The sequence below is a fragment of the Leopardus geoffroyi genome, chromosome B4 (assembly GCF_018350155.1).
Source record: "Leopardus geoffroyi isolate Oge1 chromosome B4, O.geoffroyi_Oge1_pat1.0, whole genome shotgun sequence".
In the NCBI taxonomy this organism is placed as follows: domain Eukaryota; kingdom Metazoa; phylum Chordata; class Mammalia; order Carnivora; family Felidae; genus Leopardus; species Leopardus geoffroyi.
In genome coordinates, this window is record NC_059341.1 from 21,860,438 (window position 1) to 21,932,526 (window position 72,089).

At 41.8% G+C, this 72,089-nt stretch overlaps 1 long non-coding RNA gene across 2 annotated transcripts; it reads left to right on the forward strand.

Moving 5' to 3' along the window:
• Nucleotides 1-6,084: 6,084 nt before the first annotated feature.
• On the forward strand, nt 6,085-58,130 carry LOC123590829. 2 transcript variants are annotated; one of them, XR_006708997.1, is made up of 4 exons: nt 6,085-6,243; nt 22,002-22,113; nt 23,765-23,853; nt 56,107-58,130. It is a non-coding gene; the product is annotated as an uncharacterized LOC123590829 (long non-coding RNA). The 2 variants fall into 2 exon arrangements; XR_006708996.1 differs by lacking the exon at nt 56,107-58,130 and adding an exon at nt 28,124-28,270.
• The last annotated feature ends 13,959 nt before the right edge of the window (nt 58,131-72,089 follow it).

Genomic DNA, 72,089 nt, shown 5'->3' on the forward strand with positions numbered 1-72,089 from the left:
GTTTCTTAGGCTTGAATGCTCTCATGGAGCTTCCAATGGGATGCTAAAATCTAAAATGCTTTATGAAGCAGATAAAATGATTTAAAGTAGTAAGGGTTCCTTTACTCATAAGCCAAGTGGTTGCAGACATGCTTTCTTCATTTTTCCCAAGAGCTTCGCAAGGCCCAAGAGTACACATCAGCTCATTCATCGTGATTCAGAAATTGTTTCAAGGTTTCTCCATGAAGGGTGAGGGTGTTTGCATCTCTTTTGAGTTATTTTTTTTTAAGTGATGAACTGTTGTAGACCTATAAAAAGTATAAATGACAGTATAATGAACACTCAACGTACTGGCCGCCTGGATTAAGAAGAAGATTGCAAAGACAGTGGGTGTCCCCATGAAACCCTGTCACCCCTCGTCAGTTTTCGTACTTTTACTCTATCCATATACAGCCTTAAAATTATGATCTTTTTGGCATACCTTTAAATTTATATGAGTCATACCACATATGTCATTCTTCAAAAACTTTTTTTGTAGGGCGCCTGGGTGACTCAGTCGGTTGAGCATCCGACTTCGTCTCACGGCATGATCTGACGTTTGTGAGTTCGAGCCCCGGAACACGGTTCTCTTTGCTGTCAGGGTGGAGCCTGCTTCAGATCCTGTCTCCCTCGCTCTCCGCCCCTCCCCTGCTCATTCTCTCTCTACCTCCCTCTCTCTCTCTCAAATACAAACATTAAAACAATTTTGTTGTATGTTAGTTCAATCATATATTTGTGACATTTAACCATGTTAGCAGAGGTAAGCTCTATTTCGCTCACTTTCACTGATGTTTGGCATTTTATAGGTGAACAGACCAAACGTTTTCTTTTTCAGCTGTTCTCCTGTTGTTCAGTTGTTTCAAATTTTTCTCAGTTTCAAAAGCCATCAGGTTAAACATTCTCTGACATTTCTCCAAATCTCTTATGTAAGAATCTCTTAGGGATAAATATGTAGGAGTGGAATTGCTCCTACATAAGGTAGGCACATCTTTACTAAGGCCAGCTATGACCAAATTGTTCCTTAACGTGGTTGTGCCCATTTTCCATGGTCTTCTGGAACTGCATCCCTACTGCTCTGCATTCTCACTGACAGTTACCAGACCTTTTTATTTTGACCAATCTGATGAGTGCGAAATAATATACCTTATTGTTTAATAGATATTTCCCTGATTGGTACTGAAGTTAAAAACCTTTGTATATGTTTATTGGCCATTCAGGTTTCCTGTTCTGAGAATTACATTATTATATCATTTTGCTTATTTTTATTTTATGATTATTTTTTAAAATGTTTATTTATTTTGAGAGAGAAAGAGACAGAGACAGAGCGTGAGTGGGGGAGGGGTAGAGAGGGGGAGGGAGACACAGACTCTGAAGCAGGCTCCAGGCTCTGAGCTGTCAGCACAGAGCCCGACGCGGGGCTCGAACCCACGGACCGCGAGATCATGACCTGAGCCAAAGTCAGCTGCTTAACCGACTGAGCCACCCAGGCTTCCCACATTTTGCTTATTTTTAAAAATTGTTTATCTTCTTAGTGGTTTATAGGAGTTCCTTATAATATTTTGCCACTAATATTTTTTCCCCCAGGCTGTGGTTTCTTGTTCTTTAAATGTTATATTTTAATTAGCAAATAATTTGGTAACTCTTTTAAAAGTTTTCTCTTTATTTTTATTTTTTTTAATGTTTATTTGTTTTGAGAGAGCATGAGCTGGAGAGGGGCGGGGGGGGGGGGACAGAGGATCTGAAGTGGGCTCTGTGCTGAATTTCTCTCTTTTTAAAAATTTTTACTTTTTTGTATTTTGGCAGAGGGGAGGGAGGGAGGGTCAGAGACAGAGGGAGAGAATCCCAAGCAGGGTCCAAGCTGTCAGTGCAGAGCCCAACTCAGGGCTTGAACCCACAGCCCGTGAGATCATGACCTGAGCTGAAGTCAGAGGCTTAACCAACTGAGCCACCCAGGTGCCCCTAATTTTTTCTTTAATAAAGCTTTTCATATCTTGGGGTCATAAAGCTATTTCCCCCAATTTTGTCTCCTAAATGCTTTAAAGTATTTCTCCCCACCCCCATTTAGCTCTTAATTTATCTATAATTGAATTTATAAATGGTGTAGGATAAGGATCTAATTTTATTTTATTTTTTCACTGAATGGAATTTTCTATGCTAGGAAAAGGTGCATTTTTATCAATCCCATTTGGGTTTGTTTTTCTTCTCGAAACTAAGGGATCAGATTATTATCAATTCTGGTAAAACATAAGACATTCTCTCTTTGAATATTTTCTTTCCTGCATTCTCTTTATTTTCATTTTCTGGAACTCATGTTAGAACTATATTTGAACTTCTATCTTCCATGTTTCTTGACCTCTTTTTCCTGTTTTTCACATCCTTGATTCCCTGTCTTGCTTTCTGTGCAATTTCCTCGCAGTTAAGTTCTTTCTTACTAATCTTTTCTTCAACAGTGTCTAATATGCTGCTTCACATTTCTAAGTTTTTAATTTCAATGATTATATTTTTCATACATATGACTTGTATTTTATTTTTTTCAAATCTATCTTATCTTTTTAAACAGTGTTATTCTTTTCTCATGTCCAAGTTCTCTTTTGCCTTTGATTTTGGCATACTTGTTTTATGTCTCTGATAATTTTGTTATCTGAAGTTCTTCCACTATGTGTTGATGTTCTGATGATTTTCAGTATGGTTTCTTTGACTATTTGTAAATTTTGGATTGTGAAATCATCTCAAGTGGGACTTCTTGGTGGGAATCTGGCACAACTTCCAGAGTGACTTCTAATCTCCTGCTGCCGAGGATATTTCTAGATTGGTAGGACTTTTGTTTGTTTGTTTGTTTGGTACCTTTTTGGCTCAGACATCTGTAGACAACGGAATAGGTGCATGACTACATATTTTGGGGGGAGATCATTATTTTTTCCAACTGAAGCCAAGATAAACAGTCTTCTTTTCTTGGGTGGCTTTTTAAAATTTTTTTAATTTTTAATTTTTACCTTTTACAGAGGGGGTAAAACCTTCTGGAAACTCTTTTGATTCAAGTTTTTTAGTTCTACCTCCCTTTCCTCAGAAAGTCTCCAGGCATTATCTGTTGCTCATGTGGTGATTGAGAACCTAAAGTTTTGGTTCCGAAGACATGCAAAACCCTGTAGAACTGTTTAGTATTATCAGTTTATTCTTTCCAGTTTAAGTGTTTCAGTCATTTTTGGCCACTGTAAATTTCTCTTGTGTAATTAATTACCTTTGGTTTTATAGCAGGGGCATTTTCAACTCCCAGACCTCCAGAAAGCAAAGTCTGTGTGTTTAACTCTTGAAGCTTAAGCTATTCAAATAACAGTCTTGGGGTCAGAAGAAAATGAGTTAACCAGTAACAGAGCCAAACGATCACAGAGTCTAATATAAATGTGTTTATTTTTTATTTTTTATTTTTTTTTAAATGTGTACTTTAAAAATTGGTATCGTGCTTTTTGCCTGCATTAGACTGTATCTTCAGGAGAATAAGTTGCTCTTGACTAAAAATGTTTTTCTTCTTTCAACAGGTGAGTGGTACGTGTCTATGATCTGCCTGACAGCGTGGGATGTACTTCAGATTTCAGTGCAGTGACTACTGACCTATTTCTCGCTTGGCCGAGAGTTACACAAGCCCGTGTGTGCATTGGAAACATGACAATCAACGTAGCGCAGATCTTCTATGTGGAAAAGGTCTCCTTAGAACAAAACAGAAGCGAGATTAAGTGGTGCTGGAATTTTGACAATGTTGTCATGAACCGCTGCCAATTAAAAGCAATTAGCTCATTGTTCTTCATTAACTGGACATGCCGATTAATGGGGCTCCAAGGGCTCATGGTCTGAATCTGATTTGATCTCTTTTTACGAGTAATTATGACTCAAGGGAAGACTCAATAGATGTATCTACAAGTATACGTATGTGTATGTCCATATTTTTCCCTGAGAAACAGTATCCTGTAATTTGTACCAATTTTCTCAAAAATGAACTTTTCCAGTTGGGCAAGCTTGGTTTAGTTGGCAAGAGAATGCATAAAAGCACCCACGTACCTCTACCGATTTGGTGGACACATAAAGAGTACGGTCATGCAGTTCATTTACGTATGCCTCTCCTGAAAGGTTGCTGCAGGGGATCTTGAAACAAAGTGTTCTTTTGAGAAGAAAAGAATCAAAATTAAAAACTAATTTTACTATTTTTATTACCTTATTAAGAAACATTTTTAAATTATTATTTTATCTTACGGCTACTCCAGAAAGTTTCTCTGCCTTTCCACGGCCGAGGGTATAAGGATCAAGTAACAATAACTACTTCTTGGGCAAAAGAGATCATAGGAAGTCTGTTCCAAGGTCACTGTGACCTTAAAGCAAGCCAGAGCACAAGCAATCTCCACATTGCTCTTTCCATGGTCCTAAGCTCAGAAACCACAAATGACATCCCTTGAGTACAAAGCCAGAAGGGAAAAATATCCATTAATGCATCGTTATGACTTCTTTGACATTTCTCTCACCGATGCCTGAGAGGTCCACGGGATCCCAATTCACGGGATCCCAACAGCTAAGGGTGATAGAAAAGTCTGTGGGGCTACTTTGTTTCTCTCAGAGTTGATGTGACTAGCAGGACTCCAAAGCTGCCTAAAATTGAATTTGTGATTTCTTTGACTCCATAAATCATCAATGAATGAATGAGTGATTTAAAACACACTTAGCAAGAGTCTACCAGGTGTTTGGGTGGAAGCGACAGAGGCAGTTAAGAACGAGTTCTTGCCCGGAAGGAATTCACAGGGTGGTGATGGAGGTCAATGCAATAGATGGCTGTCATGTGGATGAAGCAGGGGCACAGGTCCAGTTGTGGGACTGTGGAGGAGAGGCTCAGGGAGGGACCTTGGGTGAGGGACCTCTGACTTGAATAAAAAGGGAATTGCAATGTGCAGCTAAGGCTACGATGGTATTAATGATGTTGCAATATTTAAGTGTATCACATCAACACATTGTATACCTTAAACCTACACGACGTTACATGTCGTTTTTTATCTCAATTAACAAAAGAAGGGAATTGCCCATGTGTTAGTCAAGTGAAGTATTCTCAATCATCAGAGAAAAGCAAAACTTAGGAATACAGCAGGCATGGCTGTTTTTTGTAGTGAACTGTTCCATTTGATTATCCTAGTTTTTGTTTAATTTTTGTTAAGATTTTATTTTTCCAGTAGTGTCTACACTCAGTGTGGGGCATGAACCCACAACCCCAAGATCAACAGTCTCACCCTCCATGGACTGAGCCAGCCAGGTGCCCCTGTTTAATTTTTCTTACCTTGACAACATAGCCTCTACTATTATGTACAGTGTTGCTTTTAGAAGCAAAAGCATCTCACCATGTGAATAGCTTAGATGTTGTAGGTCATAATGTACACCTAGTAAGTGCTTGCTCCGTCATCCACTCCTGGACTGGGCCTGACTTGCCAGGAAGAGATGCCATGAGGGGGTTATGAGAAATAAGCCCACTGACCCAATCAAAGAAAGGATGCAGAGACTTGGAGCACAGTGAGGCGAGGCTTTAATCAATGTTCTTGCAAGAGTGGGTGTCTGATGGACAGGCACACTGGGGGCAGTTACAGCAGACCATTTATCTCCTAGTGTGCAAGTCCCTCCCCTGGTCCCTCATTGGCTGGGCACTACAGAGGTAAGTCCCTCCCCTGGTCCCTCATTGGCTGAATGCTACAGAGGTTACATACAGCCTTACCTGGATGTCGCCTGTGCCCATGTAAGGCAAAAAGTAGTCTGATTGGAACAAGTGTACATTTCCGGAGGTGAGGCAGAGACTTTCAGTGTTCTGTGTTCTTTGGTGCCTGCTTATTGCAAAGCCTGCAAAAATAAGGCCACAAATCGGAGAGGGGAAGAAGAAATAGGAAGTGAAGTGTCTAAGTGTTTGGGACTTCATTGTGGTGGTGGTGGGGGGGAAGGGGGTTCTCACATATTTTCAATAGGTTGTAAACCTATTAATTAGATAGCACAGCCTTTATTTGGTATTTCTGAAAAAGAATCATCTCCCTTACTTCTCACAGGGTGACAATGGACACTTCCTGTGCTCAGGAAGCACATCAGCTGGGAGACTCGGAGTGGCCATAGCCCTGAATTTCAGCGTGGAGTCAGCATGAAACCAAATGTACGTTACAGCTGCGGTGATGAGAGCGAAGCTTTTACCATTTGTTTTGGACTCCCGCACTGGTAAGTAGTAGACGGCCGATAGTCGATCGACAGGAAGGAGGGTAGCTTTAGGATGAAGACATGGAAAATGGTGGCAAACTCTCAGAGATTCCCAGGACAAAGCGTTCTCCCTCCCCATTCCAAAGAACTGACAATTTCCTATTAAAAATTTAGGAAATTTTTTAAATGTTTATTGATTTTTTATTTATTTGGAGAGAAAGAGAGAGCATGCACGCACAGGTGAGCAGGGGAGGGGCAGAGAGGGAGGGAGAGAGAATCCCAAGCAGGCTCCATGCTCTCATTGCAGAGCCCCACACGGGGCTCAATCCCACCAATGGTGAGATCACGACCTGAGCTGAAATCAAGAATCGGACGCTTTACTGACCGGGCCGTCCAGGTGCCCCGGAAATTCTTTATTATTGAACGGAAATAATGTAATTCAACACAAATTCATTGAGTGCTAGCTTTTGGACAGCTACTGTAATGAGTGGTGGGTTTACAATGGTGGAAAAAGACTTGTTTCTACTCAAGTTGCTCACAATGTAGACTGACTCTTAGACAGGTGACCATGATGCGATGATAGCATGGATTTGGCTAACTTATGAGAAGATTATATGCCCATGATCTTATTCCCACTGATTCCCCGACCAGACTGATAAAGCGCAGGCCCTGATTTTCCATCCCAGATCTACCCGGAACTGTCTGTCATGCCATCATTTTGCTTGCATTTCCTACCTCCAGATCCCAGTCGTAATTAATATTTTATCAATTTACTTTGCCACGTTTGTGGAATTGCTCAGCTACCCCAGTTCTTTAATTTCTAGAATCAGGCTCAGTCTCTAAACTACCTCTGTCCCTGAACCCCCACTCCTGCTCAGTATCTCTCCCCCTCCCCATGTTAACCTTGGCCCCTATGTATCTTCAGTCTTTGGTCTTGTCCTCATCCCCTACCACACCCTGCCCATCCAAAATCTCATTTACTCAAATGACTTACATATATCCTGCCATTTTTGAACCCCTGTGGACTTCAGCAAGATGGAACTAAAATAAAAAAATGGAAAATCACTCATAAGAGTTGCATTCTGGGGAGGTGTAACCCATTAAATTCTTTTTTTTTTTTTTTTTTTTTTGATGTTTATTTATTTTTGAGACAGACAGAGACAGAATGAGAGTGGGTTAGGGGCAGAGAGAGGGGGAGGCACAGAATCCAAAGCAGGCTCCAGGCTCCCAGCTGTCAGCACAGAGCCCGACGCGGGGCTGGAACTCACAGGCTGTGAGATCATGACCTGAGCCAAAGTCGGATGCTCAACCCACTGAGCCACCCAGGCGCCCCACGGTGTAACCCATTAGTGGCCAATTGCAAAAAATCAAGTGAGGACCCTGAAAGAACTGAAGGGGGCAGTAGAGGAACAAGCATGCTTTCTGGTTCTGGTGCTGGAAGAAAAACCAATACAGGAATCCCAGCTTCATCCAATTTTCTCTCACCTTTGTGCTATTTTTCTTCATGTTTTCATTTCTCCCCCTTTTATCCCTAATTCATCTGTTTCTCTCTCCTCATTTCCTTTTTGAGTCTTCCCAATTGCTTCTGAAGGCTTTGTGCAAGCAGAGAGATAATTTCTAGTTGTTTTTTTTTCCCCTATCCATCCTGAAATATTAAATTTGCCATCCTTTGCCTTTTTTTTTTATCCATTTTAAATCTTACGAAATAAATGGGCTCTAGGGAGTGTTAAAAAGCAAAAACAAAGGGCCCTAAATGGCATCACTCAGGTTAAGGCTTAAGTCAGTAACCCAGGGCTTAAGGCTTAACCTAATTGCAGTTTCAACCCATCCCAGAAATGTAAGTCTTAATGGGTCAGTCAGGAATTTTCTGATACTCACCAGAGAGGTTTCTGTCTGTAGGCCTTTTCTGTCCCCCAGAGGAAGAGGAGATTATTTGCATAGTAAGACCCTCTGCCCTTCCTCCTAAGGGAAGTGATCTTGCCGTAAACAATTCTTTCTTGTCTTTAGCTAATAACTCTCTTGCCTGACCCTCCTTCCTATAAAAACCTTCCATTTTTTTTTAAAGTTTATTTATTTATTTTTGAGAGAGAGAGAGAGAGAGAGCACAAGCATGTGTGTTTAAGGGGAAGAGAGAGAGGGAGAGAGAGAGAATCCCAAGCAGGCTCTGCACTGTCAGCATGGAACCCAATATGGGGCTTGAACTCACGAACTGTGAGATCATGACCTGAGCTGAAATCAAGAGTCGGTCACTTAACTGATGGAGCCACCCAAACCTTCCATGTTGTATATGATATAAGGGATGCTGCCCTATTCATGAATTATTTAATAGAACCAATTAGGTCTTCAGACTTACGCAGTTGAATTTTGTTTTTCAACAGAACTATTGCAATAAAGTATGTTCTGTATCGTCTTTAATACAAAACTTCCAAAAATAACACTGGCTGTGTAAAATTAACAAATGTGATTTTAAGCAATTGCCTCTAGAACTTCTAGCCATTGGTTAAATTACTTAAAGCGCTTTCTCAGGAGTATCCATCCACCTGTCCCTGAGGGTCAAACCTCTTCTGCTACTTGTTTTTGTAAAGAAAGTTTTATTGGAACATTGCCATGCTCATTTGTTTACCTAGAATCTATGAACGCTTTTGCACGGCAACAGCAAAGTCTAGTGGCCCTGACGGACTGTAGGTCCTGCAGAACCTAAAATATTTACTTTCTGGTTTTTACAGTTTGTAGACCCCGCTCTAGGTGTCTGTATTAATTCACTGAGGCTAAATTATGCAGCAGTGGCAGATGGTTGAAAACCTCTGTGGCTTACAGGGGCACCTGGGTGGTTCAGCTGGTTAAGCCTCCGATTTCGGCTCAGGTCATGATCTCGCAGTCTGTGAGTTCGAGTCCCACATCCGGCTCTGTGCTGACAGCTCAAAGCCTGGAGCCTGCTTCAGATTCTGTGTCTCCCTCTCTGCCCCTCCCTCATTCTCTTTCTCTCTTTCTGCCTCAAGTAAAATAAACATTAAAAAAAACTAAAAAAAAACTAATTTCAGTGGTTTACAACAAAGGGCTAGTTTTTACTCACATGATGCAATCTTTGAAGGTGAGCTTTGATGTTTCACTCCAGGATTTGGGCTGAAGGAGCAACTCCCGTATGGAATAGTGTTGACTCAGGAAAAAGGGAACAGAAAGGAGGTGTGGAATCATGATCGCTCCTAAAACTGATGCCGTAGCCTGGGTCTGAGGACCCAGAGAGGATCCTATGGGACCAACCAAGAAGGTCCTTGGCTTCACACAGGATAGAGATCAAATGTGAGCCAGCGGGAGGTGAGAGCAGAGTTTATTGAGGATGTATAGAGAGTGCAGATACAGATGGACCATCCAGGAGACTCAGAAAGGAAAAGGAGCATGAATCTCATCTTTGCTTGGGGTTTTGGGTTTTTATTGGTGACTGCGGTCTGGTGCACCTGTCCACTCAGGCATCCAAGAACTGATCCGAACATGGACAGGGGCCAGGTGTCCTTCAGAGCTCACTCAACACCTGAAGCCGGGGGGGGGGAGGGGGGAGGTTTTGATGTCAAGGTGTTTGTGGTCAGTGGTCTTGGAGAACGTTTATGGAGACCCTGCATAATCACTACCTAGATGTTATCTACCCTGTTGGAAGACGCCAAAGAAATCATTAACTCCTTGGCCTTTTTTTTTTAACAAGGAGGACATACATTAAGGCCCACATGTACAAGCAGGGAAGGGACAGAGAGAGAGGGAGAGAGAGAATCCCAAACAGCCTCCATGCTGTCTGCGCAGAGCCAGACTCGGGGCTGGAACTCATGAACTCATGAGATCGTGACCTGAGCTGAAATCAGGAGTTGGAGGCTTAACCGACTGAGCCACCCAGGCCCTCCTACTTCAAGCACCCTCAAAAGGGACATGACTCAGGGTGTCCAGGCTTTCCTCGACCCCTGGGTTCTCTTCTCCATTCCGTTCTGAACATGCCCTCTTTTGTCCCAGCTCTAACGGAACGAAACATGAGTTCACTCCCTGGTGAGTTACAGACAGAGACTGCACCAGGTGGGGTTGTCACACAAAGGAAACTTTATCTGTAGAAGATAAGGAGGTCACGGGGAATAACTTCCAAAGCCATGACTCCTAGAGTGGGTGTGACTGGGTTTCTTTCATTTTGGGTTAGGAGGAATATTCAGAAAGGGGAGTTTTGACATCACATATGAAGGCGGGCATAAGGTTGCACAGGTGTACTTAAAAAACATGCCTCTACTCATATCATATGTTATGTCAGAGAAGCTTGGGCTCCTTCGTGGGTGGAGATTGTAACACTATAATGAGGTAGAGGTCGCTGTCCGACAACCTGTGGTCCATCTGGCAGGTATGAGTCAGTGGTTGAGCTCAACCTGGTGTAGCAACTCCAGAGCTCTTCCTGTTTGCATCTAAAAGATAAGGTTCAGGGTACCTGGGTGGCTCAGTCGGTTAAGCGTCCAACTTGGGCTCAGGTCACGATCTTGTAGGTTGTGATTTCAAGCCCCGCATGGGGCTCTCTACTGTCCTTGCAGGCCTGCTTGGAATTCTCCATCTCCCTCGCTCTCTGCCCCTCCCCCACTCGCTCGCTCACTCTCCCTCAAAAATAAGTAAACATAAAAAATTTTTTTTTAGAGTTAAGGTTAACGTTCCCGTGAAGAAGGCAGGTCAGTGATGGTCTTGCTGGTGGACAGCTTTAACCTCATCAACGCTGTGGGGCACGAGTTCACAATCACCTACCTCTCCCCCATCCCTGACACTCCAACTGTGCTCTTCGAAATTCACTCTGTTCACTTCTCTATCTCTGCAAATTCTTCTCTAAACCACCCCCTTCATCTTCTTGCTCTGAATGAAACCTAGCTCTTCCCTGAGGCCACTGCTGCCTCAGCAGATCTTTCAAAGGACGTGCTTTTCTTGCCTACACCCTGGCTCCCCTTGGACACAACGGGTGAAAGGATATCCTCCTTTTCCCCACACTGCCACTTCCAGGCCTTTCTGCTCCCCTCCGCCTTAATACTTTCAGCCCCGAATCTCCTATCAAGAGACATTGCCAGGGGGCTTGGGTGGCTCAGTTGGTTAACCATCTGACTTTGGCTCGGGTCATGATCTCGCGGTTGTTGAGTTTGAGCCCCACATAGGGCTCTGTACTGTCAGCACAGAGCCGGCTTCAGATCCTCTATCCCCCTCTCTCTGTCCTTCCCTCACTCGCTCTCTCTCTCAAAAACAAACAAACAAAAACAATTATCAAAAAAAAAAAAAAAAAAAAAAAGACAGACATTGCCACCCACTGCCGCTCCTTGTTGCAGACCATGGGTCATTCCTGCTCATTCCTTGAGGACATTAGCTCCTGACACACTAACTCCTTTAAGGACAGTCCTGTCATCATTCTTGTGACATAAATGTCTGTGCTTTTAACTCCTTGATCTCCCAGTTTGTTACCTCCCCTCATGGAATGGCCTTGGGTCTTACCCTTCCTCATCACGTTCCCCTTGCTCATTGTCTTGATCTTCTTGTTACCAGTGATAACATTCCAAAGTTCCCATTGTAAGCAGCCCCACTCTCTAACCATCATCTTGTATCTGTCTAACTCATTTCCTCTGGGATTCTTTTTTTTTTTTTAATGTTTATTTTTGAGAGACAGAACATGAGCAGGGGAGGGGCAGAGAGAGAGAGAATCTAAAGTAGGGCTCCAGTCCTGAGCTGTCAGTCCAGAGCCTGACGTGGGACTCTTGAACCCACAAACCGCAAGGTGATGACCTGAGCTGAAGTCAGACGCTTAACTGAATGAGCCACCCAGGCACCCCAAGGTTTTGGGATTCTAACTCCAATAATGGTTGGACCCCATTGGGACCTCCAATACCACTTTTGCTCAGTCCCACTCTGCCCGGCTGAGGATCCATGGTCCATCATGCACACAACATCCACTGCATTGTTCCCCCTGGTGAAAAGTTCAACTCTTCACCCATTGCAGCTGGACAGGGCTTGAGAAAAACATGCTTGTTAAATTCATGGACTGTTTTAGTCCATTCTAGCTGCTAAAACAAAATACCACAGATGGGGTGGCATATAAACAACAGAAATTTATTTTGTACAGTTCCAGAGGCTGGAGGGTCTGAGATCAAGGCACCAATATGGTCATTCTGGTGAGAGCCCTCTCCCTGGCTCATACCTGGTGCTTTCTGGCTGTATCCTCACATGGTAGAAGGAGACCAGGAGCTCTCTGGGGTCTCTTTTATAAGACTGCTAAGCCCATGAGGGCTCCACCCCCATTACCTAAGCACTTCTCCAAAGCCCCACATCCTAATACTATCACATCAGACACTGGGGTTTCAACCTATGAATTTTGGGGCATTTATACATGGCATGAATCTTAAGTGAGGTCCTAGAGCTATAGGTCATGACTACCATAATTATGTGGTCTGTTTCCTTTCCAGCTGTTCTAGATAAATCTTCCACACTTCCTCCTTTCCCTTCAAACTCTTAACATCTTCTCCCTCTCCGCTGGATGACATAGTATTTTACTGAGGAAATGGGAGCAAAGAGAAGATTCTTTCCACACGTTCCCCCTTCCATCTGATCCCTTGTAGTCCTCTTGGTCCTGTGGAAGAACTGACTTTGTTTCTATCTCAAGTCATATCTCACGCCCCCCTCTGGCGTAGTAGATCCTTTCCTTCCTACCTAATCAAGGACTCTGTTCCAATATCTGTCTGGATTCTTGTTTAATATATTAATACTATCAGCAAACAAACATGCTGTCGTTTTTTCCATCTTAAAGTGCCTCTCTTGACCCCACGTATCCTTCCGGGTACTGCCACATTCCTCTGCACCTCTCAGAAGAGTTGTCTCTAGTCATTCCCTCCTTTTCCTGTCCTTCACCCCTCTGCAATTCAGCTTCCATTACTCTCCCCCACCAACTCACTAACAAGGCTTTCACATTGTATTCCAATGGCCCGTTGTGTGTCTTCATCTGAATTTACTTCCCAGCAGCATTTGATAAGCCGATCTCTTTCCCCTTAAAGTATATTATTTCACCTTCCAAGACACTGTAGGTTCCTTGTTTTCTTTCTACCTTGCTGGCTGGTGCTTCTCAGTCTCCTTCGCTTGTCCCTCCCCTTCCTCCGGGTTGCTATTACAGTACTCCCGTGATTCTCCATCATTCATTTTCTCTTCTCTAACTATGCTTCTTCCTGAGGGAGACTATTCAGTCCCATGAGTTTAAATGCCCCAATTATGTCCACACCCTGGACCTCTGCCTTGTTTTCCAGACTTATAATCCAGTTGTCCACTTGAGGTTTCCATTTGGATGTCTCACAGGCAGCTCAAACTTAGTACTTCCGACATCAGACTCTTGATAATAGCTGGCATGTGGCTGTTTTGAAAATCAAGTGAAACAATACATATACTGCATTTGGATTTTTACCTATTATTATAATTGCATGGAATAGGTATTCAATAAATATTTGTTAAATAAATAAATATTACAGTAAAACACCAGGGTAATAATATGCTGTCTTAAGGAGTCAGCAGTAATAAGTATATGTTGATGATAAAGAGAATGAGTAATACGGTTTATTTTAGTGTCTACTATGTACCAGGCACAGTTATAGGCACTGAGACTATAACAGGGAAAAATACAGATAAAATCCTTTTTCTTTTGAAGTTTACAATCTAGAGGGTGAAAGGGGAAGGAGACAAATAGACGAATAAACATACATACTATGTCAGACGGTGATAAATGCAATGGAAAAAAAATAAGGTAGAGGAGAGAGATTAAGAGTGCTCGGGTTTGGTAGGGGAGGCTCTTTCAGACAGCACTGTGTATTAGTAAATTATTGCTATTGCCATGCAACAAACCTCTCCTAGACTTGAAACAGTAATATACTCTTCTCTCACACGCTTTCTGTGGGTAAGGAATTTCAGAGCACTGGTGGTTCTGAGCCTGGTGGTTCTGGCTCAGAGCCTCTTATAAGTGGGCAGTCAAGATGTCGGCTGAGGCTTCAGCCATCTGAAAGTGTGAGTAGGTCCGGAGTTGGTTCCATCACAGGCTGTTAAGCTGGTTCTGGCCTTTGGCAGGAGGCCTCAGTTCCTCGCCGTGCGGACCTTTCCATTGGGGTGCTTCATGGCCTCAGCGCATGGCAGTTTGCTTCCCTTGGAGATGATCCCAAACACACCAAAGTATCAGCTCAATGTTTTTTATAAGCTGGTGTCCAAATCATGCATGTAGTTTCCACAATATTCTGTTGGTCACACAGGTCAGTCAGGTTCAGTGTGAGAGGGGACCACACAAGGGTATTAGTACTAGGAGGCGAGGCTCACGGACAGCCATCGCAGAGGCTGGCTACCACAGGGCTGCATGGTCTCTCACTCTCCTTCATGCTCATTTCATCTCCAGAATTATAAGGGATAATAGTAATGTGTGTAAATCACCAATTTGGGGACAGTTCCCACAGCAGATGATGGGAAGTCAGGGACAGATACTCTGAAAAGATAACATTCCACCAGGGGGTTGGCCATGTGAGGGAAGGGGTGTCCAGGCAACAGAAAAGAAATAATTGAGAGGCCCCGAAATAGGAGCATGCTTGGCGAATTGGAAGAATAGCAAGGTGGGTGGTGATGAATCGAAGGAAGAGAGCCAGGGCAATGTCGGTGATGAAGGCAGAGAGGTGGGGCCAGATAATGTTGGGGTTTAGAAGTAATCATAACAACTTCCAATTTGGGGCACCTGGGTGGCTTAGTCGGTCAAGCATCTGACTCTTGATCTCAACTCAGGTCTTGCTCTCAAGGTTGTGAGTTCAAGCCCCATGTTGGGCTCCATGCTGGGCATGAGGCCTACTTCAAACAAACAAACAAACAAACCCAAGAAAGTTTCCACTTTACTTTGAGACTTACTTTGAGAAGTCATTGAAAGGACTTATCTAACCATTGGAATGACATAATTTATTAGACTTGTATTTGAAATGTCTCAGTCTGGTTGTTCTGTGGAGAAAAAAAAAAAAAAAAAAAAAAAACAAAACTGTAGGGAGGCAAAGTGGAAGACAAAGAGCAGTGAAGAGATTGCTTTTATATAGTCCAGGGGATAAACTGGGGGTGATAGAGACTGATAGAATTCTAGAAATGGATTGAAACTACAGTCACCAAGATCTACTTATAGATTGGATGTGAGCTGCAATGACGGAAAAAAATACACTGAGAACGATTTGTAAGGCTTGGCCCAAACAACGAAATGAGCCAAGTTGGTATTTACTAAGTTGGGGAGGAGAATGAGGAGGATTCGTGGCTTGTTTTGGGGGGAGGGCTAATGTTCTGTTTGGAAAGCTTAAGTTAATTTCCAAGGGGAAATATAGGTTAGATAGGTATGTCTGGGGTTCAGAGTTTGACTAGATGTATAAATCGATGAGCCATGAACATTTAGATGGTATTTAGAGCCAGCAGGCTGAGATCATCGCAGGAGTGATAGGTAGAGGGGTATCTGGGTGGGTCAGTCAGCTAAACGTGCGACTCTTAATTTCAGCTCAGGTCATGATCTCACCATTTGTGAGACGGAGCCCTGTGTTGGGCTCTGTGCTCACAGCATGAAGCCTGCTTGGGATTTTCTCTCTCCCTCTCTCTCTGCCCCTCCCCTGCCCATGCTCTCTTTCTCTCAAAATAAATAAATAAACATTAAAAAAAGAAAAAGGGGTGGGACACCTGGGTGGCTCAGTCATTTGGGCATCCAACTTCGGCACAGGTCATGATCTCATGGCTCATGGGTTCGAGTCCCGCATCAGGCTCTGTGCTGATGGCTCAGAGCCTGAACCCTGCTTCAGATTATGTGTCTCCTTTCTCTGCCCCTCCCTTGCTCTCTCTCTCTCTCTCTCTCTCCCTCTCTCAAGAATAAATAAACATTAAAAAAAAGTGGTAGGTAGAGAAGAGGTTCAAGAAGAAAGCCCTAGGACATTGTAGCATTTGTAAGTTGGCAAGAAGAGGATCCATCAAAGAGGCTGAGACTAAGGGGCCAAGGATGAAGAAGGAGAGCAAGAGTGTGTTGTCCAGAAACCAAGAGAAGAAATATTTCAAGGAGGAAAGGAGGTTATATGTGTCAAATCCTGCTGATAATGAAGAGAAAGAATAAAAACTGATGACTGGATTTGATCATTTAGAGGTCATGGGTGACTTTGATGAAAGCAGAGAAGTGGTATAGTACCTAGACAGAAATGTGGGGACCACAGAGACATTTTAAGATGGAAGCATGTGTAAATGCTGTTGGAGAAGATTCTGTAGAGAAAGAAAAGTTGACGACGCAGGAGAAAGGAGATATTTGCAGAACTGAAATTGTTGAGTAGGCAAGAGGGGGTGAGATCTAATGCACAAGGACCAAGTTCATTGTTTCAAAAGTGAAGACAAGGAATATGGCTACAGCTACAAAAAGTTAGTAGATTTGTGGACAGCGATCGTATTTTGTCTCATTGAAATAAGAAGCAGTCAGCTGATCTTGCAGAGGGTAAGGGGTTTGGGAGGTTTGAGAAGACAGAAGGTGTGGAATATTTGTTTAGGAGAGCACACTTGCTAAAAGCGCACAACTGGCAGGCAGGGTTGAGGGTCAACCTGTCGCTTGTGGTCGTGATTTTGCAGAAAGAGCAGTCGGCATGACCGTGTCTTCCTTAGTTGCACAGGTGCAGGTGAGGAGTGGAGAGAGAGAGAGTCAGATGTGGTCAAGGATGGAGTTTTTCAGGTAGTTATGAGTGAAGGAGTAATGAATATGGTGTTGGGGGTGTTTGGCAAGGGGCGCTTACCATGTCGATCACGGAATTTGAGCCGAGCGTGAAGAAAAGTGAGGCTGTGAGAGGGGGAACGAACAATGGAAATGATGCGCCAATAGAGTCAAACACTGCTGGAGTTGGGGTGTGGGAGAGCGAGCCGGTGGGAGGTAGGTGGGGTGTCTGAAAGTGGGGTTTTAGATGAGATGCCCTTGTTGGTAGTGATTGGGACTAGGGGCCGAGCACGGAGAGGGTTGTGGCCGAGGTGAGCTGGAACCAGATCCTTGCTGGTGACGAGTCAAAGCTTGGTAGGCTGATGAGTTAAATGTAACTTCCATATGGAGTATCCCCAAGAATCCCCAAGAATCCCCAAGAATGCTCTTGTTGACGGCTCTAAAACCTTGAGTAAATGGAAGGCAGTGACTGTGAGTTCTGTGACAACAATAATTAAAGGTTGCCAGGTACCTTCTAACGCTAATTTTATGAGCTTGGCTATTTCATTCAATCAGTATAGGTCTCAGTATATTTGTGCAAAAATAGGAAAGTCGGTCTATGTCATCTCCAAATTCCCCCTGTTCTAGGATTCAACAACAGATTTTAAAAATGTATGTAACCATCTTGGAAGACTCTTCTGTTAACTGGAGAACAGCTGACCTGTATTTCCAGCTTTCCGACCATATAAGGAAATCTATTTACTTCAGGTTGTAATGTATGATCTTGCTAATTTGCAAGGTCATTTTCTTATAGCTAGCAAGTTAAACAAGCGTCTTGTTAGGTTGAAAGAGGTAGAAGGTCAGGGAGGGAGGGAGAGACAAAATTCAATTCTACAAGTGTTTATTAAGTACCAACCCGGTGAATTTGGAATTAACGTTGTTGGAGGTTTTACCATTAGAGAGAAAATTGCATGACTGTTAGTTTATGAAATGAGTCAACAGGGAGTCTTCGGCCCCAGAAATCTAATTGAGTGAACATCCCCACGTATTATCAGAGAGGATTCCCTCACTCCTCTGTTCTCCCTTGACCTTGCCGTCATCCTGCTCTTAAAGCACTTTCTCATCGCAAAGTCGTAATTTGGTTTCTTCTCTATCACCCTGTCTGGAATTGGAAGTCCGGGAGGGAAGGATTGTTTGTTATCTTAAAAGCTTAGAATCGAAGTGCCTGATACACTGATCCCTTGATAAATGGCTCATCAATTCAGGATTGAATGATAGATTGAGTGTATGAATGGAAGCAGGAGCCATGCATTTATTTGCTTCAGCGTCTGTTAAAAAATGACCATCTGACAGGTTGTTGTTCACCGTACAGCTTAGGAGTTTGTTGTAGATATTTAAAGTATACATCGGGGGGCACCTGGGTGGCTCAGTCGGTTGAGTGTCCAACTCTGGATTGTGGCTCAGGTCATGGTCTCACAGTTTGTGAGTTCAAGCCCCACGTCAGGCTCTGTGCTGACAGCATGGAGCCTGCTTGGGATTCTCTCTCTCTCTCTCTCTCTCTCTGCCCCTCCCCTGCTCCTGTTCTCTCTCTCTCTCTCTCTCTCTCTCTCAATAAATAAATAAATAACATTTACAAAACAGTATATGCTGGAACGAGAATGTGAGGAATCACATGACGAGGCTGACAGGGTGGTTGGCTTTTGCTAAATGGCATCCCTTTTTCACTCTGGGATTTTGATGAATCTCATACATGTGTCTGGCAATATCTTCTTTGCGCGTTCACACGCCTTCTGATTTCAACTTGCGTTACCCCATCAAAGCATTTCTAATAATCTAGGTCTTTTAGAAACTCTGGAGCCCAGAATCCTCAAAAGACCTAAAGGAAGAGTTTTGAGAAACTAGGCTCTCTCTTGGCCTTTTTTTTTTCTCTGTAGGGGGCTCTGGCCATGATCTCCTGCAATGGACTTTGGTGAGTCAGGGCACAAGGGGAATGGGGGAGACTCACTGTTTCCTTATTTCTAACGGGTAAAGTGTTATTTTTTTTTATTGTATCGTATTTCTTTTTTTTTTTTAATGTTTATTTTTGAGAGAGAGAGAGAGGGAGATTGAGAGTGCATGAGTGGGGGAAATGGAGAGAGAGAGTGGGACAGAGGATCCAAATCGGGCTGCATGCTGACAGCAGTGAGCCCGATTCGGGGCTCGAGCGCACGAACCCTGAGATCACACCCTGAGCTGAATGCAGTTGGACGGTCAACCGACGGAGCCACCCAGGGGCCCCAATTTTATTGCATTTCTAACTGGACGCTGAGCCATTTGCCCTAGCCCCGGAAATGATCAGTGAAACTCCGACGTGAACTCTGAGCTGGCGCTTGGTTTTTCAAGAAGCCTCTCTGCTGACAAGCCAGGCCTGTCCTCCATGCCCGGGATGGGTGAGGTGGCCTCTGTTACATGGAGTTGGGATTCACCCCGGGATGAAATCGTTCATGGTCTCGCCTTTGCCTGTAGTCAGCTAAGAGACTGCGGCAAGTGGCTTCCCTCTGGGGACCTCGTTCTCTCTTCTCACCTGTAAGATCAAGGGTTGACTCAAGAGGACCGGGCTGGTCTTTTGCAATTCTCATTTCCGGAATGCTGTGGACTTTTTCTTTTCCCCCCACACCGCTCGTGGTTGTTGGCTCTGAGGGAGCTCTGGCTAGACACTCCCTTCTTGAGATAACGTTTCAGTTGTAAATCTTCTCCAGGCTCCACTTCAGTCCTCCCATTTGTATGTCTCACGTCATTGTTTTCTCGGTCACATCTACTCTGGGTTGGTTTGCAAGGCTTCTGGCAAAATTGAACTCCACTCGGCATACGCTTATTGAGGTATTAATCCGAGCCACGCACTGGGGACCCAGAACAGGAAAAGCTCTGTGCCCCTCGGGCTCTCACAGCTTGGCAGAAATAATGCCAGTTAGCTTCTGTGCTGTGGGTTCCATGTTAAAGATCTTAGGTGCTCACGAACATTACCTCTCTCCCCTGCCCTGCAAATTTTATTCAGGAATTGCCAAAAGGCTATCAAGAAGTATCAGTGAATGCAAATGGCGGTGAACATTTTTCTCTGCTCTTTTGGAGCAAAGACAATATGCGCCTTCCACCTGGTGTTATTTAGCTGGACTATTCCGCCCCGCAGGACTGTTACCTTACTATGACTCTAGTTTTTAACACAGCGAAAACATTCAGTAAAGAGGACAGTGTTTACAATTCTGAGGACTTGGGGTTGAAAGGAAAGCAGTGGCTGTGAGCTGTGTGGAGTCCTGGGGCCTCCGGGCCGTGAGGGAGGGAGGTCACCCCCGCGAGCGAGAGGCGCAGTAGCTCCCCCTAAGGGTGATGTTACTGAGTTGCTTTGCTGGCATGCTGTTTGCCCATTAAGGGTGTTTAAAAAGCAAACTCTTAGCTCCCAATTTTGCTCCAAGAGAATAAACTCTTAGGACCAAGGGAATCTGTCCATTCCCACCCTCGGCAAAAGCTGGGCCAGACTCGAGGCCCGGAAATGGCAACTTCCTAAGTGTCCACGGTGAGGGTCGTTTTGTGACGTCACAGTCACAGAGTCTCCAATTGTCACATACTTCCTGTAAGCACGATTATACTTCCAAGGAAAAAGTCCAGTGAGTTTTGAACCGTCCTCACCTCTGCTCCTCTCCATTTTCTTTAATATTAGGGAATGGAGAACATTATATTTTATACACTTTATTGTTGAAATTTGGTTACTCCTTGTTGATTTTTGGTAGGTTTATTGTCTGATTATTAATTATTGTTGACATTTCTCATTAATGAATGGCTATCCAGAAAAAAATTATATCAGTTTTGTATAGGATTTGTAAAACACTAAAAAACATGCTTGTACTTAAAGACTATTTAATTAGAAAAAACAATGCATTATGGGGTGCCTGGGGGGCTCAGTTGGTTAAGCCTCTGACTCTTGATTTCGGCTCAGGTCATGATCTTAGTGATTTGTGGGTTCAAGCCCGGAATCTGGCTCTGTGCTGACAGTATGGAGCCTGCTTAGGATTCTCTCTCTCTCTCTCTCTCTCTCTGTTCCTCTCCTGCTTGTGCTCTCTCTCTCTCAAAGCAAATAAATAAACTTTAAAAAAATTAAAAAAGAAGAGAAGAATGCATTTTAGGAAACACATCTTTTTAATGTAATTTATCCCTTCTTTTACTACCATTTCTAACCTCTTATTTCCTCTCCTGAGTTGTTAGCTCTTTGAGGTAGAACATTATTTGGTTCACTTTTGTGTTCTTTCTAATTCTAAATGCCTACCACAAAGGAAGAATATGATGAATCTTGGTGAAATGTCGTGGATTTTATTATTTATTTACTTCTTTTAAAGAGAGAGAGAGAGAGGGCACAAGTGAGTGAGGGGCAGAGAGAGAGAGGGAGGGAGGGAGAGAGGGAGAGAGAAAGAGAGAGAGAGAAGCGGGACTCACCCAGGGCTCGTGTTTTTACCCGAAGCTGGGCTGGTGCTCACCCGATGTGGGACTTGAACTCACCACTGTGAGATCATAACTTGAGCCGAAGTCAGATGCTTATCGACTGAGCCACCCGGCCTCCCTAATGTCGTGGATTTTAGAAAAACGCCGATATGAGCGATGAAGCACATCACTGACCCATTTGTTACCTGACAAGAGAGGACAAGCGACTTGCCCACGGTCATGCAGCTAACAAGCAGGAGGGCCTGGATTCAAACTTAAGCAATGGTTCCAGAGTTCCCCGTATACAGTCAGGTATATGAAATAGTGTATATCCCTTCCGCCCTCCTGCTGCAGCTGATACTGTCTTCCTTTCCTTCAAGAGCCCTGGGTTTTGCACGGGTGTCCATACCTCCTGCGTGCAGCTCATTTACTAGGGGGCAGTTGATTTCACTTCCGGTTACTGAGATGGGGCATGCAGCTTGGGCCTAAAGTGACAATTGGGGTCCCCTTCTGTGGCCTGACTTACTGCATCAGGGGTGGGCAGTAAGCCTGCAGACCGTGTCCGCTGAGGCATTTCTGGGAGGGAAGTGTCCTCTGTCTTCTGGAAGAATTTTGGATGACCATTTTCTTTCTCTTTCCTTAGATATGAATGGGAGCGGGCAGCTGTGGATGGCCAAAGCAGGGCCACTGGAAGTAAAGCTGGCATTGACAAGGGCAGACAGGTGCAGAAGGAAACCTGGTTTTGGATGACATTGGTGAGTAACTGAGTCAAACCACCCTTGAAGCCAACCCTACCTCTAAGCAGTCAGTCATGTTAGCCATTCATCTCTTACTGTTTCAGCTACTTTGAGGTTTTTGTTTGTTTGTTCTGTTTTTTGTTTGCTTGTTTTTGGTTTTTTTTGACAGAGAGAGAGAAAGAGAGAGAGAGAGCAAGCATGGGGGTGGGGGGAGGTGGCAGAGAGAGAGGGAGAGAGAAAGAATCCCAAGCTGACAGCATGGAGCCAGATGTGGGGCTCGAACCCATGAACCGTGAGATCATGACCTGAACCGAAGTCAAGGGTCTGATGCTCCACTGACTGAGCCACCCAGGCATCCAAACACAATTTTTTTTTTTTTTAATCACTCAGTGGAAACTATGCATGGCCATAATTTGGGAAGGTAAGATTTCGTGCTTTTCTCAAGAAGCTAAGTGTTCAGAACCTTGACCAAGTAGAGTTGTTAAACTTGGAAAGAAGTAATTAGATCTCAGTATTTAAGAGCTGTGTGATAACTAGTTCATGTTATATTTACAACTCTATATTCGAATACAACCTAAATGTCAGGTGCCTGAGTACGAATATAAAAATATCAGAACCTGCTGTTACTGCAGCTGAACCTAAATTATCTCCCTTAGAGAAAATCAATACTTCTCTTTTAAGCCAAGCTCAGATTCCCACATGTACTTCCAAATGACAAGTAATAAATGGCCAAGGAAAATATTTTTTAAAAATACCTCTACAGAGGTTAAAAATTATGAAAAAAATGCGACTTGTCTCTTATGAGAATTAGGAAAATCCTCCCTTAACTCCTCTCATACAGAGGATTTTACTTCTCCCCTAAAGTAGAGTCCACTAAATAACTTCTGGAATGGAAGTTTTGATTGTTGGTGAATGTAATGACGAGTAATTCCAGGAAAAAGACAAATAATCTAAAGACAAAACCAGTATCTTGAAAGAACGTTTCTTTAAGATTTCAGTGGTGCTAAATTTTAAAATATTTTTTTAATGTTTATTTATTTGTCCGTGTGTGTGTGTGTGTGTGAGAGAGAGAGAGAGAGAGAGAGAGAGGCAGACCATGAGTGGGGTAAGGGCAGAGAGAGAGGGAGACACAGAATCGGAAGCAGGCTCCAGGCTCTGAGCTGTCAGCACGGAGCCTGATGTGGGGCTTGACCTCACGAACCGCGAGATCATGACCTGAGCTGAAGTCAGACACTTAACTGACTGAACCACCCAGGCACCTCTCAGTGGTTCTAAATTTTAAACTAGAAGGGAAGGGCTTCTGTTGGTACTAAGCTAGCCTAGAGAACTATCTTTAAGAATAAATACCGATTCTTCTTGGTTAAGAAATTTATAAGGGCCTCCTATTCTAAGGTCCCTGTTCTGTTTTCCCTTCTTTGGCAGAATCTACAGGCTTAATACTTTCCTTTCCAGCTTGGTAGACCACCTCCTCTTTCTTGACCTCCTGGCACTGTATCTTGAACAAACAGAATTATAAGATGTTTATTAAAGTTGGGGAAAAAGTAACTGTTTTCTGCTCTTTTTTGTGTATCACAAAGAGCAGGGGGTCCCAAGGTATCTGATATAATGGATGCAGTATTTGGAGCCCTGTATTTTAATAACTATTAAGGAAAAATGGTTTGATTTCAAGGTCCCTGGACTGTAGAGCGCTCAAGCCCTGGCTGCAAATCGTTTGCCTTGAAGAGACATAAATGAGAACCACAACTGCCAGAAAATAAGGTAATCTCTAGAAATGCCTGGATAAATTAAAATGAAAGATAGCCCAAGACGTCAGCCCTTCATACCCATTGAATGCTGTGCTCTCAGTCAGCTGATAAGACTTTAATTTATTTTATTATTACATTTTTTGTGACAAAATGTAACATAACTCATTCATTTTGTCCGCTAATCCTCTCTCTCCTTCATGTAAATGGCATACATGATGATGACCTATGTTAAAGTTATTGCCCACTGTGTGCAGTGTTACAGAGATAATCTACAACTAGTATAAAAATTGGTAGAAAATTAAACTATAAAGCATATAACTGCAGAAAGAGATATAAATCTTTAAATATTTGGGTTTCTTTTCCCTGCACATCTGTTATTTTAGCCACTTGAGCCACCTAGTGGTAATATCTGTGAAATGTGATTTCTTATACTGAAAAGGAATATAAAAGCTTTTAACTCGTTGGGATGAGCACTGGGTGTTATATAACTTACATATATATACTATATACATAATATATGTATATATATATGCATATATGTATATACATATATACATAATATATACATACTATTATATATACATACATAATATATACATACTATATATGCATATATGTATATATGTATATACATATATACATAATATATACATACTATTATGTATACTATATACATAATATATAATATTACATATTATATAACTTACGTATAACTGGGTGTTATATGTAAGTAATGAATCACCGGATTCTACTCCTTTAACCAATACTACACTGTATGTTAACTAACTTGAATTTTAAAAAATTAATTAAAAAAAGAAAAGTGGTAGTATGGACTGAAAAAAAAAAACTTTTAGCTGTTTCCAACTTAACAGGACTGAAGTAAGGAAAATGAATTATAACCATTGTATACATTCAGCTTTCCAAATTAGTGTTTATTAATAAATAAATTACAATTAATTAACAAAGTAAGCAAAGCATTATGTTTTTATAATTTGTTTTATAATATTCAATCTTCTACCAATTTAACATTAATATTTATTAATGAATTCATTTATTATTAATTTATAAATAAAAAATAAAGTATAAAAACATAACTCTTTGCTTATCTTGTTTCCTCTAGTAAAGTCCACATAGCCAAGAAAATAAAAATTATAGGAAATAGTAATTGATGGAAGGGAAATTTTCAATATGTATAACAAAGAAATAGCTATCAAATATTTAGTGAACTAAAAATGACTAATACATTTTAGAACTTGTTGTATTCACATGGAACCTTTAATAAATGGTCCTGGGTAGAGCCATATTTTCCAAATCTGTCTTCCGACACATCATCAGTCTCATTTCTTCTTACATTCAAAGAACAAAAATTAATTACCAATCTGCTTAGCGGTCCATTAGAAATACTCCACACCCAGATTACACGGTGACTAATTTGAGATTTCTTTCACTGGGAATTGTAGCTCAAACTAAGTTTCCATGTTGGCTCTGTTCCGGTGTAATAACCTCCAGCAGAGCCAAGTCACAAAATACTTACTAACTTCACGTGTTAGAATCCACATTCGTCTTTGCCTTGTTAACTTTTAAGGAGCTTTTTATTTGTTGTTCCAAGAATGTCAGGTTCTTTGGTTTCCTGCTGTCTTAAATTGCCATATGTCTCTAAAGACATTTGTGTGTGTTTATGTGTTTTTAAAAATCAGAATTAGCACAAAGGAGTGATAAATTTGTTTTCTTCGAATTCAGCGAGCTTCCTGCTTGGTGGGATTGCAAAGCCATAGTGTGAAACCAGCAGGGCAAATGTTCTCTCTTTTGGCTGATCCAGTGTTACGTAAACTCTGACTTCCCCCCATCTCATCTGGTTTGCATTAGGTGAGCAGAAGACAGGTTGATTTCACGAGGGGTCCTGGAAGCAAAGGTGTCTATGGAAGGGTAGAGGAGTGAAGAGTGTCAGCCTGAGAGCCGATAAGATCTTTAAGGGATGATTGAGCAGAATGAACATGAAATAGGCTCTAAAAGAGGAGAAGCTTCCCTGATGTATAAGGCATCCAGGCAGATCTGGTGGGGGGAACGAGGTAACAAAGGGAGGATTGTGCTCTAAGCGAGGGGGTGAAGGCCTATTCTTTTGCCTTCCCTTCAGGGGATACCATCTTTCTGGGCAGAATGTGTGCTTGGGGAATAGACATGTTGCCTAGGCTGGGCCAGCCAGAGAATTTCCTCAGGCATTTTGAACTTGGGACCAGTGAGCATGAGTCTGACTTGTTCTCTGGGGTGAGTCTCGGGAGTTGTGTGGTACTGCTTGCTGCTCTGTGGAGAGAATCAGCCTCAGCGAGGAGAGATAGAAGCCAAGATGCAGACATACAGGACAGGGAGAGAGTCTGAACCAAGCTTCTTGGAATGCACTTCTCCTTTTGCATCAATTAATTTGACCCCCACTCTTACTTAGCTCCTTAGACCAATTCAGATTGGAAGATGTAGTGTTCGTGAAATAACACAAGTCCCCAAATGAACTTTAGAACAGTAAATAAAGCCGTCCAGAGAATATGGAGGAATAAGACTTCCCTTTGTTCTGCATTTTTCATGTAGAAGGGTGGACGTTAGCTAAAGCTACGGTCTGCTGGTGTTCAGTCTGGTCTTGATTCCCTGCCCTGTTCTCATTCTTCATAGGCTCCTCGAATGAACTTCTTTTCTCTCATGCTTTTAGCTCTCACCAATGTGCTTGCTAATGGCTCCTGAATTTTTTTATATTAAATATAATTTATTGTCAAATTGGTTTCCATACAACATCCAGTGCTCATCCCAACAGGCGTCCTCCTCAATGAGTGGCTCCTGAATTTGTAACTCTATTCTTGAATTCGTCCTTGAACTCAAGAGCTGTCTATCTAATTGTGTATTGGGCATTTCCTCTTAGTTCTATGGAAACCTCCAAGTCAGTGCATCTAACAAATAAACTCTTCCTGAATTCTTCGTATTCCTTGGGGCAGAGAGTGGTATCACTATCTACCTGGGTGCTTAAGCCAGAAACATATGAATGAATCATTGGTGACTCCTTCATTTTTGACCCCTACATCTTATCGGTCCGTATGATTTTTCCACAAATCTCATTATTATTCCTCAAATGCATCTCTTTCTCTCCACCTTCACCATTAGGTCCTTGGTCAAGAGCCTTAGTATTTCTTGGGTGGCTTATTTTAATAGCCTCTTCCCTTTTGTCCCAGCCTTGAGTTATTCACCACTTGATATCATTCTTCTTTCTGGAGTTAACTTTCTCAGCTGAAGATCTCGTAGTGTCATTTAAAAAAAATCTTTCATGACATCCCTCCCCCCACCGCTCCCCCCCACCCCATGCCAGCCAAAGATCTGTAAGTTCTTCCATATGGTTTTTCCTCTTCCTCCAACATGATCTTTAGCCAGTCCCTTCCTGTGATTCTACTCCCCAGCCATGTGCATTTCTCCCCGAATGGGCTGTGCCCCTGCTTGTCTCAGTGAGTAGACTGCTCCTTCTGTAGAGACTGATTGCACAGCTTCTGTCTGCATGGCTTCCCAGTTCAGCCCAGCCACTCCCCTCTTCAGAAAGGCTTTCTTAACCTTTCTACTCTGTGGATAGTTCTGCTACAACACTTATCACAGCCTCTGGCTATCATCTGCTTACTCCCTTGCCTTCCCAAATGTGCTGTGAAACTCCTTGAAGCTAAAACAACCACCTGGATATCTAATGAGTAAACAGAGTCTTTTATCCAACCGATGAATTCAAAGATGAACACAGCCATGAACCATTTACCAATTACTCTGCTTGGAGTTTACACTCTGGGCAGCATCACTTCTGAAGCAATAAATAAGAAAAATGAAGGTGGCAGTGGTATGTTAGTATTGTTAAAAGACTGCAAAGGAGGAGCCTCCTGCCATTATCTGCCCACTTCTAGCAGAACAGATTGGTGGGTGAGAATATGAAATATGGTAACTTGAACTGCCATAAGCGAGGGTGGGAGGAAGGCAGTCATTTCATTCTGATAGAGGAAAACCTACATAGAGACTCTGCTCCACTGTTAACTTAAAAAAAATTTTTTTTTTTAATGTTTATTTGTTTTTGAGAGAGACAGAGACAGAGGGTAAGTGGGGGAGGGGTAGAGAGAGAGAGAGAGAAGAATCTGAAGCAGGCTCCGGGATCCATGCTGTCAGCACAGAGCCTGACACGGGGCTCAAACCCATGAACCATGAGATCATGACCTGGGCCACCCAGGTGCCCCTCCACTGTTAACTTTTTAAACGGCTCTAATGAACATTGGCAGGTATCTGAATGAACCTTGAAAGCTTTTGATTGCCCAACAAGAGACTGGAAAAGGCCTTTCTAGAAGCAAGAGAGAAGAGGAGCTATGTGGGATCCTATGAAGGCTCAAACAGAAGCGTAGATACCAGCGTCCAACTCAAAGGAGTTGGCCAGGTAGTTGTTTCCAGTCTGTTTCCTGTTGTTGGCTCTGTTTAGGATTTTTCTGTCTTGGTAACATTTCGCAAAAGAGCATTTGCCTTTCTTTGTAGGTCAACTGAAGTGGTTGTGGGATTTTTGCTCCTTTTCTCCTGGGACCCCAAGCCAGCTGCACTACCTGTCGGAGATCCCATGGTCTTTACCCTCCACAAAGGGGAGCTAGAGTCACACTTGAGGGACATAAAACAAGGGATCTATCAAACCATCAAACAGAAAATTCCAGGAACATTTGTTTAATACCAACTCAGAAGTTGCTTCAGAATCTTCATAAGAAAGGGGATTGGGGGCACAATTCATTAGTAAAGGGGAGTGGAAAGGGGTTGAAGGAGACATGGAGATTATGGATTGGTAGGGTCAAGCTAAATCCCTCCAGAGCCCCCTGTTTGTGTTACTATGGTAATGGTTCTCTCACTAAATCGTGCTGGACATTGTGGGAAATTAGAACAACAAACAAAGCAAACCACTTGATTAAAATGAACCCTGCCCTGAAGGAAATTGGAGTCCAGCCGGGAGAGACAGAAAAACTAACAGGTTTAAGAGACTATTAAATCAGGGGTGCCTGGCTGGCTCAATCCAGAGAGCATGTGACTCTGATCTCCGAGTTGTGAGTTCAAGCTCCGTGTTGGGTATGGAGCCTACTTAAAAAAAAAAAAAAATAACTAAGAAAAAAAATTAAAAATAAAAAGACACTATTAATCAACCCAAAACAGTTTTCTGGAGACCAGTCTGTGCAACTGATTGACCAGGAGTTCTAGTCTTGCCGACACCATTAATCCTTCCTGGTCCCAGGTGCCATTTGATATCACTTGGTGGTCATTGTGTCTGCTCTGTGGTTAAACATCAGTAGGGATGATTCTGGGTTGTGGGCATGGCTGGGCTTTCAGGGCAGCAGTGGGGATTCCAGAAATCTCTGGGTCACTGAATGCCCCTTTCTTCAGCCCAGTGTGGGGAAACTGGGCTGAGAGATTACTGGGGATATGGACACCCTCCCTTCACATCCCTATTTCCTGAAACAGGGTTGTACAGTCTCTCCAACCAGTCTTACCTCCTCATCTCATGTGTTTTCCTCTCAGAAAATGAGAGCTTTGCTTGTTTTGCTCTGTTTGAGACCTGAGATTGGGCACAGATGAAGACACTTGCCAATTTTCAATTGCATTATATCTGAATTTACATTATCCTGGGGCATGATTATCAAGGGAATTTTCTATAATAATGTTCTCTTTGAGTTGAAAGAAATCAGAGTACTGCCCTGAGGAGAAAGAATTAATATATAATTATTGTCTAAGGTGGATGTATGAGGATAATAATAACCAAGGATCATTGATTCTGTACTATATGCCAGGCGTCGTTTTCAATTATTTATTTGTGTTATCTCATTTATTCCTCACAGTGGCCCAGGGAAGACTGCCCTGTTATTATCTCCACTTTAGGATGTGGAGATTTGGGTAGAGAAAGGTAATTTGCCCAAGAGCACGTGGCTACTCAGTGGCAAAGTTGGAGGCGGAAACTCAGCCAGTCTTACTCTGGATACCATGTTTTTAACCACAATGTTCTTTTGAAGTGAAACAGTATAGGTTGTCTTTTGTTTGGTGATGGGGAGGGGGTTGCTGTAAAACTAGCTCAGATTCACAGCTTAACCCAACTTCAAAGCTGGACGGTAATAACTAAAATCTGAGTAGCTAGCTTTGTTAATAAATGAGAAGAGCGCCATTGGGGTAGGAAAACCCTGCAGACACTTGGAATTTTGATTTCTCAATCCCCAAAAAATTCCAATTTGATTTTTAAATATTTATTTTATTTTTGAGACAGAGAGAGACAGAGCATGAGCGGGGGAGGGGCAGAGAGCGAGCGAGAGACACCCACACACACACACACACACACACACACACACAATCCGAACCAGGCTCCAGGCTCCGAGCCATCAGCACAGAGCCCAATGCGGGGCTCGAACTCGTCCACCGCAAGATCATGATCTGAGGACGGAGCCACCCAGGTGTCCCCCGATTTGATTTTTCAACCTAGCTTCTTCTGTCTTCACAGAAGCATTTTGCAACTTTACTTGTTTTTTCTTTCCTTAAAAATTTCAGTTTTTCTCTCTTAATTTTTTCTTCTTTCCAAAATTTGGGTATGCCCGTGACTACTGCATCATGGGGGAAAAGCAGAGTGAACTACCTTTGGCTGCACCTGCTTCCTCAAGGTTTTTATTTTATTTAAAAAAATTTTTTTTAAATTTTTTATTTCCAAGAGAGAGAGAGAGAGAGGGAGAGAGAGGATGTGAGTGGGGGAGAAGAGTAGAAGAAGGGAGAGAGAGAATCCCAAGCAGGCTCCGTGCTCAGCATGGAGCAGACTAGGGGCTTGACCCCATAACCTTGGGATCATGACCTGAGCCCAAATCAAGAGTTGGTGGCTCAACCGACTGAGCCACCCAGGGCCCCCCTCCAGTAGCTTTTTAGAAAGACTTATTTCTTCCTTCAAATTCCACCGCCTCAAGATTTGTCTCCCCAAGCTCCAGGTAATCTCTTTTCGAAGTTCAAAGGCATCTGTCATTTTCATTGCTTCCGGCTCTTTTAGCTTCTGTGTTACCGTAAGATCCCACTCTTCCGCTTCTCTTTTTCTTTTTTTCGCCTCTCATCTTCCTCCTACCCACTCACTGTGGGCTTGTCCAGGATGTATTTCTGAGAACATTGCTACTCTTTTGATGCATGCTTCCCTTTGAAAAGGTCATCCATTTTCAAAGTTTCCCCTTTCCCTTTCACACAGGTTACTCTGTATCTATCTTTGCCTTAGTAATTTCCTCTTGCCCAAATGTACTTACTTCCAAGCGCTTCCGGGAAATTTCCACCTAAGGATTCTACCACCACCATTTGGCTCAAAGTGAACAAGATTTGGTTCATAATCAATATTTCCCACGTGAGTTCTCCTGAGAACAGTAAATAGAACACACGTATGCAGCATGTACAGTAAGTCTGGAACCATTCCAGTCATCCTCTTTATTTCACAAGATGAAGGAGCTCCGGCCTAGGGATGCAAAGCATCGTGCCCCCAGTTGACATGACACAGCTACCAAGTGGAGAAGCCAGGGTTCACCCTAGGCAGTTCTGAGAATCTTTACTCCCAGCCAGCCCTTGATATTTCTATGCCATGTTTTCTGATTTCCCACAGTCAAAATTGTGTTCATCAATGTTCCTTTTCTTCCAGTCCAATTCACAGCTCTTTACTTTTCTTTCAAGATGTTTTTGTGGTCTGTATAAGTCAGGCTCTGCAAAGGCACAAATGGCCCATTCAAAACCAAACAGACAAAACCCAGTGGTATGGTTAAGGAAACCAGCAAGGGCTGGGGGACCCCCCTGGGGCTAACACATTGGTAAACAATGCTATGGGAGTCCAGAGAAAGCTGGGTCTATGGAAGTAGGACCACCTACCAGTAAGGTATGGGGAGGGGGCAGGGAGGGGAGTGGAGAGAACAAGTACCCCAACTCTCTCTCCTCATGGCTTCTACTTGTGCTTCATTACCTCACGCCTGGATCATTGTTGCTCCCTCCTCAGTGATCTAACTTCGTTTCTCTCCACTTTATCGTGCTGCCCTATCGCTACACCAGTCTCTCTAAGGTGCCACATTCACTGTGTGATTTTTCTTCTCACAACCTTCAAAGGCTTGTCATTGCTTGCCAGTCTACTATGGACAGTGCTCCAAATCCTGAGTCTAATCCCTCTTTCAAATGTTGTGTTCTGTTACTCTCCTAGCACTTTGCTCCAGTTGGCTTCCTCATTGCTGCCCCCCTTTCTATAAACATATCCCTCTTATACCTGCATCCCGTGCTGTGGCTCGTATCCTTCCTTAGGCCTGAAATGCCTTCTTCGGTCTTCTATCCAAATGCTATATATCCTTCAAGACTCATCTCTCTGTAAACATTTCTCAGACCACTCCTGTATACATGGGTCCTTCTATCTTTCCAAATTTCCGCTGAATTGTGGAAAACACCTTACCAATTAAGTCTTTTCTAGATGTTTTGTAAACATGTGCCTTGTCTCTCCTAACTGGTGGGTAAAGATCCCCAAATCAAGAATATGGTCAATGGTTCATCAGTGTGACTCTTATTTTCTACACTATAATAGTTTGAAGGGGTACAGTTAAAACAGTGTGGGGATGGTTAACATGCCAACAAAAAGTAATTTATGCTCTAAGCCCCTTGCTGTACAATCAGGGTGACCCCGGCTTTTAAGTCCCTCCCTCTCCTGGCAGGGTCCCCAGTGATCCCCTTTGCTGCCAGAAGCATTTGAGATTAAGTGCCCGGGGGTATCTCTGCTGTGTCCACTCTTTGCTTTTGGAAGCTGCAGGCCTACAGACCAATAAAATCGATCCGTGCTCTGTATGCATCCTTCAGCTTTCCTTCTGGAGACCGTTCATTTCACACGGTTGTCATTCTTCTTTATTCTTTTTGGTACGAACCATCCTGTTTGCCAGCAGTTGCCTGTTGGGATAGGATTATTTGGTTCATACACCGAGAGAACTCCAATATACTGACCCCTAGCTAGTATTTCTGACCAAAATTGGTCCATATCAACTTTTCCATCATGTAGGTCAATGCCTGGAAGTTGATCTTCACTTCTGTTCTTTGCTCAGGAAATCTCAGTGCTGAAGTTTTCTGTGAGCTCTTCTCAGACAAGAGCCCTCCTTGGAACACCGTGACATGCTAGGACATGAGTTCCCTTAATGACCATTAACAATTTATTCTCAAAGGACCCTAACATCCATCTGTCATCTACTGTGATATCTACAATATTGATTTTTTTCTCTTTGCTTTTCCAATCTCATACTGTAAGGCTCTAGGATTTCCCTTACCACTTCTAGGAAAGCTTAAAACTCAACCTTTTAATAGTTAAGTAGAAACAGCATAAGTTAGTGAATATAAATGGACTTCTTCCATTGGTCATTTGGATGGATTCTCTGACCTTATCTCTAGAAGGGTTTCTTATCTTAAAATTTTTTTTCTATCCTGTCTCTTTCAATGAATGCTCCCCAAGATGATAGGTTCTTTGATAGCTTAATCAGAACTAGAGTAATTTAAAAAACCAATCCTAAGAAAGGCCAAAGTATTTCAGAGGGAGGAAGAATTTGTGTAGTGAAATATTTTCACAGGGGATATATTGGGTTCTTCCGAGTGACATATGTACAGTTAAAAAAAAAAATTCGTTGTGCCCATTACTTTTGGAGCAAAGAAATGCAACTTTTCTAATCTACTGTGGTTTGTAATTAGGTGATGAAAAGCAGTCTTCTCCAGATTCAGCAGCTGTTAGCTATCTAGATGTTTCTTTCTATCAAGTAAAAGCTATATTGCTTTTTTAGAGATGATCACAGAAATGAAAAACATCACCAGACTAGCTAAATCAAGACAGAGGGAAGGGGTGGGGTGGAGAATCATTTAAAAAAGCAATTGTGTCCATACAGGACATTCCTTCTGAAGATTTTGACATCCTGAGGAACTTCTCTGTCTACCTCACCTCTTATAAAATCATGCGATGTGAAAGGGAAGCCAGAGCTAGATGGGAACAGAGGAGGAGGTCTGGGCCATTTCCTTTGGTAAACACAAAGACCTTCTTTTGCTAGAAAAAACCCAGAAGCTGAACTTGGTGGGTTTGAGGGCTCGCAAATGCAACCAGCTGAAACTTTGTAAACATTTAGCATAAAACTCATTTTTAATCTCATAAACTTAATTTTTTCCCCTAGCATATGGGATGCATAAAAAGGAAATAAAACTTTAGTAAATTGAGCCTTACTTGTGCTTTATAAAAAAGAAATTGAATTGCTCTAATGGCAGCTGCAGCTGGCATTCAGCTTCCAAAAACCAGTGTAAATCTAGTTTTTAGTGCTTGATTTAGTAAACACTCAGCTGCAAACAGGCTTCAAAAACAACTCTGAATGCAGGGTTTTCCGTAAAGGCAGTTATGTAACCTCTGTGTGTTATGCCTTTAAAATATGTGAAGTCTAGCAGAAACCCTGATTGAGACGTCTTACAATTATCCTTTGCTCTATATTTAAATCCGCATAGAGTTTGCTATCCATTGCACACAGAGCTCGCACAAATGGATTCTAATAGGCTGCAAATCTAAATGGATGTGTTGTGGTCATTCATGCTATAAAAAAAAGTAGAGTCCACCTCGGATGCCAGAGTTGAGTTTGACCCGTTGTTTGGTTATCTTATCTCCAAGTGATAGTCGCAGCCTGTGTTTGATTCTGCCCTGCTCTGGGCCTTGTCAGACTCCCGCACATTGAGGACCCAGAAGAAACCCCGTTTCGCATTCTGTTCAGCAAAGGCTGCACGTGCCCAGCTTGCAATGTTTGCTAAAAATAGAGAGAAAATCTTGTCCCTGACAAACAAGATGAAACGTCCAACTGCTTTAGAATTGACGCACAAATAACTGTTAGGTTTCTAAATGCCAGTTTAGCTTAAATCTTTCTTAGTGAACTGGGTTTACTGGAGATTTTTGTGTTTCGGTTGTTGGCTTTCCAATCGCTATATATTCACCAGTAGACAAAAGGCGGGTGGGCACCTCATGGTTTGAGTTTCTGCTCAAGGAATCTTTTCTAATAACTCTGGCTCGGATGGGCAAGGTTAGTCCTGGGAACGATTTGGAATTAGGATAAATTGGTGCGTCTTTCTTCCTCCCTTAACTGCCTTACAGTATCTCAGGCTTATTTTTAGCTGGTTGCCAACCACCCCTGTCTGAGGATTTCTCTACTTCTCCGGGGCATTTCCAATTTTAAAAGAGACCCTCGAATGTGGAAGAATCCCAAGACCCCAAATGTGTGTTGTTTGCAAGCCAGGATCTGGGGTTAATCTTCTGGGCAGAGGGCAGATTGTTCTAAGGCTGGCTCTCGGCAGAGTGGCTGGGCTTTAGAGAAGGAAATTCACATACACCCTCTTTCTTTTTCCCACCATCTGGTCTTTTGGCTGCCAGCGACTGGAGCCATTAAACAAATGGAGACTTTATGAAATTTGAAAACAAGACTGCTGCACAGCGTGGTCGGTGGAGAGAGTCACGAGTTGATGGTTCTACTCATGGCTCTGCTGTTACCGGCTGAGTGACCCTAGGGAAGTCACTCACACTCTCTGAGCTTCTGTCCTTCCTACCTTTCAGGACTGTGGCAGGGCTGAATACAGACATGAGAAAGTAGTTTGAAAAGTCCAGAGTACTACACAATTCTGAGGGACTTTGATTATTCAAGGCATTGAGGCTTACGTACACAGCGAGGAGTATCTTCTTATTCCCCAAGAAAGGGTGACCATTGCCTGTACCATCGTGTTTTAGAGAAATTATGTGAGCGTGTAGTAAATCCTGTTATGCCTGTGGATGACCTTTCTGGAGAAGATCTGATCCCTGACTACTGAAACAATTAAAAAGGATAAAAGCTCTTCAGAAGTCACATGAAAATATTAAGGTGAAAACAGATGAGCTATCCTGGATGTAATCTATATGATACCTCTCCCCAGCCAGGAGAGATATTCAAATAATATTATAATATTATAATATATAATATAATATATAATATTTCTTTCTTTCTTTTTCTTTCTTTTCTTACATACATCTTTTAATGTTTTATTTATTTTTGAGGTGGGGAGAGGGACAGAGAAAAAGGGAGACAGAGGATCCGAAGTGGGCTCTGTGCTGGCAGCAGAGAGACCTGACGTGGGGCTGGAACTCATGAACCGCTAGATCATGACCTGAGCTGAAGTCGGACACTCAACCGACTGAGCCACCCAGGCACCCCTTAGTTTCTTTTTAATATTCAAAATTAGTCGCCTGAAAGGCTACCTGTTTATGTTAGAAATCCAGAATTTATTTTTATTTTTGAATTAAAAATCAATAATTTATAGGCATATAGTTTAAACAGTTGAATAGTTTTATGGTTTGCTTCCCTCCCTCTCTGTTTGTAACTTTTTTTTTTTGAGACTCTTAAATACACAGAACAAACTGAGGGCTCATGAGGGGGGCGGGGGAGAGGGGAAAATAGGTGATGGACGTTGAGGAAGGCACTTGTTAGGATGAGCACTGGGTGTTGCATGTAAACGATGAGTCACGGGAATCTACCCCCCAAACCAAGAGCACACTGTATACACTGTATGTTAGCCAAACTGACAACAAATTACATTAAAAATAAAACTAAGATTAAAATAAAATAAAATAAAAAACAAAAAAGCAACAAAACAAAACAAAACAAAACAAAACAAAACCCAAAGTTGAATACTAATAAAAGAGCCATTACAAAATTTAGTTTCCTGACTTGCCCCTTCTCCCCTTCCTCAAAGGCAACAGCTTTCAACCCTTTTAAAAGCTCCTCCTGACCTTTACAACTTTCCCAAGTTCTAAGAACGATGCATATATTGCTATCTCTTTAATTGTCAATTTTAGCATGGAAAATGGAGCTAACTCTTTATTTGGATGTCATTTTGCTTCCTTTCTCATCTTCACAGTATAATCCTATTACAATTTGGGTTAAATTAGTATTAGGATTATCCTAATATTCTTTATAACTGAGCATTGTCACATACCATGATTATTCTTCCTTCCTTTGTTTATATTTTTCATAGAGTTAAAAATGCTGGTCTTTTCATTCACTGAGTTTTCTTTCTATGTTTTAAATTATTTCCATTTCTTCTAATGGCCTTTTAGTAAAGCTCTCCACTAAGGTCAATCACAACAGCTAACCTCTCAGTTCCTGTATGTATTTTCTGAGACACTGCTCCTTCGCTCCTGCAATCTGGCTGGACTGTGGTCACCTTTGGATTACTTTTGCTCCCATTCCAGGCCTGGGTGGCCTTTCTGATCTCATATCTTGCTCTTCCTCCTCTCCCTTTTCTTTTTTATTAAAGAACATTCTCCAGGAGTTTCATCTAGTAGATGTTATAGTAGTAAAGGGAATCAGGATAGCTCTGCCTCTCTCTGCTTCATTCATACTTTACACTTGTACCCAGTTATCATTAGAAATCTCTGTACCATTGGGGCACCTGGGTGGCTTATTTGGTTAAGCACCTGATTCTTGGTTTCGGCTCAGGTCATGATCTCATGGTTCGGGAGTTCGAGCCCTGTGTCGAGCTCCATGCTGACGTTGAGGAGCCTGCTTGGGATTCTGTCTCCCTCTCTCTATGGCCTTCTCAAAAGTAAAGAAACATTAAAAAAGAAGAGAAAAGAAAAGAAAAGAAAAGAAAAGAGAAAAGAAAAGAAAAAAGAGAAAAGAGAAAAGAGAAAAGAAATCTCTCTACCATCATCTTGAAATTTGTGCTTTTTCTTTCTCCTGTTTTGTTTTTGTTTTTGAGAGAGAGGGCACAAGTGAGTGAGAGGCAGAGAGGAAGAGAATGAGAGAGAGAGAGAGAGAGAAGCAAGGCTCACCTGAAGCGGGGCTAGAGCTCACCTGATTTGGGACTTGGACTCATGAACTGTGAGATCATGACCTGAGCCAAAGTTAGATGCTTCACCGACTGAGCCACCCAGATGCCCTCTCCTGTTTTGAATTGACTCTTTCTCCTATCATATATATTCTTCCTCTGTGTACTCCTTCACACGGGTGAGGGCATCTTCAATTGTTTCCTGAGCAAGTGTGTATTTCAAATTTTTTGAAATCTTAGATTTCTAAAACTGTTCTAATTTTACCTCATCTATAATTTATGCCTGAGTATGGAATTCTAAGTTGGAAGTTATTTTCCTTCAGAAGTTTGAAGGCCTTGCTCCATGGTCTTCTGGAATTCGATGTTGGTATTGGGAAGAACAGAGTCATGCAGTGTCTTTTCTTAGTCCACAGTGTTCTGAACTGATATGCCTTGCAGTCAGTCTGTTTCTGCCCCTATGCTGGGTACTTAGTGGGCCCCTCAGTCTGGAAACTGATGTCTTTAGTTCTAGGAAATTTTGCTTCTAATGTCCTCTCCTCTGTTTTCTCTGTTCTTTTTGTTCATCTGATCGTTCTAATGTTGGAGTTCCTGGAATTGTTTTCTAATTGTCTTGTGTCTCTAGGTGTCCTCCTCTTTATCTTTCCCCCTGTTTTCTAACTCGTTTAGCTTTTTTTTCTTTCTGTTTTTATGTTTTTAGTTCTCAAGAATGCTTGTTGTTCTCCCAATACCCCTTTCCACAGGATTCTGTTCTTGCTTCAGGAACTCATCATCTTTTCTTGTGCTTCTGAGGATACGAGTTGCACTTTTGGTTCTTGGATGGTTTCAGTTGCTCTTTTCTGTTTGCTCTGATCTTTATCTTCCACATTCGAGGGTTTTCTCATATGTCTGCCCTTGTTTGTGTGCTTGTGATCAAGATGCAGGAATTAAAACTCTGATCGGAATCTCTGCAGATGTGTTTGGGGCTTGTCAACTTTGAGCACCACTGTGGGATCATCTTCCCTTGGGTCATTTGTAGGGGAGCTCTCATTTTAAAGTTTTCTCCTTTTCTTATGTACTATGTTGCTAGTCATAATGATTTTTCTGCTGAAATTTCTAGCTCTACATAGCAGCTTGCACTGCAGTATCTTATTATAATGCTGTGCCTTTGAATAACTTTTGTTCTTAACTAAGACACTGTGAATCTTGGGGCACCTGGGTAGCTCAGTTGGTTAAGTGTTTGACTTCAGGTCAGGTCATGATCTCACAGTTCGTGGGTTCAAGCCCCGTGTCAGGTACTATGCTGACAGCTAGGGGCTATGAGGCTGCTTCAGATTCTGTATCTCCCTTTCTCTCTGTCCCCCCAACCTCACGAACTGTGAGATCATGACCTGAGCCAAAATTGAGAGTTGGACTCTTAATTGACTGAGCCACCCAGGTGCCCCTGTGTCCATTTTTTTTTAATTAAAAATTCTGGAATGGATATCCTTAGGAGGTTGCTATATATATATATATATATATATATATATATATATATATGTATATATATATATTCATTTTTCTATACAAGGTAAAATGAAAAAGTGAGATGACCAGGATCCTTAAAACACTCTTATTTTAATTAAATTGGTCCACTTTGAAAAAGTTGGTCATCTATACTTGAGACCAATACAAATTGTAGTTTTGACAATTTTCTCAAAATGTTTCTCCCTAACATATCACACATTCTTGTTTTCATTTATCTTTAATTATATAAGTAATACATAGTTTTTTTGTAAAAATCTATGCAGATACAACCAAACTACTGACCACACCAGTCCCCTTAAAAACAAACAAGTACCACTGGTTTTTACAACAGTAAATGAAACTACCAGATATAGACCTACCACAATTTAACCATCTTTCAAATTATGGACATAGAAAACACTTCAAAATTTTTCACTTTGCAAGTAAGATGCCAGTTAAAATCCTTATACATGTTTGTTATGTACATGTATGACTATGTCTCTAAAACAGGTAACAAGAGTAGAGCGGCAGGGCCAAATCGTATGCACAAGTAAAGCCATAATAAAATGCTGCACAGTAACCTTCCAAGGAGTTTTACAAATCCCTACTCCTACAATAATATATGAAAATAGTCATCTCCTCACACCTTTGCTAATATTGGTACCTGTCTAAAATAATTTTGGCCAATTTGATGGGTGAAAAATGCCATTTTAAATCATATATATTTAAAACATTTTTTTAAGTTTATTTATTTTTGAGAGAGAAAGCATGAGTCAGGGAGGAGCAGAGAGAGAGAGGGAGACAGAGAATCCCAAGCAGGCTTTGCACAGCACAGAGCCCAACGCAGAGCGCAAACCCGTGAACTGTGAGATCATGACCTGAGCTAAAGTCAGATGCTTAACAGACTGAGCCACCCAAGTGCCCCTAAATCATATTTTATTTTATTTTTTTTAAATTATTTTTTTTTTCAACGTTTATTTATTTTTGGGACAGAGAGAGACAGAGCATGAACGGGGGAGGGGCAGAGAGAGGGAGACACAGAATCGGAAACAGGCTCCAGGCTCTGAGCCATCAGCCCAGAGCCTGACGCGGGGCTCGAACTCCCGGACCGCGAGATCGTGACCTGGCTGAAGTCAGACGCTTAACGACTGTGCCACCCAGGCGCCCCCTAAATCATATTTTAAATTAATAATGAAATTGAATGATTTTCTAACTTCAACATCCCATCCATAGCTATTACTAATTTTCTATTGGGGTCCTTATAGACTGTAGCTTATTTTATACGTATTTTTGTATGGGTATGAAGATGAGTGCATTCATATAAGCAATTCCTGTTTTTTTATATATGTTGCAATTTTTTTTTTCTAGTTTATTGTGTGATTTTTAACTTTGTTTATGTGGTCTTCTCTTGTGTGGTTTCAAAAGTTTTATGTAGTACAATTTATTTAAAAATGTGTGAGTGAGTGTGTGTGTGTGTGTGTGTGTATGAATGCATTGTCTAGTGCAAGATAATAAGCACATTTTCCTTGAATTTTTTAGCTTGATGTATTTTTAATAGCTTTATTGAGATGTAAATCGCATACCGTGCAATTCTCCTATATACAGTATACCATTCACTGGTTCTCAGTATACTCCCAGAATGGTGTATCCATTACCATAACCAGTTTTAGAACATTTTCATCAGCCCAAAAAGAAACACTGTAGCCATTTGTAGTCACTCCTCATTGTCCCTCAACATGCCATTTTCCCCCCACCCTAGGTAAGCCCTAGTTTGTTTTTTGTTTCTGTAGCGTTACCTATTCTGAGCATATATAAATGCAGTCATGTTATATGTGGTCTTTTGTGACTTGCTTCTTTCATTTAACATAATGTTCTCAAGTTCTGTCCACGTTGTAACTTTATGTTTTTAGAAGTAGATCTTAAACCCATCTGGAATGTATTGATTTGTATAAATTGGGTAAACAATCATATATAAGTTATTAATCTTTTTAAAAATCATAGCCAGTTGTAATAATATTATGTAAGATTTGGTCCATCCTTTTCTTCTTCTTTTTAAAAAACTTTTTTAAATATTCATTTATTATTTTTGAGAGGCAGAAAGAGACAGAGGGCAAGCAGGGGAGGAGCAGGGAAAAAGGGAAACACAGAGCACCTGAAGCAGGCTCCAGGCTGTGAGGTGTCAGCAGAGAGCCCGATGCAGGGCTCGAACCCACGAACCGTGAGATCACGACCTGAGCTCAAGTCGGATGTTTAACCGACTGAGCCACGCAGGCGCCTTCCATCCTTTTCTCACCAATTAGAGTGCCTTACTAATTAAAATGCCTTGGGATGCCTGGGTGGCTCAGCTGGTCAAGTGTCTGACCCTTGATTTTGGCTCAGGTCATGATCCCAATTGGATCAAGCCTTGTGTGGGGCTCTGTGCTGAGCACAGAACTGGCTTAAGATTCTCTTTCTCTCTCTGCTCCTCCCCCACTCACACTTTATCAAATAAAATAAAATAAAATAAGTCTCCCCATCCATAAGTATGGACCGATTTCTGAACTCTGTTTTAAGGACTTTAAGGCGTTAAGAACTGTAGCTTTACAGTATAGTTTTGCTACCTTATAAGGCAAGTCTTCCCACATTTTCCTTTTCCTAAAATTTTCTTGGCTATTCTTCCGCACTTTCCCTTCCCTTGAAATTTTGGCATCAGTCTGTTGCATTTCATCAAAATACTGCTGAAACTGTGATTAGGATTTCATTGAAATAGTAGACCAATTTTTGAAGAAATTTCATCTTTATAAGACTGGGTTTTCCTATATTTTTATCCAGTTCACAGCCATATTTTTTTTATTCGCTAGATGGACTGTAGATGTTCCACCTGGAATCAGCATTTTAAATTGATGTATAGGAAGGTCACTTGCTGTGGTAGGAGCTGCACAGGGAGGCATAGGGTTTGATGAAAAGGTAATGAGATCTGCTTCGATGCATTCTGCCTGGAAACGTTGGTGAGAAATGACGCACATGCCGAATGTTGCGCCATTCGTTTTGGTGACTTTTTAAGAAAGGCAATAGGAAGGCAGGTGATACATGATGTCTTCTGAAGGAGAATATGGTGTTTGGACCAAAAATGTCTGAAACGATTAGACTTGAAAAGGGCAGAGCTTCTAACCTATACTGGCGATTTTTTTTCAAATGTTTTTATTTATTTTTGAGACAGAGAGAGACAGAGCATGAGCAGGGGAGGGGCAGAGAGAGAGGGAGACACAGAATCTGAAGCAGGCCCCAGGCTCTCAGCTGTCGCACAGAGCCCGACGTGGGGCTCAAACTCACGGACCGTGAGATCGTGACCTGAGCTGAAGCCGGACGCGTAACCGACTGAGCCACCCAGGCGCCCCACAAATTTCGTTTTTAATAAAGGGGAAACAAAGCACAATTAACTGTTTCATTTGGCTTCGCTCGTGTTGAGAGGCTCCCAGGATAAATAATTCTTGAAGTCATGGCTGGCTATGCTCTCTAGAGCCTTCCTTTCTCCAAGGTCTGATTGCAATTGTATCCTTCCATTGTCTCAGGTTTCAGCACGGCCCGTGGTAACCTGAATTTCCTAGGCAGCCTAAGTGGTTAAAGTGAAGGGAGGATAACAGGGGCCAGTCTCTCTGTACACACGAACTCTTATAAAACACCTACGTTCTCAGTATGAGGTCCCCCAATACTTCAGGAAACCCCCAGGGGCATCGTGGTGTATTTCCAAGGACGGCATTGCAGAGCCTGACATCTCTCCCTCTCCTGCTGAGTCTCTCCCATGCTGATCTGATGCGGTGTTCTCCGATGCCCACTGGAGATCGTTGGTAACTCATGGCCACTTCCCATTTTGTGACCAGGACGGGGTCATGCTGCCTTTCAGTTGAGCCACACTGACTTTCAATGTGCTGAGTCAAAGATGCTGCAGCATGGGGCACCTGGGTGGCTCAGTCGGTTGAGCGTCGACTGCACCTCAGGTCATGATCTCACGGGTTCATGGGTTCGAGCCCTGCGTGGGGCTCCGTGCTGACAGCTCAGAGCCTGGAGCCTGCTTCGGATCTGTGTCTCCCTCTCTCTCTCTGCCCTTCCCCTGCTGGCCCCGTCTATCTCTTTCTCTCAAAAATAAACATTGAAAAAATTAAAAAAAAAAAAAAAAAAAAAGATGCTGCAGCAGGAGAACAAATGCCCTGCTGGATTCTCTACCAAAGTGGGGAGACTCTTTCTCTTTCTCTACCATCATGTAACGTTGATACCTGGTCAGAGGAGGGCCGTCCGGGGCTCTCAGCAAACACCTGTCTGCGTGGGATTGGGTAGCTGGATGTCCCAAGTGACCGCACTGTGTCCAACATCTCCTTCCTCTCCAGTTGTCCAACTGTGCGTGGGGCCTTGACCTTGAGCCAAGCTTGCTATCAGTGTCTTCAGTCTTGGTCCCATGCATACACAGAACTCTGGTGTCCCACCACCGGGGCCTTCCAAATACCACCAGAAGGTCTGAATCCTAGGATGACTGTGGTTTAGGTTCAAGCTGGAAGCCCTTCTGCTCAACTAAGGAAATGATTCAGAATCATGCATTAAGTTTGAATCATCCCAGTAGGCCTGTGGCCATCTGCTCATACTTGCAAGGAAAGAGACAAATTGTGGTTTTGGCATATGGCTTTTGCTACTAAGCCTTATTGTCTTCTCTTAATGGTGAAAATGACACATTGTTTAAAACTAAGGAATCATTATTGCATGTGACTAAATGTACAATGAAGGTACATTTATAGATGTATAGAAGGTATATTGTATAGAGGTTATAAAAGGTATATTGATAATTTGATGTTCAAACTAATGGAATAAGTGTGAAGGCATGGGGGAAAATTGTGGCCATGGACCAGATTATTTCTTGGCTTTTTTTTTTTTTTTTTTTTTTTTTTCAAGAGTGGCAGGAAGTTGTTGGAGAAGATGCTTGGATGGTCATTCCTTCTCTCAGCCAGTAGTGAGCCTTTTGGTAACTACCTCCCCTGTATTTTTAAAAAAAGCTTATTTATTTATTTTGGGGGAGGGAGGAGCAGAGAGAGAGAGAGAGAGAGAGAGAAAGAATCCTAAGCAGGCTCTGTGCTGTCAGTGCAGAGCCCAGCATGGGGCTTGATCTCACGATCCACAAGATCATGACCTGAGCCAAAACCAAGAGTCAGACGCTTAATCAACTGAGCCACCCAAGCACCCCAACCTCCCCTGTATTTGCCTTTCTCTTGACTTCAAAAAGATGAAGAGGTTTGTTGCCTTCAGTTGCCCAACCCCTTAGGACCTATGGTAGATGACACTCATTATGACTTCTCTGAGCCACTGAGAACGTAAGATGTAATTTTAGAGAGTACCACCTTAATAATTGGGAGTCGCACAGTATCGACTTCTGCTCGGGTCATGATCTCACGGTTTGTGGGTTCAAGCCCCATATCGGGCTCTGGCTGACAGCTCAGAGCCTGGAGCCTGCTTTGGTTTCTGTGTCTCCCTCTTTCTCTGCCCCTCCCCCATTCTCTCTGTGTGTCTCTCTCTCAAAAATGAATAAACATTAACAAAAATTTTGAAGTCACGCAATAGTAGAAGGAGCTAGAAAGATGAGTCTCAGACATAAGCTTAAGAAGCATGCTGTTCTAATTCAACCTCTGCTTTTTAGCTAGGTCTTCCGGTTGGCCGTTCATTCCAATCTCATGCATGTCTCAAAGAGGTCGTGTGTTCACATATCCCCATGCCTCACAGGCATCTTGTTTAGAAGAAGTTTCCAACGTTTTAAACCTAAGTCATTTATTCCTATTCCATCTGTAGTAAAAATGACAAACAGTCGTTGAGTCCTCCCAGTCCCAAATTGCATGTGGAATGGTACGTAAAGGAAAGGGTATAAGCTCTGATGTCAGATAGACCTGAGTTTGAATCCTGGCTTCACCACTTACCAGCTGTGTGACCTAGGGCAAGTCATTTAACCTCTCTGGATCCCGCTCTTCGTAGCTCAAAGTGGAGATCGAATGCCGATCACAGCAGGTAGTTATATGAGTTAGATGAAATGACAGATGTGACCGTGACTGGCATGCGTTATGCGTTCAACAAATGCCCTCGACCTGTGTGTTATTTTCAGATATGCCCTATGTCCAAGTAATTAATTTGCATTGATTCTGTTCCTTGTGTAGCAGGTGACGTCAGCAAGGAAAGAGTTCATTACAATTAAGGAAGTCTTTAGAAATCGAGTTACAGCCTGAAGATTGGACTCCAGGAGATGGAATTATTTTGCAACCTAAGATTAGTTCAGTGAAAAAGATTAATGAGTCACATTATAGAATCAGCTCAAGCTAATGACAAATGAAAATGTTCTGGTTTTTAGCTAGAGTTGATTTAATAATATTTGTGCAATAACAGCATTATATTCAAAGTCTGTTCTAGCAAATTGGCCTTTACCCAGAGTTTTCCTCTCAGAGGTGAGGTCATTCTTATCATCTGACTGGCCACTTTGGGGACAGAGCCCTTGAGGGTGCAGTTTCAGGGCTGGTGGGAAGCCCTCCAATTCTCAAACACCCTGCTCTGTTTCTTTCCTCTTGGGATGCAACGAGGTGATTGAAGCTTTCACCTACCTATTTTCCATGATTTAAGTCATCTGCGAGAATCACAGATGAAGCCAGACTCAGGCATTAATACCTTAATCGGCAGTGATTCATCTGATTAACCCTGGCAGAAAGTGCAGTCCTGGGGTAAGTAGTTTGGGGGAAGAACAAGTCAGAGTAGGAGAGGCAGAACCCTTGGGAAAAAGTGGGTGGGGTACAGGGGCTCAGCAAGTGCTGGTGAGGGGTTATTTATTACCCCAAGCTGCCAGAACACTGAGTTTCAGCTGGTATTTGGGTCAATTATGCCTCGTTCTGACATTACTGTTTTCATATTTCTGTCATCCCCACTAGGCTATAAAATCTTCAAGGGAAAGGAGCTGCCCTTTCATATCTCTCACTTTCCCTCCGAGTACCATCCTTGTGTCTAGGAGGCATTCAATAAATGCCTGTTGAATGAATAAGTAAGTCAGTGGAGGTAAAGGGGATATTCAAAGTGAAACGAGGAGGCATTGAACAGTATCTGGTATTTTGTTGTTTTTTAACCTAGGTCTGGATTTTGTAATTCTGTGTTCATTTGTTGATTCAGGTAAACTACCCTCCTGTGAAGTCTTTTCTGTTTTCTGCCCAGATTTGGGTCTCTCTACCCCTTCCTTTCCACCTTCCTGCACATCACCTCCAGTATGTCTGAGCAGGCTGAACTCTACGGCTGTCTCTGCTTCGCTGTTTTTATTGAAATCCTGGCATCCACTCTGACGGTGTTCAGAGTGACCAAGAAGAAATCCGCCATCTGACTAGTATCACCTGAGCAAGAAAGAATCGGGGATCATCATGCTTACGAAGCGCTCTAGTCTTAAGTTCAAATTACAGCGGGAAAATCAAGTCGCTAATAGAGGCCAACAAATGTTGAACACGCCCACTATATGGCAAGACTGGAAATGGAGTTACACAAGATATGTGCTGCAGGGGACCGCTGAAAGCTTTTGGGCGAATGAAAATTTTGTTGCCCTGAACAATCTCTAAAATTTGTTCTGGAATACTGGAATGGTTTTCTATTACAGAAAAATTCATTTCAGTGTTTCTTTTGTTGAAATGCATTGTGTTTGTTGGTTCTTTCCCCCTTTTTTTCCTATGGAGGACACTGTATTCAGATATTTTGGAATCATATAGTCTGTCACCTTTGGGGATTGGCTTTTTTCACTCAACATAAGTCTCCAGAGATTCATCCAGGTTGCTGTGTAGCTCATTCCTTTTTAGTGCTCTGGTATGGACGTATTGCGATTTGTTTCACCATCCATCCATTTCTAATTTCGGGCTACTAGACATAAATCAACTGTAAATATTTCTGTGTAGGCTTTGCTATGAACCTACGTCTTTATTTCTCTGGGATAAATAACCAGGAATATTGATTGCTGGCCGGTATGGTAGTTACACGTTTAGGATTGTTTTGTTTTGTTTTAAAGAAAGTACCAAACCATTGTCCAAAATGGCTGGGCCATATTACGTTCCCACTAACAATGTGTGAATGATCCAATTTCTTAGCTTTTGTGGCAGCATTTGGTGTTGTCATTATTTTTTATTTTGGCCATTCTGATATGTGTGTAGGGCTATTTCATTATGGTTTTAATTTGCGCTTCCCTAATGGCTAATGATGTTGAACATCTTTTTATATGCTTATTTGCCATTTTTATATCTTCTTTGGTGAAGTGTCTCTTTATGTCTTTCGCTCATGATTTAATTGGATTTTTAATTTTTTTTTTAACTGTTGAGTTTTGAGAGTACTTAATATAGTCTAGATATTAGTCCCTTGTCACATGTTATTCGCAAATATTTTTTTTTCCTGGTCTGTAGCTTGTCTTTTCATTTTCTTAGCAGAGTCTTTCATTGAGCAGAAGTTTTTAAATTTTATGAAGGCTCACTTATCAATGTTTACCTTATGGGTTATGCTTTTGGTGTCACATCTAAGAAATCTTTGCCTAGATCCCGAAGATTTTTTCCTACTTTTTTTTTTTCTAAAAATTTTACAGTAGTACATTTTACTTTTAATTTTGTGGTACACTTTTAGTCAATTTTTCGGTAAAGTGTGAGACAGATTGAAGTTTATTTTTTTGCCTGTGGATGTCCAATTGCCCCAGCACCATTGGTTTAAAAGGCTATCTTTTCTCCATTGAATCGCTTTTGCACCTTTGTCAGAAATCAGTTGGGCATATTTGTGTGGGTCTATTTCTGGGTTCGCTACTCCATTACATTGATCTATGTATATATTCCTTCACCAGCACCATCCTGTTTTGAATACAGTATTTGTACAGTATGTCCTGAAATCAGGTAGATGGATCCCTCTTACTTTCTTCTTCTTTTTCAAAATGATGTTAGCTATTCTAGTTCCTTTGCCTTTACAGATAGCTTTTTGTATAATCTTGTGTAATGTTTGCAAAAAAAAATCTTGCTGGGATTTGGATAGAAATTATATTACATCAATTTGGGGAGAATTGGCACCTTTACTCTGTTGAGCCTTTCAATTCATGAACACTGTATATCTCTTCCTTTATGTAGATCTTCTCTGATTTCTTTCATCAGGGTTATGTAGTTGTTATCATACAAGTCCCACACATGTTTCGTTCGATTTACACTCGATGTTGAATTTTTTGAGAGGTTGTAAACGATATCGCATTTTTGTATTGGGTATCTATGTGTTCATTGCTGGTATGTACAAATACACCTGATGTTTTCCCACCTCTTTTGAGAAATAATTGAGATACATCACTGTTTTCAGGTTAAGGTGTGTGGCATGGTGGTTCAATTTACATACGTTGTGAAATGACTACATAATAGGCTCTGCTAAGGTCCATCTTCTCCTATAGATGCAATTAAAAAAAAGAAAGAAAGAAAAAAGGAGAACATTTCTTCTTGGGATGAGAACTCGTATGATATACCTTCTTAATAACTTTCTTATATATCATACAGCAGTGTTAGCTGTAGTCTTCATGTTGTAATTACATACTTACTGCTTACTCATCTTATAACTGGCCGTTTGTACTTTTTCATCACCTTCCTCTGATTTCCCCTCTTGCCACTTGCTGCCTCTTCTAAACCGTAAGTCTGATCTCTTTTTCTATAAATTAGATTTGTTGGTTTTTTAAAATGAATTTCTATGTGTTTATCTTGTATCCTGATTAGCTCTGGGAGTCTCTTGTAGATTTTTTTTGACATTTATATGTAAAAATCATGTCGTCTGCAAATATGGACAGTTTTATTTCTTCCTTTCTTGTCTGTAATCTTTTTTTTTTCTTCATTTTTCTTGTCTGAATACCCTGGTTAGACCTTCCAGCATTATGTTGAGTAAGACTCGTGAGACTGAATATCCTTCCCTTTTTCCCAATTTTAGGAAAACAGTCAGTCTTTTACCATTAAGTGCAGGCTGGCTCTGGATTATTTTTAGGTGTACTTTATCAAGTAGAAGAAGTTTCCCTCTATTCCTAGTTTTCTGAGGGCTTTTACTATGAACGTGTCTTAAATTTTATCAATGTCTTTTTCACCAGTTGATATAATCATGTAACTTTTTCTTTAGCCTGCTAATAGACTTATTTTAAAATGTTGAACCAGCCCTACCTTTCTAGAATAAGCCCCACTTGTTTCTGGTGTCTAATTCTTTTTATATATTACTATTTACTAATATTTTGCATCTATATTAATGTACTGTATTCTGTGTCTTTATTCGTACCGTCTTTGCCTGATTATGGCAGTAAGGTACTACTACCTTCATAAATAAATTGGGAAGTGTTCTCCCCTTTTCTAGTATCTGAAAGAGATTGTGTACAATTGGTGTTAATTCTTCTTTAAAAGTTTGGTAGAATACTTCAGTGAGGTGCCTAGGCCTGGGAATTTCCTTTTTGGAGATTTAAAATTGAGAATTCAATTTCTTTCATTGTTAGAGGGCTGTCCAAATGATCTATATCTTGTTGGATGAGTTCTGATAGTTTGTGTTTTTCAAGGAAGGGACTCAGGTCATCTAAGCTGTCAGATGTATGTGGGTAGAGTTGATGGCATCCACCTGCTGCTACTTTGCTGTCCGCAGGCTCTGTAGTGATGTTCCATGTTCCATTCCTACTTATATTGGTATTTTGTGTCTTTTTTTTTTTTCAGTTTTGCTACAAGTTTGTCGATTTTTTTCAATGGGTTTTTGTTTTACTCCCCTCTCTCTTTCTCTCTCTGTTTTCAATTCATTGATTTCTGTTATCCTTATATTCTTTTCCTTCTGCTTGTTTTGGAGCTATTTTGCTTTTTATTTTATAAAATGTATACAAATATATATATAAATATATTTATTTTATAAATATATTTTATTTATTTTGCTTTTCTTTGTCTATGTTTTTGAGTTGGAAGCCTAGATCATTAATTTGAGACTTCTTTTTTTCTGATCTCTGTGTTTAGTACTATAGATTTCTTCCTTCACATTTTTAGTTTATTTATATTTTCAGAGAGAGAAAGAGAGAGAGAGAACAAGGGAGGGGCAGAGAGAGAATCCCAAGCAGGCTCTGCACTGTCAGTGCACAGCCCAACCTGGGGCTCGAACACGCAAACCATGAGATGTTGACCTGAGCCGAAAACAAGAGCCGTCCACTTAACTGACTGGGCCACCCAGGCACCCCTAAGTTTTCCCCTTCACATTGCTTTAGCTATGTCCTACAAATTTTGATACATTGCATTTTCATTTTTATTTAGTGCAATGTATTTTTAAATGTACCTTGAAACTTTCTTTTTGACCCATAGATTACTTAGAAATGCGTTGCTCAGTTTTGAAGTGTTAGAGATTTTCCTATTATCTTTCTGCTATTGATTTTTAGTTTAACTTCATTGTGGTTGGAGAAAACACTACAAAACTTCAATCCTTTTAAGTTTTTTTGAGGCTTGTTTTATGACCCAGAATTTGGTCTATTTTCATATCTTTCATAGGCGCTTGAAAAGAATGTACATTTGACTGTGTTGAATGGAATGTTCTATAAATGTCTATTAGATCCTGTTGGTTGATGGTGTTGTTAAGTTCTCCAATATCCTTGCTGATTTTCTGTGTAGTTGTTCTAATGATTGTTGAGAGTGAGGTGTTGACATTTCTGACTATAAATTGAATTTATCTTTCTCCTTTCAGATTTGTCCATTTTTGCTTCACATTTTGCAGCTTTGTTGTTTGATGCATGCATATTTAGGATCACTGTGTCCTTTTGGTGGAACGACCCTTTTATCATTATATAATGTTCCTCTCTTTGGTAATTTTTTTTGTTGTTAAATCTACTTTGATATTAATGTGTATGTGACATATTTTTTCCATCCTTTTACTTTCAACTTACCTATACTGTTATATTTGAAGTGAGTTTCATATAGCCAGCAAATGTTAATTCACTCTGCCAATCCCTGTCTTTTAATTGCTTTTAAAAGATCATTTACATTTAATATAACGATTTCTATGTTGGGGATTGTTACCACTATTTTATTTTTTTGTTTTTCATTTGCTCTCTGCTTTTGATTTCTCAATTTTTCCCTATGTGGGTTACTTGAAAATTTTTTCATTTTGATTTTTCTGTTTAGTGTTTTTGAGTATATCCTCTTAGGTCATTTGTTTGCTTGTTTCTTTAAGTATTGCATTTAATAATGAGGTGTCATTGTCTCACCGGTCCAAGTGAAGTACAGAAACTCCACCTCTCTTTACATTCCTTCACCTTCCCTTGCTTAAAATGTACGGTTCATTTTCATTAATCACGGTAGTTACATTCTATAAGGTCTCTGTGAACACTGAATTAGCAAATACTAAATTACTGCTCCCAAGGGAAATACAGAGTTAAATTCCTTTGATCCTCAGGTTTCATTTTCATCAATACATAACCTGGTTTATGCATGTTTCTGTTTAAAGATACCTTATTTAATATATATTGTTGATTCAGCCACATTGAACTCATGGCCGACAGCACTATAATTTATGCCTAAATGAAGCTTATCCAACACATGTATTTTCTCCATAAAGCACATCACAACCTTCTTGCACTTTAGAACATGAGACAAAACTTCAGCTTTACACTTGGAGGCCATTTTAAACAACAAATTGATAAATAAAAAGCGCAAAAAAATATGTCACACTAGGTAGACAAAGAGCATTTGCTTACAGTATGAGAATTAAGAGGACAGAATGTCACCTTATTTGACCTCATCTTAGAACATGTATGTCAGTGACTCAAATTTTTTGCCAGTCTGCACTTGTAAAAATGGCACGAGTATTAATTTGAGAGTTACAAATACATTTTAATGAGCTGATGAATTGGCAAATATAGAATCTGTAAACAATGAGCATAGACTATAAATGTCTTAGATGTTTTTCTACAAACATTTAGAACCATATCAGACAGTGTTATGATTTTTGCTAAAATCATAAAACAATTTGGAAACTCAAGGAGATAAGAAAAACATTGCATTACGTTATATGTTTGCTTACTTTGTTCCTTTTTTCTTTACTGATGTTCCAGATTTCCTTCCTTTATCATTTCTTTCTTATTTAGAGAATTTTTTTCTCTCCATCCTTCGAGGGTAGTTCAGCTAGTGACAAATTCTTTTTGTTTTCTTTAATCTGAGAATGTCTTGATTTCCTCTTCATGCTTCAGGGATATTTTTGCTGGGTGTTAGATTTGAGGTGGTCAATCTCTTCTCCCACTACTTGAAAATTGTGTCACTTCCTTCAGAGTTCCATGGGGTCTGATAAGAAACTTCCTGTCGTTCAAATAGGTTTTTTTCTTTATAGGCAAAGAATATGCTATTTTTCTTTGGCTCTTTGCAAGATTTTTCTTTGCCTTAGTTTTTGGAAGTGTAATTATGAAATGTCTTGGCACAAATTTCTTTAAGTTTATCTCTTTTGAGGTTGACTCAGCTTCTTGAATTTGTAGCTTTATGTTTCCTGGCAGATTTGGGAAGTTTTCAGCCATTATTTCTGCAAGGACATTTTTAGCCCAAACGTTCTCATTTCCTTCTGAGATTCAATGATATGAATCTTGGATATTTCTTTAAATTTTTTTAAACGTTTATTTAGTTTTGAGACAGAGAGAGACAGAGCATGAATGGGGGAGGGTCAGAGAGAGAGGGAAACACAGAATCCGAAGCAGGCTTCGGGCTCTGAGCCGTCAATACAGAGCCCGATGTGGGGCTTGAACTCATGGACCGTGAGATCATGACCTGAGCCGAAGTCAGTCACTTAACCAACTGAGCCACCCAGGCGCCCCAAATCTTGGATATTTCTCATAGCCCTACAGGTCTGAGTCTCTCTTCATTTTTTTTCCTCTGTTGTTCAGATTGGATAATTTCTACTGTTCCATCTTTCAGTTCACTAATTCTTTCCTCTGTCCTCTCTGTTCTGTTGTTGAGTCCATCCACTGGGCTTACTATTTAATTATTGTATAAATTTCAGTTCTAAAATTTCCATTTGGCTCTTCTTTATTATCATCTAATTCTTTTCTGAGACTTTCTATTTTTCTCGTTAGAGTTTTCTGTTTTTTCATTTCAGTGTTTTCATTGTTGCTTTTTGAAGCATTTTTATCATGGTTGCTTCAAAATATTTGTTAAATAATTCCAACGTCTCTGTCACTTGGTGGTGGCTATCTTTGATTGTCTCTTTGCACTTGGTTTGCGATCTTGGTTCTTGGTATGATGGGTGATTTTTTTTTTTTTATTGAAATGTGGACACTTTCATATAGTGTAAAGAAGTCTCCGGATCTTACTTAAATCTGGTTTTAATTGGCAGTTCTGACTGTTCTCTGGAAGGAGAAAGGGAGCACTACCATATTACTACTAAGCTGGAGGTAACAGCTCGGATTCCTGTTGGGCCTCTCTAGAACAGGGAGGCTCCTTGTTACACCTGAACAGGGATGGGAGCTCTGGCTCCCCCGTGTGGACTGCACGGATACTGCAGTGGGGCTGGCTTCAGTACCCTTGGGCCACGGTGATATTTCTGATTGCCCACGAGGCCTCTGATGCCCACCCCAGTGGGGTATATTCGTATGTTTAAAAATATATATTCGTTATCTCTAGAAAAAAGATAAAAGTAAGCTTCCTTAATGAACTTCTGAGCTTTCCATTTCTGTCATCTCCCTGCCGATTAATTTTTTTTTTTTTTTCTTTTTCAGTAAGTCTCTTTACCTGTTCGGGTCTGGCAGCTGTCCAGATGCTTTCTTCACTCATGGTGAATTTTCATATATAGCTACTGTTTTCTCCTATCTTTATTCCAGCGTTTTCTGCTTCTCTTGCTCCTCCTTTGTGCCTTGCTTCTCAGTGTTTACTCCTTTTGAATGTCTGTATCATAGGTGCTCTTTTCAGAGCGTTTCAGTTTTAAAATAAACAACCACCAAACAGGGGGTTAAGTTCAAGTGCTGAGAAGTGCAAGTCAGTGCATCCTGCCTGGAGACACCTCCCTCTGGGGGCAGGGGGGCATCTCAAGTTGACTGTGGAAGGGTCAATAGGAAAGACTAGCCGAGGAGCTGATTTTGAAGACAAACCCATTTCCTCCGAGGAAAGGAAATAGTGCAAAACTATTTGAGGTCATATTTCCCTGCCTTAGCCACTTGAATGGGGGTAGTGGCAATCAGAAGCTATAAATAGATAAACTTTGCTAGAAACACCTTGAAAAACCATCAGGAAGTGGCTGGCCTTGTTCATGGTGTTTTAGAAACTAGCATGCTAGCGGCTGATGGCATTATCTCTCATTTCACTTTTGCAGATATCCATGGACATTGTCATCCTTCTGTCACTCTTTGGGATTCTCAGAAGTATCCTTTTGTTTCATGTCCCATCCCCCACCCCTGCCTCTTCACACTCTTGGGTTTCTGGATGGCCAAATAGGATTGGAGTGATTGATTGGCAAGTTTTACTAATGATTGCGATGAGCTTTATTCGTTTGGTGAGTCATTAGCTTTTCCTGGTAATTAGAATTTAGTCGCAGTATTCATACTTGATGTAATTCTGGATAAAGAGTATCCTCGTTAAGCTCAACTAGACTTATGATTTCCAGGTCATAATAGAACAATGTATCCGAACCTGTAGTCCTTCTCTCTTCTGATGGAAGAACTGTTTTATTTTGTTTTAAAATATCAAGTATTTTTTTGCTTATGAAATGACCTACAACACTGGCTGTGGTTTTAAAAGTAATGTTGGGGCGCCTGGGTGGCTCCGTGGGTTGAGGGTCTGATGCTTGATTTGGGCTCAGGTCACGATCTCATGCTTCATGAAATCAGGCCTCTTCGTAGGTCCTGCACTGGCAGTGAGGAGCCTGCTTAGAATTCTCTCTCTCCTCTCTCTGCCCCTCCCCCGCTCATGCTCTCTCTTTCTCGTTTAAAAGAAACAGACATTTTTTTAAAGATCAAAAGTAATGTTTTCCAACAAAGTGTTTGCTGGGTAAAACTGATATCAGTCTAGGCTTTAGTAACCCTTTCTTTGGGGAGGCATGTGAGTGAGTCGGCCTTTGGGATCCATTTATTAGATTAATCTTTTTTTAGAATGCTAATTTTGCCATATCTGGCATCTGGAGAAAAAAAAAGAGGATAATGTCCCCGTCCACCTGTGTTGCAGACCCCAATAAAAGATGCGGCCTTCAGCTGGTACTGAGCAGCCCCCCTTTATCCCCTTAGGGATGGCCAAGAAGATGAAACGGTTATCTGGCTTTATCCAGGTCAACAGAAGAGGGGGGCTGAGCAGGCTTTAGCTGATCCTTCTTTGCGTGCGTGGGCAGCTGTGTGGCTCCCGGAGCCCTGGCTGAGAGGTGCAGAAGCATCAGGGCATCCTGCTGGGGTGTGGTGAAGTCGGTTCCTTCCCTCGCCTTCCCGCAAGGCCGAAGGGACGAAGAGAAGTCGCTGCCTTTCTGCCAGCCGGGTTCTTTTGCAAGTTCGCTCTTGGAGGCACTAATGATGAGTGGGAACCGCTTTCTCTGACTACTTTAAGATCACCCTAATTGGCTCCTTTGTGTTATAAGGCCTTTCAAAGAGACTAACGACGCATTCTTTGGCTCCCAGCTGCATGTTAATAACACCGTCTTTGGAGTCTGACTTTAAAGCAGCGTCACCTCTGATACTTGAATGATTTGATAGTGGCAACAGAATGATCTAAACTGAAGGTCCTAAGCAGGACACAACTCCTCCGGCCACCCCCGGGGCGGGGGGGACGTGGGCACAGAGTAACTCCCAGGCATGGGCTTTATCGGCCACCTGGCTGTCGTGAATGGCAGCTCCTCAGCAGGTGAAGGAGCCATGCCCGGGGAACTGTCACCGTCAGCATAATGCCGCTGCCTAAACAGTTTCCCTCCCTTCGGCTTGGTTTTCCCACAGACGCTGCTGACTGCGACTGCTGATAAGCTGCATAAGGCAGGAGGTCAACAATCCGGAGACTGCTCTTAATTATTAAAGGATCAACACGTCTTAATGCACGCATCCACTGGGGAGGCCAGAGAACTGGGGCTCGGGGAGAGAAGTCTTCTCCTCTTTAAATTGGCAAAAACAAACACACGAAGCAGTTGTCGGAGGTGGGGGGGGGGGAAGCTAAAGGGTTGCCCCTCTCTCCTAACTCTAAATTTGGAACCGAGAATATTGGCACCTCTTCCTCTCCAGACTCAAGCTGCCGTGTCATCGAGGAGTGGGTTTGCAGACGTGATCTCCACTTAACGAACTGAACCTTGACTCGGCCCCACGGCAAGGAGCGCTGGGACCCAACAGCCCAGGGCCCCAGGGGAGCTTTGCGCGACTACTCTGCCTTAGTGCCTTCTTTTGTCCTAAATTAAGCTCCTTGACGTATAATTATCCATCCCACACACTGAACCTATCTCCAAGGTAAATGTTTCTGCTCCGCGAACACCGGTTCACAGGATAAAAACAATCCTCCTCTGTCTCCTCCGTGTCACCACCGCCAGCCCCATGGATGAGTCCTTGCTGGGTGCCCTGGGCTCAGGGCTGGGCTGCCTGCTGCGGCGATCACACGAAGCTACAGGTGAGCCCGAGGAAGTGGTGGCTGTGCCTTTTCTCCCTCCTTTTTGATTTCTTTCCACAATTGGAGGGAAAGGCGTCGGGACCGGTCAAGAGCGATGCAGGTGGATTTAGTACGAAAAGAATCAGGACACCATTCCGTTGCAATACTTGACAACGTTGCAGAGGAAAAGGGCTTCATAAAAGCAGCGGCCGGGTGGGTTATCTCCAAACGCGTGTGGCTCCCGAGATGAGGACACCATCCCGAAAATTTGGCCGCAATGCCTATAAGCTGAAGTGCCTGTTCCAGATCTGTGCCAGATGAGGTTTCGGGGGGTCTGCATGAGTACCAGTGAGTTCATGGCAGCTCCCAGGCTTAATTATCATGCTGTTGCTCTCAGTAGCAAAGCAAGCGAGGAACAGAGACCACAATTCACTTGGGAAGAACATGGCAATGTTAAGAAAATGGCCAAGAAACATGGAAACATGGGCTCAAACGAATTCATAAGCCTGAAATTCAAATGACAGCCCTCTATGTTTATCTATCAGGTTTGCAAAGAGAAAAGAAACAACCATACCCTGTGTTGGCAAAGGGTACCGGGGAGTTACTAGAATCAGACAGACTGGTTTATCCTTCTAGGCTCTTCCTCTTACTAGCAAAGGGGACTTGGGCATGTCATTTATGTCCTCTAAGACTATTCTCCCCATCTGTAAGATGCAGATAATATTAGTAACCACCTCCAAGGGGGGTTGGGAGATTTATGTAAAATCATGCTTATAAAGTGCTTAGTGGGTCATCTGACACATAGTAAATGCCCAGTTAATATTCAAATTATAATCATTATTGGAAGCTAGAAACCCAACACACTGATAGGGGAGCATAAACTGGTAAAACCCTATGTAATAAAAACTTGACATGTATGTTAAAGCCTTAATGGTGTGTATACACCTGACTTTTAGAAGCACTTCACTTCTAGAAATCTATTTTGAGGAAACAGGACACAATCATATGTTTACGAGGATATCCTTCATGGTATTTATGACGAAAATGGAAGCAATTTAAATACCCAACGGTAGTTAAAAATGAGTAGTAGTTAGAAAGTAGTAATTAAGAAGTAGTTAAAAATTAAGTTTCAGTCGCTATCTCCAAGAGATGCAGAGCATATTTTTGAGAAATACTTGATGGTGGAGAGAAATGATACGCTGTGAAAATAATGGTTTTCAATTAATGGATTCCCTATTATTTGTATTTTTTATTAATACTTGCTTGTCATTTTAAATTTGTCTGTAACCAGTCAACAAATACTTTTTGGGCATCTGCTGCATATTGGGCACTACGGTGGGCACCATGGATTCGGTAGTGAATAAAGCAGACAGGGTGCGGCCTCGCGGAACTTCTGGTCCACTGAATATGTGTCACTTTTATAACAAAGAGGACTAATAATAAGACAAAAGGGGAAACTATATTTGTTTGTTAGAGTTGCCATAGCTTAGGTGGCTTAGACACAGAAATTAATTAAAAAAATTTTTTTAATGTTTATTTTTGAGAGAAATAGAATGAGCATGCGTGGGGGAGGGGCAGAGAGGGAGACAGAGACACGGAATCCGAAGTAGGCTCCAGACTCTGAGTTGTCAGCACAGAGCCCAACGTGGGGCTTGAACCCGTGAACCCTGAGATCATGACCTGAGCTGAAGTCAGACGCTCAACTGACGAAGCCACCCAGGTGCCAGAAGTTACCTTTCTTGCAGTCCTGCAGTCTTAAAGTCTGAGATCAAGGTGTTAGCAGGGTGGGTTTTAACCTGAGATCTCTTTCCTGGGATGGCAGGTGGCCATCTTCTCCCTGTGTCTTCACCTGATCTTTCCCTCTGTAATTGGATCCAAACTTCCTCTTCTTATAAGGACACCGCCAGTCAGATTGGATTAGGATCTGCTCTAGTGACCTCATTTAACTTAATTACCTCTTTAAAGATCTTATCTCCAAAGACGGTCATATTCTGTGGTACTTGTGGTTAGCATTTCAACATATGAACCTGGTTGGGGGAGACAATTCAGCTCATAATAGAAACCATTTGATAATATTTCTTGTTTGACAATTACTCTTTTGAGCTATATATATGATAAAGACACCATGTGTCTCTTCCTTTTCCTTCCAATGGGGCATTTTTTTAAGTTTTTCCCAGATCTTTAATTCTTTTTTTTTTTAATTTTATTGTTTTAAATTTACATCCAAATTAGTTAGCATATAGTGCAACAATGATTTCAGGAGTAGATTCCTTAATGCCCCTTACCCATTTAGCCCATCCCCCCCTCCCACACCCCCTCCAGTAACCCTCTGTTTGTTCTCCATATTTAGGGGTCTCTTATGCTTTGTCCCCCTCCCTGTTTTTATGTTATTTTTGTTTCCCTTCCTTTTTGTTCGTCTGTTTTGTCTCTTAAAGTCCTCAGGTGTGGTATATATATATTACTCAGCAATCAAAAAGAATGAAATCTTGCCATATATATTACTCGGCAATCAGAAAGAATGAAATCTTGCCATTTGCAACTATGTGGATGGAACTGGAGGGTATTATGCTAAATGAAATTAGTCAGTCAGAGAAAGACAAAAATCATATGACTTCAGTGGGGCATTTTTAGTCCCTTTGGAGACCCCATTCAGGAAGACTAAGAACATGTACTTCTCTTTGAAAAAATTTTTTAATGTTTATTTATTTTTGAGAGAGAGAGCATGAGTTGGGGGAAGGGCAGAGAGAGAGAGACACTGAATACGAAGCAGGCTCCAAGCTCTGAGCTGTCAGCACAGAGCCCGCGGCGTGGGCCTCAAACCCATGAACTGTGAGATCATGACCTGAGCTGAAGTCGGATGCTTAACTGACTGAGCCACCCAGGAGGCCCCGTGTACCTTTCTTTGAAAGCTTGTTCACTGGCCGCAGCACAGGCATGTGTGGAGATTTCAGTTTAGGGAAAGGTGACCTTAGATAAGAAGTCCTAAATCACCTGTAGAGAATGGTGACATTCAAGGGTTTCCCTGGCATTTCAAGTCTAAGTGAACTTCAAGTATGAACTTGAGGCTTGAGTCCAGGGTCCCTACCTCAGCCCAAAACTAAGCATTCCAAGTAGACCTCCTAGGGAGGACTTCCCGAGGGTGGTGTCCCAAGGTCTAATCAGATTCAGATGCATAGTCTGAAAATGAAATCTTCTTCAAGGTGTGGCAAGGGCCATCCAAAGAGAATGAGTCATTGATGAAGAACAATAAAACCGTAAGCTTCTTTTATTATACATATCCAATTTTACTTTCATTAAAAGAGAGATAAACAAAAGAGGGAATAGATGATTGTTTTCAGCTGGAGAATTACTACAGGGTAAGATTAATATAGACGTGGAAGTGAACCTAGAGACCTCACGTTCATCCCGTTTTAAAGGTTTGGAAATTGGCCCACCAAAGCCACCTAGATTTGCCTCAAATCACACATGTGGTGAACAGCAAAGGCCGATCTAAAATCCAGGGGTCTTGACCTTGACCCAGTATCATTTCTGTGATCCATCATGAGGAATGGAGGAAACACTGGATCTGAAATTTCACCCCAGCTGGAGGCCAATGGGCACCCTCTGAGTGCTCTCTCTGGTCTCTTATTTTTTTTATAATATAGCCCCTTCTAACATTAACATCCTGCAAGTCTTCCATGGGGGTCACTCATTCTACATTCAAGCCAACAAAGTTGGCAGATGGGTGCAGATGTATTTGTCAGAGAATGGTTCCAGCCCGCTAACAAAAGGAGCTGTGGTCTCGGGTTTCACCTAAGGAAGCCTGAGAATCAGGAGGTTAAAAAACACAACAACAACTTAATAAATGTGGAACATGAACGGTAAGAGTGGCAATCTTGTGTTTTCCACCTCTTACATTAAAGACTGAGCTTCTACGTCACCTAATGATTAACTGCTGATACATTTTATTTGCCTTTTCAGATTCTTGTAATGCAGGAATCTGTTTTCATTAGCAAGTGAAATATCTTCATCCCATTTTCTCCTCCTCTTGAAATGCTAAGCTATAATTTTCAGGGTGCCAAATGTCAAGGGATTGATGAAAGTTAGTTTAGCTTTTCTTTTTGATTAGTTTTAATTTTTTTTCTTCTTTTTTTCTTTCTTCTCTCTCTCTTTCCTGTGTTCTCTTCGGTGTGTGATTAGGTTTGTTTTCAAAAGGTGTTGGAACCTTAGCAAAATTTTCATTAGCATTCCCTGTGCGCGCTTTAATTAAAGGAAACTTATGTTTTTGCTCAAGTCATTGGAGATATGAATAGTCTGATGCTAAACAATGCTTGTACTTTGCATTAATTTAACTGGACCCCCTTCTCTGATATAAGAACAGAAACAAGGCCATAGACCAACAGCCACTCACAGACAAATTCATAAGTAGCATGGTTCCAAGACGGTTTCCAATTATCTCATGTCCTTTTTGGTTTTAAAGGACAAAGATCTAAATGAGGAGTTGTACCTTTCTGGGTGAAACAGAGCATTAATTGCTGACATTTTTACATGCTGCTGAAGAGTGTACGTGAGGTGTAATGCATACATTTCTATGAGGTTTCTGTGTGAATTGTACAATTTTTACGTGGGTGACTTGCATTCGTCCTTTTACTAAACTGATGCTGCTAATTTCATTTATTTTACAAAAATTGAAATTTAAACCATTGGGCTTTCCCTCAAATATACAGAAACCTAATAAACTGTATTTTGCTTGTCAAACTATCTTTTATTATGCATAGTGATGATGGGAATCAGGGTTTGTAGAATTTTCTGCTTCTTTTTTTTATTTCAGCAACAAGGGAAGACCATCTATTTTATTTTGATATGAAGTCTCATTTTCTGTGATTTTAAATGAATCTAAAACATTGTTCTGGAGAATCAGACCCAAAAACCTATATTTCCAGTGACCTTCACATGGTCACTTTAAAAAAAAAAATTGTTTTTAAAAAATCTTTCACTTTTGTGTTCTTTTGGTCCGTGCGACTTAGAAATCCCTCAGGTTGGTCAGTAAATTTTATGACAGCTCTCTCCATGTGCCAGAGAACAAAATGTTACAAAAACTGCCTGTTGATTTGCCGTGGTTCCTTGACAAAGAAATCTTGAACTAGCCAGGAGTCCCCTGAGGGCTGGAAAGAATTGACAGTTACAGGGCATGACCCCTGCCCCGATCGTAACTGCTTTCACTTCGTGTTGCGGGCCTCCAGGACCTCGTTTCTAGAAGTGTTGGCCACCAAATCCTGAGAAGTGAAGAAAGGGGAGTTGAAATGTCCACTGAGAAAAGAGGGGATGGGACCCCGTCTAACTCAGTTCACAATCAGATCACACCATGACCTGAAGGCAATTCATGAATTCACGATGAGAAATCACTGTCACAGAGATCTGAAATTCTCGGAAACGACATGTCCTTCTCCTAGTGGACAGACTGCCGTGGGAAGTCAAATGATAATTACAAAATTGCTACATGAGTATGAAGCTAGAAAATGGGGAGTTAATAGCATCCGGCTAGAAGAGTTGAATGTATCCATTTCATAAAAAGGATGTTCTTACTAATGGGACCACAATATTTGAAGTCCATTAGCTTACTCTCCTTCATCTCTGGATATGCTTGGATAGGCATTCTAGCACTTACCTCAGTGACTCACCTTATTCTATGTTTCCTAACTGACCCGCTCCTTTAATGATTTATACATTCTTTATTTAGACATATCGATACATTTAATCATATCATGGTGAAATTAACCCTGCCTGGGAGCCATGCTGTCTTTTTTAAATGATGGTCATTCATCTATCAATTATTTATGGAGTGTCTCCTATGTGCCAGGCCTTGTATTTTGCATTAGGCACACGGCAGTAAGCGAAGACAAACAAGTTGTACAGTCTGGTGGGGGAAATAACTAAACAAGCGATTATAGTCATGTGTGACATGTGTTACAGAAGGAAAAGAGCAGGGAGTTATGGATCACGTCGTCCCTAGTCTAGGGGACTCCAGAGGGTTTCTGGGAGAAAGGGATGCCAAATTTGAGAACGGAAGGATGGGGCTGGGAAGGGCAGAGGCGAGAAAGTACTCTTGGTAAAGGAAACTTCCTGCGTGAAGGCCCACGGGGTAGAGAATACTAGAGACCTTCAAGTCACTGAAAGAATTTCATTAGGGCCATAATATCTCATGAAGATGATAATGGCTGGTGAGCTCAGCGGGGACCAGATCAGGAAGGATCTTATTAGACCTACTGAGAAGACTGGACTCTGTCCATGCTTGCTACGTTTCCTAGGAAGTCCACAGACTTCCCTGGATGGGCTGTAGCAAAGCACTATGCCTTGGAGTATTCTGCGGGAAAAGTGGAGGCAAGTGGAGGAAATCATTTGCCTGCTTTCCCCCCATCACCTGTTTTCCATTACTGAGGGTTACCCCGGGTATATCAGTTACAGTTAACCAGAGAAGGCACAACCCATAGGAGACTTTACATATGGATTTGTCACAGGGATTGGCTTATGCCATTGGAGGGGCTGGTTCGACAGTCCCAGAAAGCCATCTCCGTATCTGACGCTGGAGCTTGAAGTCCGTGGGGCAGGTGGTCTGGAAGAGACGATCGTGAGCAGGTTGAAAGTCCATGAGGATGGACGGAAGCCTCCATCTGTTCTCGTTTCCTTTGACCTTTGTGAAGCTCTTTGTCATCGAGCTCAAGACATACGCATGGACCGAGATTCACAAAAACCGAAGGTGAATTGAGAAAGCAGGGACAATCGCAGGCCCGGATGCTGTGGTAAGTCACCCAACCAGCAACACGTGTCACCTACAAAATGACATCTTCTTTTCTTTCACTTGGTGGAACTCCCTAGAATCTCCCTGTGGCCCATCATGGGCCATAGCTTTCAGACCAGACTGTCCCCGACTTCTCCTCCAAACCTCTTTCTGGGGCCAGTTCTTGAAAGCACGGGACGTGGTGGGAAATTAATTCTGGGGAGCATCCTCTGGCCTCTGCAGCGTGTGGAGCTTCGTCCAAGTGCAGAGGTTCTAGGAGGAGCCAGAAACCTGGAGCGGCCGTTGCCCAGACCTGGCATGTGTGGAATGAGAGTTGGTTGGTCATCGCAGTAGCAGAATGGGCTGGGAGGTGGTATATCTGGGGCAGTGGGAGGTGCCTCGTAGACTGTAGCTATCTGTTGGGAAATTTCGATAAAATTACACATAATAGGACCTTTAAGTCTGAATGGAAAATGTTTTAACACGGAGTCAGAAGCCTTTGAAAGTTTCTTTTTGTTGGGCAAAGAAGCATAACATTTCAGAAGCCTGTCAATGGAAGCTTAGAGCTTTGACGTATTAACTCTGAAACCTTTTGCACGATAATGTTCATGCAAAACCACGGCGGGTTTCGCGCATACACTGTGCCGCTTTCGGTAAGAATAATTGAATGTTAGGCAATTATAAAACTTGTTAGATTTTATTCATTCCATTTAAGAAATCTAACCATCCCAGATAGAAAGATTTAGCTGTAGAGAAATTTCATGTATGGTTCAGTGACAATAACGATGCATGTGTGGCTCAGAAGTAATGAAAAATATGAGGATCATCAGATTATTGAAGAACACATTTTAAATCTTTCCCTCTGCTTCCACGCTTCGTGTGCTTGTCTCAAATCCCATCTTTGCAGAAACACAGTAAGAACAAATAGAAGGAGAGATAGTTTCTGCCATTCTGGCATTTACAAAGAAGACTTCATGTCAAGACTATGAGTGTATTCAGATTTGTTTTCCCTACATAACTGGTTCCTGATGGTTCTTGTTCTGAGTTACTACCTGTGACAGAAGATGTTTATATAAAGAAAATACCCCGTGGGCTGAGGCATTGGTTAAGACCGACTGTGGCTTGTACTTAATCCCAGCTCCCCGCCTGTGATAACATGCACTTCTCTTTCACTTGAGAAATCTGACCAGAATGCATGTGAGTCTGAGTGTGTGATGATATAGAAAATAGGAAATGGTAATAATTTATTTAAAAATGAAATACTTTGTAATTTGGGTACTTTACCACTAAAGTTTTTAATATCCATATATATCCTCATGCATCACCCACATTTATAACACGGGGTGGTGCCTCACTAAGATTTAGAACTACAATTCTAAAAGCTGGTTCTGAATGGGAATAGCCTTTCATTCAGCTTCTTAAATGTTCTTATCAATAAAACTTAGTGATAGGATTATTCCTGTTGATTATAGTGAGTGGTTGTAGGGAGTGGGAGGGATTAAACTTGATCACAATATTCCTTTGTGGTTAGAGATAGTACTCTGTAATATTTTAAAAATAATTGAATTATCCATCAGTCAATTGTCATAACTTTTTTGTGGGGTATAGATCAATTTGAATTCCTTGGTTAACTTCAAGTGAAAACAAGCCATGTGGTACTTGTAGAAAATTAGACAATAAGAATGATCATGGGCTGGTTCACAAAAGACATACAGGTGGTCTGTATCCATTCTTTGTCTCCATTTCAGCACTCACAAAAATCCTTCAGGAATTAGACAAGACCCTTTCAACTGTAAATGACAGAACCTGACTTGAAGTAGCTTAAGCCAATACATACATATATATATATATATATATATATATATATATATATGTATATATATATATACATACATAAATAAATAAATAAATAAAACAAAAAGAAGAAATCTATCAGCTCTTGTAACTGAAGTCTAGAAGATTTCCCATGTGGCAAAATTCAGAGACTCAAGTGATATTGTCAGGTCTTTGTCTGTCTGTCTCTACCTCTCATACACACATACACAATTTCTAACAAATCCAGCCCGAGGTGTGCTCCACCCTGAACCAATCACTGAGTGTTGTCAGAGGATGGGATGTTCTAGTTGACCAATGTGAGTCAGGTGATTGGCAATCCCACTGTAGAATAATGAGCTAATTTTACCCAAAGAGAGATCTGGCCTTTGTTGTGGCCCTTGTGATGTGATCTCTAAACCCTTAGAATTTCCAAAGTGATGGGAATGTCTTTGTTACCCATGGTGGACTCCTGGGACCACATCCGATGGCTTATAGTAATGAGGTGATTCAAGGCAAGGGCATGGCCAAGCCAGGAAGATCAACCATTTGATGAGAAAGTTGTGGTTTTAAATCATGAGATATCAGCTTAAAATCAGGGGATGTGTGGGGGTTGGAAATCGAATTCAACCATGTGAGCAATGATTCAATCAGTCATGCCTAAGTAATGAAATCCCATTGTATATCCTGGAGACCAAAGCGAGGGTGAGTTTCCCTGGTTGACAATATTCTTTATCTGCTGTAACATTTTGATGCTGGAGTGTAATGCATCCCTGAATAGGATAGAAGTTTCATATTTAGAACCCTCCCACACTTCACCTTCTGCATCTCTGGTTCTAATTTGTATCATTTTGCTATAATAAAACCATACTGCTAGTAAACTGAAGGTGGTCATGAGAGACCCTACATTTGTAGCCAGCTGGTCTGAAGTGAGGGTGGCCTTCCCTTCTTTGTGGGAACTGTTCCCTCAGACTTTGAAGTTTGGCATCCTCATTGCAGTTGGTGTCAGAAGTTTTGAGTAGACTTGGCATTCTAGATGACTGTGCCCTTAACCTTGAATTTGTCTACCTCTTGTACCCACAATGGAGAAATGAAAGGAAAAATGCTGGGTAAACAAAATAAAACCAAAGGGAATAAGACAAAAAACAAAACAAAACAAATGCCCAGCTAACTCCATTTTTAATGTGCCCCATCACTCTCAAAAATATGGTACTAGGGAGCCCTGGTGGCTTAGTTGGTTGAGTGTCCAACTCTTGATTTCAGCTCAGGTCATGGTCCCAGAGTTGTGGGACAGAGGTCCGTGTCTGCTCTGTGATGAATGTGGAGCCTGTTTGAGATATCCTCTCTCTCTCTCTCTCTCTCTCTCTCTCTCTCTCTCTGTCCCTCCCACTGGCACATGCACTCTTTCTCTCTCTAAAATAATAACAACAAAATATGGTACCTATAACAATGTCCCATGGTTACTGAATGGACTGAATGCTTGTATTACCCCCCAATCCATATGTTGAAGCCCTAAACTTCAGTGTGATGGTATTTTGAGGCTGGCTTTTGGGAGCCAATTTGGTTTAGATAAGGGTATGAAGGTGGGACTCTCATGAAGGCAGTAATGTCCTTATAAGAAGAGAAAGAGAGACCAGAGCTCTGTCTCCCTGTCATGTGAAGTCACATAAAGAAGGCGGCTATCTACAATCCAGGAAGCAGGTCCTTATCAGGAATTCAATCTGTTGGCACCTCGACCTTGGACTTCCAGCCTCCGGAGCTGTGAGAAATAAATGTCTGTTGTTTAAGCCACCCAGCCTGTGGTATTTTGTTACAATGGACCAAAGCAACTAAGACAGCTATCAAGACTTTTCAGGTCATGCTTACCCAAACCTATAACCTTGGGCAGCATTTTATGTCTTGTACCTTCCCTAACAACTAATCTTAAAGTAAAAATTTGAGTTAAGTTGTTAATTCTTGAAAATGAATTAATGTGCTGCCTTTCTTCCAACATTTACCTTTGAAAGTCATTGAGTTTTTAAGTTTATTTGTTTGTTTGTTTATTTATTTATTTGCATAATCTCTACACCCACCGTGGGGCTCGAACCCACAACCCAGAGATCAAGGGTCACCTGCTCCTCTGACTGAGCTAGCCAGGCATCCCAAAAGCCATTGAGTTTTTAACCCAAATCAGAGAATAATCTAGAATGTAAGCTTTATGAGTGCAAGGACTAGGTAGAAGGCTGCCCAGTGTCAAAATGGCCAATGAAGACAATAAGCCAAACGCTTAAGCCTTTAGTCACTTACTGCAATACCGTCAGGAAAACGCCACAAAGAGCAAACAGGTGCTGGCCTCCCCACTATCCCATTTATTCATAAATAGAGCTGGGTTGGATCAGGTGGATCAGCACACTGCTGAGGCAGCATGGAGCCATATGGACTCCCACCGTTTTGTGGAAGAGGAAATGGGAGTAGGAGAAGGCGCAGCACCAGGAGTAGACAAGTACTGAGTACGAGTCAGAATGGAGGAAGAGCTCTTCCAGTACCCTCCCCGCCATAAGGGGGTCTCGGCAGAGGTGCCTGGACAGCGTCTCCAACTGGAGGCACCGAGGCCCAGAACACAGAGGCATGTGTAAGAGTGTGACCAGCTGGGGAGGTGAGTCCTGGAGTGAAGCTTCCTCCAGAGAGCCTCGCATGGGCTGTGGACCAACGCTGGTGTGGGGAGGGCAGCTTTTCTCCTGGGAAGACTGCCGGGCTAATGTCTTATAATTAGCTATCGTCAGGCCTGAAGGATCACACGTAGGGTTTTGGCCCGGGGTGCGACTCGTCAGGACCCTTGTCTGTTCCCTGATCCATCGTAAGTGCCTAACGCAGTGCTGGGCACAGAACAGGCACTCAGTAAACTGTTATTTTTATAGCCGGCCACACAGAGCCCCTGGAGATACTCCAGGAGCTATTCCATTGGCCCTAATGTCACTGAATGTTAGAGCACCCATCTCTCCACAATTGATGAGTTCCAGCGACACATCCGATGCCCAGTCCAACAGGTAGGTCTCCAACAGAGCAGGGAATGCTGCAGTTGCCGCACATCGTGCAGTTGGGAAGTCGATGAAAGGAAGAGCTGAAGGGGAAAAAAAAGTGAAGAAATGAATGAGTGGTTTCTGGAGGTCTGGGGAAATGCCTTTTCGTGCTCATCGCATGAAAAGGGAGCTTTAGAACTCTAAACTCTCATGTGTGGAAAGCAGAGCAGATCAGGTTATAAAATTTATAGCAACTCCCTGCCTTCTGCCATTTGGCCTTTGGGCTCCTTCACAATGTCATGGTCACGATGCGCTTGGTAACCATAGGTCAGCGGAAGAATGATCTTCCCATCTCTGATTCTAGCCTATTCTCACTTAGGAGGGGGGTCTCCTGGTCTTTGCATGCTGCTCCCCCATCTGTCCTTCCAGTTTGTGCGTTTGCCTGCATCCAGAGCTGTAACTCGCAGAGCGCTCCATAACACGGGATGTCTGCGGTGCTCAGCGTTGACGCCCTGAATTGAGAGGACGAAAGAAAGTAAACTTTTCTAAGTAGGAAAAGCCTGCTCTGTTGAATGCTTCTTGGAAATTTGCATATTTTCATTTCACTGCCTTATAAATTATTACCGGGAAGTTAAATCTCTGTAGTCTATAAACAATATGATGAAGTGCATTTTTTTCCCCCACTAATGGGTTTGTTTGTAAAGACAAAGCGTGGATTCAAATATTTCAAAGATGTTTTCTATGATCCCGTGTTATTTAAAACTTATTCATTAAACATCTGATGAATAGATCTGTTATGTGTTTTTAAAGTTGATTGAATGCTCATTTTGGAAGGATGGAATGAATGATCACACAATGATTTCATTTCAATACATCTTTGTAGGTGTCCGGTATTATATGGAATTGAATCACGATTTGCTCTACAAATTGACAGGCTAGTCATCATTATTTTTCATGTACAAGCAGGAGTCTGTCTTTAATCTCATCATATTTTCAGTGGCACAGGAGATGGAGGTGGTGAAGCATTATTATTTTTCCCGCACAGAAAATGATGCCGCAAAATAAATCGTGTGCCGGGCTGTCATAATGGCCGCAACGGTTATGACAAGAAAAAAGAATAGTGACAGCTACCCTTCAGTGCCCAGTGAAATAGTGAACAATTTGTTGGGTATCCCTGGAGTCCATTTAACTGCCGTATGATCAGTTTTGTGGCTGCCAGACCTCAGTGGGAACCAATTAGAATGCACCAACAATGAAAATGGATGTATGTGGAAAAACAGGGTTAGATTTATGGGGGAAAGCAAACAAGCCATTGAGCCAAGAATAAGGTTGGTGGGCATTCTCTAAAGGAGACTGGTGAGTTGTTCAGAACGTTTTGAGTGTTTTGACTGTGTCTCCTGCAATATTTTAAGCCGTTACTGCAAAGGAATTGAATTAGTTGGATTTAGCCTCCACAACATGAGCGATCCATTCTGCAAATTGCAGCCATTATTAATTTTGTTCCAGAAGCAGCCTTGCATGAAACATTAGAGTGGTTTTTCTTTTCTTTTTGCATTTAAACTACAGATAAACACTACAGATCGCTCCGGATGAATGCTATGGAGATGCCGAAGACTGTCCGACAATTTCTTTTAAAGTCGGATATTCAATTGCGAAAGATGTTCGAACAATCTAATGATGGATGTTCATTAGTTCACTGCTGTCAAGATGAGTTGCTACTCTGCATCTCTGATACTGATCGTGTTTCTGCAGTCATGATTGAGCTGTTGAAGAAAAAACACTCCAAAGAGCTCTCTCGACTGTGTCCAAGCCAGCACCAACTTGAAATATCATTGGCTTACGCAGCAGCATCAAAACCCACAAAGCGAATAGATTAGATCCATCCCAGAGACTTTTCTCCAGCTGTAAATGGATTTGCCCTCTTTAGAGCAGGGAACAGAGTTCCAACACATTTTTTCTTATTGGAACAGACTAAGGAATTTGCTTCAAATGGGGCTGCTGCTTGTCCTGTGGAAGCTGTGTCAGAATAAATATTCAGCTACTCTTCAGAGGCATAATTTGTTCATTCTCCCATGAAACATTTGTGCCACATGAGCTGTGTATAGCCGACTTTGTTTAGCTGGCGGAAAAAGTCTTTCACTCTAGCAAAACTTGTATTTAGCTCAGGTAGGGTCTCATTTTAATGAAAACAGTTTAACATTCAGGGCTTCGCAAGGGGCCATTTCCATATGCCAGATGTCCTGAAGCAATAACCCTTTGTTACTTGTTCACAATCAATTTTATTAAGGGAAAAATTCCAAGTGACAGATGTCACCAGTGACTGTCCACATCAGTTTAATGAAGACGTGGCTTTGAAATGCATCATTGTAGGGTGACTATTTAAATGCAAAGCCTATACTGTTACAATGTGATAAGATATGATGCTTTGCAGATTTACGGGGACCGGAACTGACGATTTCTCACATGGCACAGCATTTACTGTATCCTTCTTCGAGTCCTAAACCTCCCTAAACTGAAGATCGTGCTTGAATATAGTAAATACTCAGGAGATGCTTCATAACAAGAGATGATGACTGTGGCCCAGTGCTTTCTATGGGGTCGTTTGGCAACAGAAGGCAAAAACTGGGGTGACTGGCATATGCTATAAGAAGTAAGGACAGGTTGCTATCAAGAGCAAGCAAGACTTTTTCTTTAAAATATTTTTTTTCTAATGTTTATTTTTGAGAGAGAGAAAGAGACAGGGCATGAGCAGGGGAGGGGCAGAGAGAGAGGGAGACACAGAATCTGAAACAGGCTCCAGGCTCCGAGCTGTCAGCACAGAGCCTGACACGGGGCTCGAACTCAAGAACAGTGGAGATCATGACCTTGGCTGAAGTCGGACGCTTAACTGACTGAGCCCCCCGGGCACCCCCTAACTTGTATTTCTTGATATGGCTTGGGCTGTGGATGGTGGCTTCTCCTTTCTTCGTACTGAAATTTAAGGTCTACCAACTGTGAGCTTCCAGTTAATAGAAGGTCTTCATATTGCCTTATAATAAGCCGGAAATGAGGTCATTAGTATCATCCCTAAGTGGAGCCCTTTGGTAGGGCTTCTTCCACTGGACTGAGAGTCAGGCAACAGGAGACCTAAGGTTACTAAAAATGACCTTGGGAGCATTTACATTCATTGCTCCTAACAGCGACACCACTGTGTGTATTCACGGCAGCTAGAGGGCATGAATGCTTATTTCTTATCCCTTGTCCATTGACTCTGTTTGGAAATGTCAACGCCATCTTGCATTTGTCTGAGATAGCCTCCATTTGTATATGTCAAGCTGGGACGCACTTTTTAGTTGACCTCATAAAGTGATGCTCCTTGTCAGAGACATGCCTCCTAACATCCTCTTAAAATCCTGGACTTGACTGTTTCATGTCCTCATTGTAAAGTGGTCATTTAGAAACATGTCTAATCTTTTTTTTCTCTTCCTGTGCCTTACCCAGCCGACCCAGGTATTCCTATCTTTTGGTAGAGACTGCTCGTTGTCCTTAGACTTCCTAATCCTTTAACCATTTAACATATTATGCTGAAGGCTACAGCTGAGCCTGAATTTTCATTGGTAGCCAGGGATAATAGCGGGACAGAGAGTGTTGGAAATATCTCCTTTTCAAAGGTATAGTGCTTTTATTCTGCCCCCCCCCGCCCCATTCGGTATTTGATTAAATCAGTGCTTCCAATTTATCAGCATGTTGGTAACAAAACCCGTCAATTTTTGCCAGGGCCACTCCATCTTCTAGTAAAGTC